The sequence below is a fragment of the Carassius auratus genome, unplaced genomic scaffold (assembly GCF_003368295.1).
Source record: "Carassius auratus strain Wakin unplaced genomic scaffold, ASM336829v1 scaf_tig00025657, whole genome shotgun sequence".
Classification (NCBI taxonomy): Eukaryota; Metazoa; Chordata; class Actinopteri; order Cypriniformes; family Cyprinidae; genus Carassius; species Carassius auratus.
In genome coordinates, this window is record NW_020525443.1 from 115,776 (window position 1) to 187,864 (window position 72,089).

Below are 72,089 nucleotides of genomic sequence, written 5' to 3' on the forward strand. Positions count from 1 at the left end.
GTGGTGATTTGTGTTGATTATGGATGTTGAAACAGCACGTTCAGTAGATTACCTCCCCTTCCAACAACAGAAAATTAGTTCCAGAACATCAGACATACCTGTGTGTGTGTGTGTGTGTGTGTGTGTTTAAATTCCCACAGCATTTTTCCTAGATGATTTTGTTTTGTGCCCTGAGGAATCACACACAAATACACAGGGCGTAGAATGAGGGTGTGATGGTTTGTGTCATTCATCATAAACTAATTCAGCCCTTACCCATAAACACATACGTACTCAGCCTACTCTGCCTTTACTTCATAATTTTTTTTTTTGTCCAGTAAAAATATCGAAAAGTCATTAGAACAAGATCAAGAAGCAAAAGTGTGTAAGATAGTAAGATGTGTTTTCAGAGAATATCTTTATCTGAATGTATTTTTCTTACCCCATTGACATAATGCTTATTTTTTCTTGTTTACTGTACGTGAGGTTTATTCTTAAACTCTGATAATGGGGTAAAAAAAATGCTTAATTTAAGATATACAGGAGTCTTTTAAAACAACTCTTGTGGAATTTTGCTTCTTATGTAAATATATATTTTCAAAGATGTGTTAATAAATTCCTTGAAAAAAGATAAAATTAGATATATATTCATTGATTTTTTCATTTATTGTTAATTTATTCTAGTGCAGCTGTGTAAAATGGTTTATCTAACCCCATTTCTCTAAATTTCTCTTTCTGTCTTAACCTTAGCAGAAAATTAATACGGAAACAAAAAGCAGACAAAAAAAGGCTCATTATTTGAGCAAAACTGAAAAGATCAACTGAAGATAAATTAAGCCAGATAAAGTCACATTTTTGCTGAAGAAAATCTTCTGTCAGCAGTAAACATCCTTGAACCTTTGTCCAAATCTGACTAGAATAATAATGCAGGAATCTAGAAAGGTAAACATATAGACTATATAGATTATGATATCAGCCTTCATAATCATATGAGATAAGCTACGGTTTTTCTCTGGAGATTAACATGACCTTATCTGCTAACTCTGCCATTAAATCAAATTTTGTTTGGACTTTAGGGAAGTCTTGAAGGAATGGCTCCAGGTGAAGTTTGTGTCTTTGTAGAGCTGACAGATAGATTTGTCTACACGAAGGAGTGAGCTGTTTGAACAGATGAAAGACAGAGAGCCGAGATCTCACGCGCACTGACTTGTGTGTGAACAAGAAGGCTTTAATATCCACACAGCTGTGCATATGAAGAATGAACTTCATGAGGAAAAGTCAAAGTACACAAACTTGAAGATTAATACAGTGTGTAAGATTAATAATGTACGTGTGTGAGTGTGTCAGTCTGCCTGTCTCCTTCACTCAGTATGAGTCTGGGAATTGGTGCATGAGGAAAAATATCTGTAAGTCTAAAGGTCACTGCTGGGATGTGAACGCCAGTGATGCTATGCCAACCTCCTGATGATAACTGGTCGGCTGCCAGAGGATTGCTGGAATGTTGCTGGGTCATCGTCACATAGCGTTTGTGATTGCTGGGTCATTGCCATGTAAAAGATTGATTTGATCAATGACTGCCGATGGAAATGCCAGAATTTGACTGTGTCCACTCCAAAACTTAGAGCTTGAGAGAAAGTGGACGGGCCATATGTGTTGTACATAGCAGGATATATAGCTTTTTATTAAAATATACAGTACAGCATGTTGCTAGCAATGGTAAATTCTCAACCTTTTTACCGTGCAATGGATTAACTTGTTCAGCCTTGGCAGCACAGTGCAATGCCATGAGATTTGCATTTGAAAAATGTACAAACCATCTGCTTCAATACATTACACTTTGATAGCACAGGTTTGGTCTTTCTCTCTTCCTCATCCCTCTTTTTCGCTCACTCTTTGTCCACAGGTAACACTGTTCCCTTTGAGGAGGTTATGTGATTTTAACCTTTGACCCCATGACCCTTGTTAGTGGGTGCTCGGTAAGTTGTGAAACGACTGGCTGTTTGTGGTTCTATGGATTTCGGTGGTGATTGTTGTTCGGCAACAGAACCAGTCGGAGTGTTTTGCTTGTCAAGAAGCACGAGTGTGTGTTAGGTGTATTTTGTGTATGTGTGGATTAGTGGTTTGACTCTGGCTAATCTGCTCATCTCTGGGGAGTCTGGATGCTTGACTGTGTCCAGAGTGTGTGTATGGGCGTTCTTGTCTGTTATGAGTGTGTGTGTGTGTGTGCAAATGAAAGTGTGTAGTTGATTTGTACATGCTGTTTAGGTTTGTATGTGGTCATATAGGTTTAGAAATGTTAATACGTTTTAATCTTGCTGATTTTAAGTGACCTGTATTTTTTGGATAGCAGCCATAGACTAATGCATGTGTGAATGCATCTAATAGACGCAGTGTGTGTGTGTATGCATCGGACTATAAAGTCCCTGCTGTGGCTGGTTTGAGAGGGTAATTGGTGGTAATTGGTAGTAAATGTCCAGAAGGCACAAAGACTATTTCAACTGTGATATATAAACAAAACTGCCAATACTTTACCTATGTGTGTCCAACTTATAAATTACCTTTTTGTATCGGTGGATGACTGGGTGTGTTTTATGCATGGTTTTGCATGTGTGTATATGCATGTGTTTGCCTATGGGACCTATTGCCTTAAGTCAAACCGAAGGATTAGGACCAGGCGCCATATGGAAATGGGAAATTAGCCTGAGGCTCCATGTGTGTGTCCAGAAGGCTTTGTAGAAAGTGCACTGGTATTTCCATTGAGACGTTAAGGCAAAGCGCCCAGATTCTTGACAGGAAACAGACTAATAGTGGACCTGTGCATGTAGGTTAGAGAGTGATTGTGTATATTATTGGGAAGAGAGAGGTATGGTTTTCTAATGTTATTTAAAACAAGTAACAAGTTACAAAACCTACTGAGCAGTTAATAGGGTTAGTTTACCTGAAAATAAACATTCTGTCATCATTTACTCACCATCATGTCCTTCCAAACCAATAAAACTTACTTTGTTCTGTGAAGTACACACACAACAATGGAAGTCAGTAGAGGTCAATGTCATTTTGGACCCCACTGACTTTCATTGTATTAGCGGAAGCATTTTTTAAAATATGTATCACAGAAGTAAGTAATATAGGTTTGAATGAAGTGATGAAAAGGTATGTTATGTTTGTCAGTATCATATTATTATTCCCAGAATATACTGTGACATGCTCAATGGAAATATACATCCGAAAATAAACCATTGTTAAATGTATAGAAAAGAATCGATAGAATTGTTCAGTTTAATAAATTTGTTTACTATTTTACACAATATTTTGTATAAGAGTGTCACAACATGTTAATATCAAACTCCCACAAAGTGTTATAGAGTGCTGCAGAAATGAGTCCCAAACCCCATTTAAAGAGATGTTTAACACAAGCTCATAACATTCTCACAATATATTCTACAGCCTAAAATGCAAGAGTAATACAACACTTTTAAAAAACTTTTACGTTGATTGTTAACAAGTGGGTAAATGAGACAACAGAAGTTGTCAGGGACATTAAACAAGGAAACTTCAAGAAGGAAAACTCATCTATTCACTAGTCTGCTTTCATAGCCTTGTTGTGTTTATAATGGTGTTCTTGTAAACTATTCTAACTCAAACTTCCCAGATTTTTAATAAAGATTAATAGAGTTGTCATAAACTTGATTGGGACATTTGTGTGACAATGCTGTTGCTTGTTTATAGTCTAACTTTTTCCTTCTGGTGATTACGTTTAGGCTTCAGAATTAATAAAAAATGTTATTAATTTGGGAAGATTATCACAAAACGCATTTTCTGCAGACTGCGATTATCCAAAAGTCAATGAATAATATGATTGGCTTTGAGGCCAAGTTCTAGTCTGAATTCATTGTATTGCTCTCTTTAAGTCAAACACATTCAACAATAATCAAAGTGAATAAAATATAAAACTAAATGAAGAAAGATGTGGTCTGGGGTTCTGTTGAGTGGGTTTGGCAGCTGATACAGTTTGTTGGGGCAGATCCAAAGTTTGGATCATTATCAAGGGTCTCGTGGAGTTTTGGGGCAGTTAAGAGGTTCATTGGGGGGCAAATGGTGCTCCTTTAGAGGAGGTTTGGGAGTCAAAGGCTTATCTAAAATAAATCTCAGTGTTTTAAATGGAGGGGAGCACAGAGAAAGGTATTTGTATAAAATAAAAGCAGGATTAAGGTGAGGTCTGCTCTTCATTGGGTTCAGACAGAGTATTAGAGTCTTATAAAACCTTTCTAACATCCTCATTTCCTCACACAGAGATTGGACACACACAAACACACACACAAGCGTTCTCTTCATGATCTCCAAATGTTTATTCAGTGAGCTCAAATTAAAATAGCATAGCCCAGCTTTGTTCAATTGCTGTGTTGTATACATCCGTACACTGAGGCATATATCACCATTTTATGTGGCATTCCCATGAAGACGCCCACAAACACACCCAAAAATCCTCTGGTTGGATATCCGCAATGGCTTTTAGTAGTATTATAAATCAATGTGATTGATTTGTTATGTTGCTGAACTTTGTGTGGGGGGGATTAATTTAGTAAATGAATTGGACACACCCTACCATTACACATTACCACCCGCATACACACACAAGGATCTTGTTTTTTCATTTATGTTTTTTTAATATCTTTGCTATATAAAACTGTTAAAGGGATATTTAACCTCCTGTCATTTCAAACCTACTTATTATTTTTTTTTTTACACAGAACAAGATATTTTAAAATATTGTTTTTAACCAAACAATTTTGGAGACCATTGATTTCCAGTTTCTGAAAATATCCTCTTTTATATTCCACAGAAGAAAGAAAGTCATAAATGTTTGGAAAAATTAATGATGACAATTTTCATTTTTGGGTGAACTATCCCTTGGTTGACTATGTCGGTCTGTTTGTTACACAGAGCTATCATATGACTTCAGAAGACAGAAGTGGTATGGACCACTTTTATGGCACTTTTGTGTCTTCTTAGAAATCTTCAGTCCTCATTTATTGTAACTGCATGGTAAACAGTCTTCAAATTTTCTTCTTTTGTATTCTGATGATGGAAATCATACGGGTTTAGGGGGTTGACATGAGGGAGCTATTCTGTTAAACAGCTACTAAACCTTTTCCACACAAACTTTAGCTGTGTTTACAGTTAAGACCGCAGAATTGCTGATGCTGATGCAGACTCCAGAGGCCACCGAAAAGGCTGAAAACACAGCAACCAGATCAACCACAAAACAGCACTGAAATAAAGCCAGGGAAAGATGTGAGGAACCAGGCTGGGGAGCAGGCAAAGCAAATCTTTTCATCCTTTCGTTTACTAATTTCTGTTCAAACTGAGCAGCTGGCTCTGGATTCTGTTCTGCATCATTATAGCACAGGACAGGGATAAAAGAAAAACAGAATGAAGGATGAAAAGAGGGAAAAGGTTCAAAGTTTCAGCTCTCACAGGTTTAGAATGATGAGCATACACACACACACACATTTAAAAGTTTAGATTTTAAGATTTTTTGTTCAAGTCTTCAAAAGAAGCCTCTGATGCTCACCAAAGCTGCATTTATTTGATTAAAATATAATAAAAATATATAATATTGTGAATTTTTATTATAATTCATAATAATGTATAAATAGTATTATAATAGATTTTTTATATACTTTAACATCTAATTTACTCCTGTGATGAGAAGCTACATTTTCAGTAGCCATTACTCCAGTCTTCAGTGTCACGTGATCCTTCAGGAATCATTCTGATATGTTGATTTGGTACTCAAGAAACAATTATTATTATCAGTGTTGACAACAACTGTACTGCTTGATAAGTTTATTGAAAGTTTATTGAATAGCAAGTTCAAAAGAACAGAATTTATTTGAAGCAGAAACTATCTGTAACATTATATATTTCTTGTCACTTTTGATCAAGTTAATGTGTCCTTCCTAATTAAAAATATTAATTACTCAAAAAAGGCTCCAAACTTTTGAACGTTAGTTTGCATAAACTTTAAATGAGTTTGTAACTATGAATACTTTGAATAACTTGCACTAATTTATTTAATTTATTTATTTTATGTTATACAATTCAAAATAATTAACATGATAATTCATAGTCATGTATAAAATCTCACTTATTATCCATTATTAAAATATTTGAATCCAGAATATTGTTTGACCAGTCGGTATCAATTATTTTACAGGGCTGTGTAACAGGAACAAGTATTTTATCATTTATTTGACTGAAAAATATCTTTCATTGTTCAGAGCTTAATTTTTAGAGGTTACTGAAGCTCAAAACGAGGAGTGTGAGAGACATTTTCTTTTTCTGACATCTAGGAATCTTGATGTGGCCTATTGCACCACTGTAAACATGAATGTCTAATATTTAGCTGTTATCACATTAAAAATAAAGTTTAAAACCATGCATACATTCACAGTTCAACAGACTAAACACACGGGGCATTGATGTGCACAAACTTAAATATTTATTCTAAACCATTTTTCTCAGAAATACACATTCACACACCTGCAAACATACAGACCAACAGGCCACTCAAGCCACACAATTACCTCAAAACACACACACACACACACACACACACACACACACACACACTGTTGTGACAGTTATGATTTATGAGCACTGGGGTTTGGAGGGTAAACAAATAAATGCATTCAGAATGTGCAGGAGGTCAAGGGTCATGGGTCTCGGTCAATGACAATGTCATTATGATCATCTCTGTCAGTGTCATGACCCTAACATCCTTGACCAATCGCTGCAAAGCATTACGCCCTCTCCAGACCACAAACTTGGACATGTTATCAGAACTTCATGAGTAATCACATTTATCCAAAACCCTTATCTGAGTTTCAGGTTATCAAATTACCTTCTCAAATTCAGAGAATCAAGTTAAAAACAGACCCATAACAAGGCCAAATCCACAAATACGTTCCACATAGAGGTTTGAGCATGAATATATTCAGAAATATATGCCAGGGTGCATAATTTAGGGTGCAATTGTACTGTAGTTTTGGGTTTGAATCTGTTCATTAATCTTTTTGTTGACCAGGGAAGGTTTAAGTTGTTGTGTAACTGGCCATATGCCATAAATACACACTATTCTGGAGACTTCCTCTGACAATCTATCTGTCATTAAGCACACAAAGCCCCTGAGCTCTGAGATGTCCAGTCATTTACTATAAATACATGCACCGCTATTACAGTATCTCTCTACAGTATTTCTTTTAGCAAGCTGGCAGGGAATTGTTTGTGTAAATGTATGTGCTTCCACGTGTATTCATTGTTGGAACTGTTATCGGTCTGAGAGAAATAATTTGAAATGAGGAAAGGGTGGGGAGACATGTACACTGGAATATCATCAAAAGGAAAAATAAGACTAATGAGAAAAAGAGCAAAGGAAGAGAGGAGAATGAGTGTTGTGTCAGAGGTCTGAGTACAATCAAGACGTTCTATAATTGACCTCTTTCCTCTTCATGGGTCAAAGGCCAAACCCCAGCAGGGATTTGTGGGTACCTCACATTTCAAATGTCTAGCAGGTGGTTCACACACACTCTTTGATGAAACAACTTATTGTTTTTCTAGAATTTTAATTGTAGTTTTCTGTCTTCTATGAGATCTCAATTAAATTATTATTGTTTTTTTAATATGTGTGTAGAAAGTATAAATGATAAAGAAAATTGTACATACATACAGAATCATTATTTATGTACATTATAGGGGTTGATGGATTATCGGTGCCGATATTAAGCATTTTTATGATTATCGGTATCTGTCATTTTCAATCCGAATTTGCGGAGAAAATAATTTAAAAGCATTTAAAGAAAGTTTTTGTCAGAGCCCTTGTCTTAATTTTGACATTAATTTTCATTTTTACACCAGACCTATTGGTTCAAAATATCAGTTTTCCATCTACTTGATTTGTAATGTCTGGTATCGGCATCAGCCCTTAAAAACACCTCCCTTAAAAACACATATTGGTCGACTCCTAGTACACTACATGCTAAAATGTGGAGACGAGGCTAAGAAAGAATCGGAGGACCTCAACCAATTGAAACACACACCATCTTGAATTTGTTCTCTCAGCCCACCAACATGCTGGCTGTCAGTCTAAATCATTGCCCGAATCCTTCTGTATATTTAGACGTGAGCTGCTGTGTTTGGACCTGGAATGACTGAGTACTCTTTGCAGACTTTAACTGCAAAATGTCCTAGACAATAAACTAAAAGTCTGTTAAAACAGGTTCTAGTACTCCAGACAGTTTGCACTTGGCAAACAGTCATGCTATGTCTGAAATCTTTCCCTATATAATACAAATTCTTTCTCTTTCTCCCTTTCCCTGGTCATTTCTAATCACCCGTTGCTATGACAGGAACAGCTTTGGAAGTGGTATGCTGACATCATGCACTAATGACGTCAGCTTTTTTCTCCATTTGATTGTCCTGATCAAAAGGTCCTGCAGCATCTAAATGCTCCGAAAGTATCCTGACCTCTTTAGACCCCCCTGGCAGATGAACGTGTTTTACAAAAGACACTCTTTGTAACCTCCCCAAAGCAACCCTTGAGTTGATTAAAATCAGCAAGCCGCAACAATAGAGCCAAGTGGCAGATCAAGGGAGAGATGGAATGTGTCCTTAGGTTAAGGCTATATATATTCTGAAGTCAAAATAATCAGAATAGTCTTGCAAAACATCCAAGCACAAACATTTATGGGCAGACTGAGTGCACAGACCAAAGATAAAGGAATCTGTGGTACTGCAAGAGAGCTGAAATACTTTACATTTTTTTGTGAAAATGTCCAAGATACTAGAAAGACATACTTTACAGCTTTGAAATATTTGTGATGCAACAGTCCTCCGTAATATAAATATAATTGCTTCATCACGCCATAGAAGAACCTTTTTTGTCTAAATGGTTCCATAAAGAACCTTAAACATCTGATGAACCTTTCTGTTTCACAAGATGTTCTTTGTGGCGAAAGAAGGTTCTTCAGATTATAAAAAGGTATGAAAGAGCTGGTTCTTTAAAGAACATTTGACTCAATGGTTCATTGTGGAAACAAAAATAGTTATATGCTGTGAATAACTTTTTAAGCACCTTTTTTTTTGAGTGTATGAGACAATGCTTTAAACAATTAGGCACTGTATTTTACTTGAACATTTTTTGAGGTAGTGATTTTATGTTTTTAGTTAATAATAACATTTTAACTAAGATACAATGGCCAGCAAAGTCCTGCTAAAAACAATGTAAAACCAGCTACAATGCAGCCTAGCAGTATGATTTCAGTATGATTTCATGGAATATGGTGTTTAATGATTGTAATTCATCCAGACTTTTGTATGCATTTAGGTAGCTTTAAACAGCTTTAAGCTAGTATGATTTATGAATGGATATAAACTTTTTCCAGTGCAGGCTACATAATAATTCAAAGTCAGTGTTTTTTTGTGTTCCTCTCAGTGCTGTTCCTCTACAGATGTAGTAGCCTAATTTTTATTAGCTTGATTTGGAAAACTGCCAGCGATAATGTATGAATTATTTTAAAAGTGTTCAGGGTCGAACGGTCAACGTTATTCTTGTCTGTTTGAGTTTTGTCTCGTTCAGTCGAATGGAAAGCGCTCGTGTCGCCTGCAGTTGCTATGGTTACCTCCTCAAGCGATGTTCGCTGGAGTCAATTTGGCACTTTACTGAACTTTACTGAAACGTTGTTTGGAAATGCTTTTGAAGTATACACTTACATGTAAAAATATAAATATTTCTGAGAACCAGTAACTCGCACCCTTGATAGCACCAAGGGGCGCAGTGAGAGGAACTGAACGCGAGTGACAGGCAAAGTACCGGAGGCTCGTTTCGCTCTCGAGGCGCTGAGAAGGCGGGGAGGGAGTTTCTCGGGACTGCATGAAGAGAGAGCGAGGGAGCGGCAGACAGACACACACACACACACACACACACACACACAGAGAGTGTGAGAGAGAGAGAGACAGACAGACAGACGGAGAGAGAGACGTGCGCACTTGAGCTGGAGCTGTGTGGGAAAATATCGCACAGGGGCAGAGGCGAGCGACTCGAGCTTAACCTGAGACCTGATCTCACCACTCGGGTCCAGCTGTGGATGTCCAACATCTTTTGCGTCTGGAGTTCAAGCTTTTTATAAGGGGACACAGCCCTGAGAGAAGTATTTATTTCCGTTAGAGTAAAGAGAGGTTCATTGAAAGTGGTCCATTCATCATGGAGTTACCGGTTCTGGTTTTAGTGGCGGTGGTCCTGTCTGTTGGCACCAGCACTAAACTGAACGTGCCGCGCCTTCGCCTGTCATACAAAGGTAAATTACTCATGAGCTTAACTTTAAATTATATTTTTTCTTGTCTTTTTTTCTGCTCATCTTTAAAACGGAAAAAAGCCATCTAATGAACAGTTGTAAAATGACTGGTTGAGCTCCCGCTACTGTGAGGAGAGAACGCGGTCCAGTGCTTTCAGATTAATGATTGTTTATTTTCACCGTTTGAGTGTTAAGGTTAATGTTGCCATTCCCTAGTTCATCGTGTGTGTGAATAAGTCTACACAATATACAGGTGCATGTGGCAGAATGCAGTAGCACCTACTGGCAATCAGAAACAAAAAAATGTTAATTGTATAATGCATTTGCATTAACAGACGCTTCCAAGACATTTACAGAACGTGAGCTATTATTTATTATGCAGAAAAGTAGCCTACTGTAGGTAGCCTAATGAATAGGCTAACTGGAAAAACTGCACTGTAAAATGTCAACTATCAACTAATTTTTTTATTTGCCAATTAATTTTTTGTCAAAATTTCTTTATTTTCTTGTAAAAAAAAATGTGTAGCCTATGTGAACTCGATTTTCTATTTCGTCTTTTTATTAATTGAAATAAATTAATAAATTAATTGAAAATTTTTATTAATTGAAATAAATAGAATAATGTTTCTAGAAAACCGTTTGCCTTTGTCGCTTTTCGCATTTATATTGCTTTCCACACATCCTGCTTTGCAAACCAAGTCTTTTTAAAGCTTTGTGCCCTCAGCTCAGTCCCTCGGTGACCTTATCAGATTCAGATCTGAGCGCCCTGTTCAACACGGTTACAGTGCCGTTTCCGTCTTTGCGTGGCAGTGTTTTTCTCTGGAGATGTTGTGGCTGGTCTTTTTTAAGCTGTGGGAAAAAGGCTATGTCAGGACTACAGACTACTGTTTCAGCTGTTATCCAGAACTCCGGAATCCTCATGCCTCGAGCTCTCCTGGCGCGCGCTCACCTCCTCGCGGTCAGACTCTCGAGCGCTTTTTATGGCACTATGCGTATTATCTTATTACCGGATTTATGGAGTGCAACGAGAATGTTGCAATGGCCTAAGGGAGTGTGAGATGTTTTATCTCTGTTATTACACGCTGCTACTTTGATATTATTAAAGGAATTAGCCTACCTAGTTCATCCAAAAATTAAACTTCTGTAATAAAGTCATCCTCATGTCGTTCCACACCCGCATTATTTGAAATGTTAAGCTGCGGTATCATTTACCGTTGTTCAGTTAATTTTTGTATGTGTAGTAAAGTAGTATAGGTGAGACGTCTTTTCATTAGAATCCGTTTTCGAATTTGTGAGGGCGAAAAATTTCCCCACACAGATTTCGGTCACATGGATTCACTGTGATGACCAACAGAAAGCTGCTTGGTTTGAAAGTGGCTTGTGTGTTGCTGTAGCTTCATACATCGCGACAATACTGACAATAGACAGGTCACGGTTTTCGCTGTACAATTTGCTGGTGTTATAGCAACTTTAGAATTTGATGTAAAAAAAAAAAGATTAATGATGATTTGATGTAAAAAAGATTCAATGAAAGTAAATGGTGACTGATGATATCGATCCATAAAGATGGGTGAAGTTTTACTTCTTTATATTACATAAGGTTGCAACAGGGTTTTCGAATTAAACTTTATTAACAACATAAATTACATTGTTTATATAAATTTTACTTCTTTATATTACATAGGAAGGATGCAACAGTGTTTTTCGAATCAAGCTTTATTAACCACATATGTTACAGAAAGTTTATAGTTTATATATATATATATATATATAGAGATATATATAAATATATATATATACATATATATACACACACACACACAGACAGAGTATATATATATATAATTGACTAATATATTGTTCCATGCACACCAAAAAACTTGTTTGACAGAACTGAATTTTACAAGGATTGTTAAACAAAAGCTATATATATATAGCTTTTGTTTAACAATCCTTGTAAAATTCAGTTCTGTCAAACAAGTTTTTTGGTGTGCATGGAACAAAGAATGTCATATGGGTTTGTAACAACAAGATGGTGAGCAAATTATAAATACATTTTATTCTGGTCCCCATTGGCATCCTAGTATGGAAAGAAATTAATATGGAAGTCAATTATTTTCAGCATAAGAGAGAAAGTGTTACAAGGCATAGAGCACATTGAGGGTGGGTATATCATGACATTATTTTCATTTTTGGGTGAATTATCCCTTTAAGAGAAACTTTGTGTAACCCTAATTTATCTGCAGGGTTCAAAGAACAAGGCTTAAGGTGGCGACAGGAATGTGAAGCAGTAGTTTGTATTAATTGTTTATCAGTGCCTCTGATAAGCTCTTTTCATTAATGATTATAAGCTGAGCTAATAGTTGGGTGTCCTGTTTCCCTCGAGCGGTCCGAGTGCGTGACTGGAGTGCATCTGTGCAGTTTAATGTGGTCATCTAATGTTTGCCCAGTCCCAGCATGGAACTCTTATTGCATGTAATCGGCCTGTGTTCTTCTCCATGGACGTGCTATTAACTTTGATAATGATAAGCGAGACCCATTCAGTTGTGTTACATATATTTAGATTTTCTAAACTGCTGGGTCTCAGAATGCATGCTGGCCATTCTGCCTACTGAAAACACACACTCATCAAGCTGTCAGAGCTGTATGGATTGGTCTGGAGGGAGCATGTTATGTTTTGAATGGGAAATGAGGGATGGCCTGTATATGCCAGCAGCTGGGCAGTAAGTGTGTTTGTGGGTCTTGTGGGGTCTTTTGGTGGGTCAGTTCTGACCTCTGCTCTGTGAAATGTTTGTGCTGATTTAGGAGTGTAGACACACAGGTTTTCTTCCCTAATGCACTTTCACACCTGCATGCATTCATATACACACTGGCACACTTTTCTATTTTATGGTTGAACATACACAGAGACGCAGAGGTGGGCAGATCTGTGTTTGTTTTAGTTTACATGAATGAATTAATGAGTTTATTTTTGTAGTGTTGCCCAGATGTTTGTGCATGGTTTGTGAGGTCTGGGTAAAGAATCTGTCACTAAAAGAATGTTTGATGATTCTTGTGTTTCGTTCACATTCTCTCACTCCCTAAATATTCCCAGCTCCCTGGAACCGTTTGTTTGAGAGAGCAAGCCATGTCTCTAAGATGGATGTTGTGAAACTCTCCCATGAGATCGCAGTTCTAGAGAAGAATTGCTCTAAAATTTAAAGGTGATGTTAGAACTGGAACTGCCAGACTAGCTACTGAATTAGACATGCTCTCTCTTACCAAAATCCCTCCCTACAAACATACAGTTGTGCCATTGAGAATATTGTAATCAGAGATGACACAGCAGAGCAGTGGCATGAAGCAAAATATAATTCTTCCACCACAAACCAGCAACTGCTTATAACAGCTGCTTATGAAGCTGAATATGGCATTGATCTTGAACGATCCGCTTCTCAGATCCTGTCAGCTTCCTGCATTCCATATATGGGCTGCTATGTGAATGTGCAAAAACATTGACTGGCAGAAAGTGCTTCAAACTAAATATCTGCACGACTTTTTCCCAGTTTACAGATATATCAGGACCTAATTCAGTCAGATCTGTCCAAAAGGGGGTTTTGACAGTGATGCCTTAGAAAAAAAGTTCTGGTTCCCCAAAGAACAGTTCGTGAGAGACCTATTTTTTTTTTCTTAGTGTAAAGAACATTTTCAAAAATCTAAATAATTCCCCCCCCACTATTCTGTCCTTTTGTGTAAAAATAATGTTCCATGGTTCTTTATATATCTATAATTGCGACATATATGGTAATTTCAGGAGTGTAATATTAATATTTTTTATCACCTTTAATCCATGTTCAAGGATAGACCTTTGGAGGTATACACATATATTACATTAACCTGCACAGATCATTCTACAATTTTCACAAAGTGTAATTGAATATTTGAAACATTAAATGCACATTTTTTGGGAGTAAAGTCTCAATGCTGAGGCCAATTGTATTCACCTAAATGTGATTTTTCATCAGACGTTTAAAGTGCATGTGAATGTATATAAACAGACTGTGTGTGCAAAATGGGTGCAGGTGGAATTTTAATGAAAACACACATTCCCTCCATCCTTGTAGCGTCAGTCGAGATTTTGCAGTGTAACGTAGCAGAACAATGCGGCATTGTGGTGGTTTCCTACTGGGTTGAGGGGAGTTTGCAGTTTGCTGCAATTAGGACACAAGCCCTGGACGTGATCACACGCACTGATAACGACCGCAACAGCTGCTGGTCACTTAAACTATGATTTGATTTTTTAACCCCTGAGCTGATGACTGTCCTGGGAGCCGTCACAGGAACACATGCACACATGCACACACTTAATTGCAGCTGTAATGGTCTCAAGCACACTGCACAAATACAGCTGCCCTCTATACACACACACTAACATATGGAGACATGGCTGCTAAAAGGGATCAGTGTAATAAAGGAGAAAGAAGAGAGGTGTCAGAGAAAGCAAAGAATGAATGGAGGTAAATAAAAAAGAGGAATGGTGTGGACAGAATGAATTTCACCCACTGCCATGTAGATTATTGGTATGAGAAAGAATATTTTCTCTTTCTTTCTTGCTAAATGTGTAAACGAGTCTGTGGAGCCATAACAAGGCATTTCGTCTAGCTGCTGGAGTCTCATTGTGTGTGTGTGTGTACAGAGGGAAAGGCACTGACTCTCATTTCGTTGTCCAGAGGGGTTTATCTAAACCCTCACGTTCTGATTCTTGCTTTGGAGAGAGAGGGGATCAGGAGAGGCCAGGGAGCAGGAAAAGACAGAGGTACTGAAAGAATGAGACTGACAAAAGGAACGCTGAGAAAATAAGCTACAAAAAGTGGGTTTGAGGGGGAGTGGGGCTTATATGAGTTTACCAGTAAGTGCTGGTGTAGCCGGATTTGTCCTGAAGTAACGTGAGTGTGTGTGATAAATGAAGACAGACAAGCAGAGGCAGAGTGAGAGAATTAGGGGTACTTTTAGTTTTTTCTCTAATCACTATATGCTAAAAACCCTATTTTAAACAATATAAATATATTTTAAAATAATACTTATATTTTCGATAAAAAAATAGATAATGTCAACGAAATATAGAAATAAAATACCGAGCATATGCGTAATCATTTAGATGAATTCAGTCAGTTGTGTCCAAACTTTCATAGTTAATATCTTTCTATTCACGTTCTTGGAAAAAATAAATAAATAATAATAATTAATACAAATATTAAGTAGGACAAATGTTTTCAACATTGATGATGAGAAATGTTCCTTGAGCACCAAATCAGCATATAATTGCTGCTGAACATCCAGCTTTGCATTCATTGGAATAAATTAAATTAACAAACTGTATTCAAATAGAAAAGTTATTTCTAAATAGTATTATAATTTCACAATATTATTGTTTTGACTGTATTTTACACCAAATAAATCCAGCCTTGGTGAATATGAGATGTCTTAAAAACACACACACACACACACACACACACACACATATATATATATATAAATCAAACCCTAAACTTTTGATCAGCAGTGTATATATTGTAAAACAGAGTGTTCTAAGAGTGTTTTGTGTATGTTACTGAAGGTATTCAGTGAATTTTAGATGTCTTGGATTGTTTAAGTCATAACCTGCTGTGAAATGTTGACCTAGTCTAATTAAATTTGTTATCTGAGAAGGGCAGTTTCTGGCAGTGCGTGTATGTGTGTGTGTGCAGTTCTTAACGTTGTGTGTTCACACTGCCTGGGGAAGACACCATGAGATCTTCCTGTAGTTGTTCAACTCTGTGAACGTTCTCCCCTGCTGCTCGCTGCACCAGCCAGTAATCAATTAGTTCCACCACGCGATTGATGACAGAATCAGCCTGAAGCCCTCAAAAGATCTACCTGATACTGAAATCTCTCTCTCACACACACACACATGCATGATAAAGCACATACAAGTTATATATTAATGTATCTGTCTACACCAGAGCGGAGAACATGATTAACTTCCTATGTGGACATGTTTTCTCCTGAGGGTTATGTATACATATAGTACATATTCATACTTCATTTCTCACTTTATATCTTTTTATCTCTCTTTTCCTCTCTTAATCACATACAGACACACGACCCTTTACACAAAAAATGAGAATAATCTTTAGGCAAGCAGCCCAGTCGGTTCTAAAGCAAGACCTCTCTCTTCTTCCATTTACATTCACTTCATTACCAGTAAGCGAAAATCTGAAAGGTAGGCCAGATGCCAACAAGCATGTGTGTGTTATTAATGGTTGTTTAGAAAGCTGGTGGGTTGCCACTGTGTAGAAAGCCTACTGATGTAAGAAAAGAGTTTAGAAAGAAGAGAGTAAGGGTATAAATTTTCTGTGCTGGATCTACAGTATAATGTCACTGCAGTTCAACACACCCTGTAAACTCTGGTTTGTATTTAGTTAGACTATCTCATCTCTTCATCCTTCTGTTTTTCTCATTGATCTCGCACACAACAGATAAAGATTAGTAGAAAACATGCATTAGATGAACTAAACTATATCTTTATCAGATGTGTCTGTGAATTGTACAGTATAACCACTGATGCCTATAATACCTGGAGAAAGAATCCATTTTCATTCCCATTTGTCTTATTGAAAGATGATTTGTCAGCAGATGGTGGAGATACGGTATCTTATAACTGGCCTGTGCAAACCAGACAAACCCTGACCACTTGTTTGTAACTACTGTACGTCATTTATCCTGACACCAATGCTACATTTTTTTACTTTTCCAAAGTGTTACACATTTACTGGCACACTTACAGCCTCTTACTGTCACACTGGAGAATGACCACGATATGCTGTGGGTGTGTGTGTGAGTTATAGAGGGAGTGCTTGCCAACTCAAACATCTGTTTAGTTTCAGGTTGTCATTTTGTCACGTTTAATGTCATTAAATTGGTGATCGTGAAGTGTTATTTTAAGAGAGCAGATTATTTACATAGCTACATGAAAGATTCCAGACTAGCTGTGTAATTTACACTGTACTCAGTAAGTGTGTGTATGCATGTGAGAGATTCACCTAGGAGCAGGTGGCATTTGCAGTACATAAAATCCTGTAAGATTTCTTGCATATCCTCTTCTGTAATACATATCACATAGAACGCTATACTAAGATACTCTGACAGCATTTCCATTGACCAGACAACTACAGAGCGAATGGTTTGATGAGTCGATTCTTATTAGAGAATCAAGAACATACTGTCACAGTGTCTGGGTTGTGTTCCCTGGGTTTCCAATAGGTGTCCTTCTTTCCCACGGTGTCTGTCACCTTATGAACTGTCTGTTCACTTATTTGGCCACCTTCCTCCTTGTTTGGGTTAATTGATTATTCCCCACCTGGCTCCTGTTCCCTCATTACCTTCTGTGTATTTATACCCGGTCTGTCTGAGTATGTGTCACGGAGTCCTTGTCTAATGTCGTATGTGTTATGCTAATCCATAGTCTTGATCCTGCCTTGTGTTTTGTCTGTTCATGATGATTGGATATTCTGGTTTTGACCCTGCCTGGACTGTTTACCCCTTTTGGATTACTCCTGAATAAATATCATACCTGCAATTGGTTCTCTCTCCGTGTTTCCTGTATCACCGATCGTGACACATACAGTATGAACAGTAACAGTTCCCCTAATGGAAGGCTTTGTAAATGACAATCTTAAAGCATAGATCAAACGAGTCCTGAACAGATGAACTGGCTTAGAGAATCAGTAATTTAGACTGCTTGTTCATTTGACAACATGCAGTTAAAGATACACATTATGAGTTTGGATGTAGTGTTTTCTATATAAAAAAAGGCTGTGTTGCTCAAGAATAGTTTTCAGTTAATATTTTAAATGAATATTTGTATTTATTTATTTTAAATTACTTTCCCAATGGTAAGCGTACAAATTATTTTTTCATAACTTTTGATAAAATGGTGAATGAGAAAAAACGATTACTGGGAATCAAATCTCAAATCATTCCGTATCATTCCCATCTCTTTTACAACATATTATAAGAACAAAAGGTAAAAGAATGTGATGTTGTAACTCCACATTTCTTCAGATGTACTGTATATGCCTCTGTTTTATTTACCAGTAATTGTCTTCATATGTGTGTTTTTATGGAGGACACAGGATTGATTCATTACTTATTGAGATCATCTGCCACCATTGTGCTCTTGAGCAGAGCACTAAACCGCAGGTAACCTCATGGGGTCTTTGCAATTACAGATATGTAGCTGCTGGATGAAACGCATTAATTTAATGACAAATAGCAGTGATCTGCGACTGTATATGTGTGCTGTTTTGTCTTTGTCAGTATTTCACTGTTTTCTGGAAACAGAAACCTTAAAAGTTTTTTCTATATATACAGTATATCATTGTGAAACTTGCATGCAAGATCACTCTAATAAAGAAAGAACGTAATTCTTTCTCTTCTGTTCAGCTTGTGAGTTTATTTGAGGTTTATAAAAAAAAAACTCACACAATGTCAAACCCCAGAATATATTGCCAATGATTGTTAAAATCCAAAAGTCTTTTGGTAAACTCCTTAAATGGCTGAAAGAGAGTTTTAATTGATTTATATAAAAGAGTGGATTGTGAATGTTGTTGTTGCATGTGTGTGTTTTTATTATTGTGGTTTAACATTTGGCTTGGCTGTTTGGCTCCTGTTTGTGCTCTTTTCATCGGCGCCCCATTAGCGGCTTTAGACGCGTGCCACCCTCTCAACGAGGCCTCATTCCTCCTTCAGCTGCTCTTTCTCCACTCCTCTTTTCTGTCCAACTGCACATTATATGAGGGGAATGTGGAGGGAGTGGAGCTGAACTTCAGGATACTAGAGAAAGATAACCAGAGAATGTGTTTGTGGGGGTGTGTGCGCAGTACTTATCTATAGTTTAAAGTGGGTAAAATATGACCAAAATGAGGGCATTTGGTGGCTTTCCCATCTGGAAAACTAGAATGTTTTGTCTTCATTTAGATATAGTTTATATTTCTTAGGTTTTGTTTTTACAAATTTGGTTTTAAGAGGGTTATGTACATATTTTTCAAACAAACACATGCTCCCACACTGAAAATGAAAAATCGAATACAGGACCTTGAGCCCCTTTTAGAGCCAAATATCAAAGTCTAATTTCCACTATTCTTCCACTCTTTATTGTTGTTATATGCCATCATACCCTTAAGATGCAGTCACAATGGCAAAATTGCACAGGCAGTAAGGTCAATTGTCATTAACTATCAATAAGTTCACACAGAAATTACTTTTATATGGCAAATTCATGTAACCAATTTAAACTCAAACAATGTGACTGCATATTTACCTGATCAGGTACAACAAAACTCTTCCATGTAAGTCTCAGTTTTTGTCCCAAGATCAATAACAGCTAATTTTATTGGTCACTTGATTTATATTTTTGTTGTGTTGCACAGAATAGCCTTGACAAATGACTGAAACCTCATTGGTTCAAAATCCTTCCCCACTTCACTGAATAATAAACATCAGATATGTTCTGACTGCCTTTTTGGTGATACAACATTGTTTTTCATGCAATGCGATGCTTTCACTGTGGACAAATTACACATAGCTGATTCAAATTACTCTGAAATGTATCAGCTAGTTATTACTACGTGTTTAAGATTCTTAGATTTTATCAGTTTCAACAGAAAGCAAAGTCTTGCCAAGTTTGGTTAAAAATGCCTCTGTTGGAAAAAGAACTGATGTAAACTTGCAATCCGTAATATTTTGACTTGTAGCACTGAACAAATAGTCACGCCAATACGGCACGATTAAAGATAATTGACAACAAGAAAAACAGATAAAGAGTGGTTTAGTTCTCAGAGATCTCCCATCAGTCACATTCCACATGCTTCTCGGGCTGTTCTGGATTTAGGATGAGTGTCTTATTTTCTGCATTTTCTCTTCATAAATCTGCTTTGACTAGTAGAGACAGATTTATTGTCATTTTTCAGTTGAAATGTGGTGTTCATTGTGTCATTCATAATTCATATCACTTTCTCTTTCTCCCTTTCCCATAGATCTGTTGGCCACAAACCGTACCTCCATTTTCAGTGGTTTCAATGGAGATCTGCACTTGTCGGCTGTGTTTTTGGATGAATATCACGACAGGCTTTTCCTGGGAGGGAAGGATGTTCTCTATTCGCTGAGACTGGATCATACACATGATGCTAAAGAGGTAACACATGCTATCATTGTCATAATGTTAAGATAATAAGCTGCACAGGTGTGAGAGGCCAGAAAAAGTGCTAGTGATTATGTAGGTGAATGAGGGTCTGTTAGTGAGAGGTGTCATGTTATTCAGTCTGCTCTACTGGAGACTGTTATCTTCAGACACAGATAAAATCAGCAGACACTTACATGTGCTGAAACATTTTACAAATGATTAGCAAAGGGGCATGTAACGGCCTGTTCACATATGATGCATTATGTTTAAAAAACTAGATGAAGGCAACAGAATGGAAAAAATACACGCGTCTTAAGATACATTTTTAAAAGCTGAATTGTTTTGACTTGTCAATGTGTCTTTAAAACAGCCAGATGCATTCTACTAGTCAATAGATATCCATCTAGCATTGGCTTGGAAATTCTGTTGGCATCTCACCACCATCCCAAATTCATTCATTTGTTCATTTAATTTGTTTGTTTGTTTATGCATGTATTTATGCATAAAAAAATATTTTAAATAATATTTATTAAAAAAAAAAAACTTCACGTGAAATGTCTGTATACCAAAAGTTTATTAAAAACACTTTAGAACTTTTATAGCTCAGGTCTTCTGTCACAGATGGCAGGCCAAACATGTTATTAATTTTTTTTTACTTTCTCATAAATATAAACTAATGAACTAATGAGTCTTTAATCCAAATTGGATACAATAATCCTAATGTGATACAAATATAACAGACTTTCTTTCTGGTGTTTTTTGACCTCTTTTTTCATCCATAAAAATGTTTACTTAAAATTACACAAAAACAGCTGTCCACAAACGAACATGAAATTCATATAAACTGACCACACTTGTGACCAAGACTTGTTTAGACCACACCTAGACATATAAACACATAAATGGTCTTGCTTGATTTTACAAGTTCAGCATTTGCTGCCCTTTTTCATATTATTGTCACACTTTCTGTGGTGTAGTTTCTAAAATAAAGTTGTGAGTTATGAGAGGAGCCACAGTGTGTAAATAGGCACTGAACTAAATGGACTGTAAAAGCAGAAATGCTTTGGTACTACTTGTCTCCAGGGTTTGGCAGTTTTCCCCTGTGCAGTTAACTTTGTATACTGTATGTGTGTGTTTGAGCTTAATTAAAGCCTCTGTTCATGTGAATATGTTATGACTCAAGTCACTGAAGCCTTAACAAGTGAGCTTGTTTTCGTATGTAGTCTCCAAAGAACTTATTATTGTGTGTGGCCTTGTTAAAGGATATGAACAGGAAGAGGAAGTGCATTGGCATGGTGATAGACACATGGGAGTGGCTGCCACATCTGAGGTTATGACCCTTTGACCTTTGGCTCAAGGACAGACATTTTCTGCCTTGTTAGACCCTTATGCATTCTGTAAGGCCACCGTTCTACCGCTGGCCACAGTGTTTTCATGGATACTACCTTCTATACTGAGAATTTAATTAAAAATATTAAGCTACATTAACAAGGGGCAGGAAATGTTTTTCACCCTTTTTTAGCCAGAAAACAAAATGAGGATGTCAAGATGAGTAAATTTACGTGTGTAAGATTGTTTTGCAGATGCTATCAGTAAAGCTTCCCAGCCGAAGGGGAATGTACCACAGAAATCAAGCAGTGATTCATGATGTTGTTCTTTAATTGGGAAAAATTACTCAGCCCTGATCTGACTTCCTTTTCCCTCTTGGGCATGCATTTACTGCTAATCTCCATGACCTGCCGTCTTCATCTCAACTGATCTCAGTTCAGTTTGTGGAATCATTCACTCATTCATTTCAGAGAACTATCAGCACCTGGATTAACCATGCAGCGTTTCTCCCATGGTTAATAGAGGTTGGTTAATCTTAAACATGTTGCATCCAGAGCAAATTAAAAAGCTGAACCAGTGAGCCAGGGCCCTTTCCTTCACACCATGGATTTATAGTATTCTGGAGTGTTTTATCATTACCTTTTAGGTCGCTACAACTCAATGACAGCCACATTTGGACTATTTTTAGTCCAAGTGTCCTGAAGAATAAAGGTGATGACTAATTAAGGAAAGAGGAAATGCTTTCATTCAAAGGAAGGATGCTTGGTAACGTAGTTGATTACAGGTTCCGGATTTAGACAATGTCGAAATGTGTAAGAGCTTGAAAGGGTAAATATAAACAAATGACTCACTAATGATTTCATCATATGAAGGCTGGAACAGATTCAAACAATCAATCAATTCAATGAAATATGGCGTTTTACAAGAGGTAGAAGGCTTTGTAAATGTCCTGTGATGGAAAGAGGTCGATTGGTCAACAAGTTTACACATGTGGCAGATCCACAAGGATTTAAACTGCATTCACAGTGTACCACATTTCCCTGGGAATTTAACCAAATTTTTTGTTGAAAATATGATCTTAATGTGTAAATGATGTATCTAATAACACAAACTGATAATTATAGTTGTGTTAAATTAATTTTTTTTGCTGAAGAGGACTATAACTTGTGAAATAATGCTTGCAGATCTGAATAAACAAACCCAAAAGTCCTTGTGTGGTCTGAACGTGACAGCGCTTGTGTGCCAGACTGTTCTGTGACGCATGAGAAATGAATGTGCCAGGATGTGCAATCACTGTATATATATTTGGATAGAGGACCTAGCAGATGGGTTTATGTTTATTTCTCAATCGTTCATAACATCAGGATAGGTTTTTGTGATTTTCACACTCTCAGAGTTATTGTTTTCATAAATCTGTCTTTATTGTTGACATTCATGGGAAAAAAAAGCATTTTTGTCGCATGCCCACCCTTGGAGACACACACTCACTTTACTCACATAATGAGCAGAGACAATTTGTATGGCATTTGTAGCTTGATTTCCCTGAAGAGCGTAAACTCTGGCACTGTGGTGCTTTCGAAACATCACACTGTTTAACTGAGTGCACAGACACAGCAAAATCAGCTCAACCAATGGGGTGAGACCAATCTGTTTGTCTGACCAGTGGCAGACGGGGGCTTGTTTAGGAGACAGCCATTATTTTTGCAATTTCATTTTGTGTCACTTTATTAGCACAGAAATTACTGACTTTAGGTTTAAATTTGGCATGAAACTGAAATTGCAATAATATTTTGTGACGAATATCCAAGTGAAATGGCTTTCTTAAGAAGAAAAAAACGAAGAAGGGCAGGACATGGTTTGTCCATTGGGAAAAATCATTGGAAATAGATTTGGTGTTGTTTGGATCTCGCGGTTTATTTAGTCTTAACAAGTAAATGAGTCTGGGTGTGAGATGGACAGAGCTGTGCTTAGTGTGTGTTTAATTTATGAGATGTTACATGTCATCTGCTTTTCTTCTTTATCTCCAGATCCACTGGCCTTCATTGCCTGAGAATCGTGAGGACTGTATTCTCAAAGGGAAAGATCCCGAGGTGAGTGAAAAACTGGTTCTGAATTCCCTAAAAACATCAACTAACTCAAAAGTTGGATCAGCTTGTCACAGCTTCCCAATTTATTTTTTTTTGGTTGGGGGCTGGCAAACTTTATATGTCAGGTTCTTTCATGATATCCCAGATCCAGCTGGTGACAGCATAAATCATCAAATGTAGTTTGTTTTGGAATGTTTGGTTAGTGTGATTCTCTACCTTATTTCATGTGGTTCAATCTGGAGTTTCAAACGAAAACATCTGTCCATCTTCAGCTATACTCTGAGTGTGCTGCAGTTGGCGTGAAGGCTGGAGAGAAGAAGCCAAACGCCCATAAATGAGATTTGATCCACTCACTTATTGTTGTCTTGCTTCCAACCAAGTTTGTGTGTGACTCATGAGTCTCTTAAACCTAACGACCGTAGAAGGCCGTCCCAATGCACAGAACACAGTTATTCTTTCATTTTTTGAAATCCCCTTTGCTTTCTTTTACATTTCTGTTTCTTGTTCTTTTTCTTCTTGTTCGGCCTCTCCATTTTTTCTTTCAGCACCATGAATATGTTAATAGTGTTCCAAGTTAAATCTTTCCTGTCCTCTGCCCCTAATTGTCTTCCACACACACTTGTTTGGAGATAAACTCTGCATCTGTTAGTGTTTAGCATGTTTCACTCATAAAGTGGAAATGTGAGGTGTTGCCATGGTGTCCCGCTCTGGTGACTGTCCCGGCAGTATTGTTTGATGTGACAGGTGAGTGCGATTTCACAGCGGTGTTTTAATGACTCTGTTCAGTGTGTGAATATGTGTTAGGGAATTGAACAGGATATTTGTTTTTCATTTAAATTTTAGTTTGTGTTACGCTGAAACAACACACAGGTGTGAATTTTAGGTTACATTTTATTTTAAGGTGTCCTTGTTACAGTGTAGAGTAATTATACATTTATGTACAGAGTAATATTAATTAACTACATGCACTTATGGTTAGGGTTAGGATTAGGGTTTTTATTTAGTGTTACTTGCATGTAATTATGCATAATTAATTGTTATTATAATAGTAAGTACATGTAACTTATATAACAAGGACACCTTAAAACAAAGTCTTACTGAGTTTTATGTGCCAAATGAGAGCACACACAAAAATGACTGGTGGCGCTTTACATGGGACATTTTAGGGTTACACTTTATTTTGATAGTACACTTTAGACTACATGTAAACTTACTCTCATTAGAGAATTAGTAGGTTAGGGTTGATTGAATAAGTTGGTCACACTTTATTTTTTAGGTCCAATTCTCGCAATTAACAAACCACTAACATACACTTTTGTCTCAGTGAATTTACTGGTTATTAATAGTTAGTAAGGTAGTTGTTAAGTTTAGGAACTGGGTAGGATTATGAATGTAGAATATGTGTTTTATTAGTACTAATAAAAAGCCAATATGTTATTAATAGGCATGCTAACAAGCAACTAATTGATAGTAAGAATTGGTCCCTATACTGAAGTGTTACCCATAGCTTTATCACAAATGGGGTTTGTCTTAAATTTTGATTACATGTCTGCAAAAATACCATAAATCATAGAAAATGAATGGAAAATGAAACAGCTTAATATAAAGTTTGACAATCAGCACAATAAAGGGTATTTTATCATTTATATACAGTATATTTGAACTTTCAGGCTCCATTTTATTCTGTTGACTGATACATTGCTGCTTTGGATCTCTCTGGCTCTCTCAGTCCTGCTGCTTAACATCTGGTTACAGTTTGAGCATCTGCCTGCATCTTTTATGACACTTGACCTTTCGTTATTTTATGCTCCACTGATTTTGACCCTACACAGTCAATGCATACAGGTGGTCATAGTTAGAGTGTGTACGTGTTGATAGTGTGTGTGTGTATGTGAGACGTCTTCCTATTTCTGAACCCTTCAGTAATTGAACTGTAAGAGCTTCTTTCCCTTCAGTGAATTTCAAGTAGGGATCATTCTCTTGCTATTTTTTTCTCTGATCCATTAAAATGATGATAATTCTTGTACTATAACTCTCCATTCAAACACTCCAGGGAAATACTGGTCACACTCACATATACCAAAATTTCCTTGTGATTATAAACTTGATGAGTTTAACCTGGTTATCCAGTGTAAAATACATGTGTTTGTATGTTTGTGTAAGTAATTGTGCTGTAATCATCAAGATTGTACCGTCATTTGCCACCAAAACACCCAACATTTTTAGCATGAACTCTTTCTGTGTGTGTTTGGTACAGATGGAGTGTGCAAACTTTGTGCGGTTGCTGCAGCCATTTAACCGCACTCACCTACTGGCCTGTGGAACTGGAGCTTTCCAGCCCGTGTGTGTGTATGTGAACGTCGGACACCGCGGAGAGGTAACACACACACAAACACTCCCTCCCACTGCTTCACATCTAATGTGTTTGTGTATGCACATCAGGAGGATCTCATTTACTTATTTATAACAGAGACCTAATTGTTTAAGGTCAGAGGTCACCCACCAACAGGCTAGCCCTTAGGGTCAAGACAAGATCATGAGAGAAGATACATAGCAAAAACACACAGACACACATTAATTCAGAGGATTGAGAGCAGAGGATAGAAAAATGTGTGTGTGTATTTTGAATAGAGCTGCTCTTTACTTCCTTTGAGGTGTTTTAACTGCGTCGCACAGGGCACCAGAGATCTCTGACAAACAGACAATACTACATTGTGTAACTGAACTGGCACCAGAAGTTTAAGCTCTTTGGCATCACCGGACACACCCATACAGTGTCTAACATCAATGACAGTAAAACTTCTGCACTGCTATTATTACATTTTATATCTCTGATATAGTACACCCTAGAAACTCAAAGTCAGATGATACTATTTAAAAGGATAACACTTACTCATAGGGTTGGGTTGATAGTCAATCCCATCATCCATCGCCGGCGGTGGTGGCATTGTTATCTCCCCTTTTGAATGCACGATCGCTTTTTAGTTTCTTTATCACTTTCGAGATTCACAATCGCATGTACTCTACTATGGAGCAGCAGTTCTTACCACACATTTTACAAGATTATATGTTTGTCAGTGGTACTGAGGATCTGCAAATCATTCACAACTAAATCAGTGGATCATTTATTTGAATTGGTTAAATGTAAACCAGAACAAACCATTTCATATTTTTTTTAATCTTTTGAATGTTAATTACAGTATAACAAAGAGAAAAGGGATTGTGTATGAGAGCACGGTCATTGCCTCAGCTCTTCTGGCTGTAAAGCTCTGTTATAGACTGTGACAAGAAAAACAATGATGTAGTGTTGTGTAATGCTTCTCTGGTACATGTTGGAAAATGCAGTTTGTTACCTAAAGTGCTATGGTATTATGAGAACAGCTGAAGTACTATGAAGTCATGCTACTGATATTTGTAGCAAGTAAAAGTTAGCAGTGTTGCTAAATTTAGTTAGTTGAACCCCAACACTGTTATTCCTGTTTGGGGTCAGTTTGACACAAACAACAATGAGCAAATCACAATAAACTGGTAGAGAATACCAAATCAAAAGTTTGGGGTCAGTAAGCAATCAATACTTTGAATTGATCTGAATTGACAGCAAAGACTTATAATTCATTATTTCTCAAATAGATGCTGATTTTATCTTCCTATAGGCTGCATCAAATATTCCTGAAAAAGTTTTCAACATTGATCATAAATGTTTCATGAGCACAAAATCACTATCAGCATATTAAAATGACGAAGACAGAAGCAATGACTGATGAAAATTTAGCTTTGTCATCACAGGAATTAATTATGTATTAAATTATTACAATAAAAACTGTAATAATATTCTACAATATTACTGTTCTTACTGCATTTTTGGTCAAATAAATGCAGCCTTGGTGAGCATCTTTCAAAAGCATCTTACAGACCACAAATCTTTAAACAGTAGTGTACGTCAAAAAATGTTTGCATTTCAGTCTTCACTTTTTTTTATACCCGTGGTCTGTAAGATCTCAAACTAATGTATTGTGACAATTTTAAGCTATTAGTTTTGTTTATAATCACTTCTCATAAGGTGAGGAAAAGTCAGGAAGTATTAAACTGAACTACAATAATAAATATATCTTTTGAAATATTAAGTGGGCCTCGGGGTCTCTAATAGACCAAACTGAACATGATTAATAGTATATCTCAGCATTGTAAAAATAAATAATACATTTCTTCACAACCAAGAGAAATTCCATTTGTGAGCTCAAGTTTATTGTTGAGTTGTGAAATTGATGTGAATTTTCGGACTTCTTTTTGGCAGCATGTGTTCAGTTTGGATCGTACCACAGTAGAGAACGGGAGGGGGAAATGTCCCCATGACCCCAAACTACCCTTCGCAAGCACCTTCACAGGTACATTACAGTGTGTACATTTCAGCATGCCATGGCATGCTTGTGTTGTGTGTTCATAAGTATGTCAGAGCACATTTGTGTGTGTGCGTGTGTGTGTGTGTTTTGGCTTGTGTGTGATGGGTGGAGGTTTGACTGCTCTGATGGGAGAAATTTCTTCTGTTCTTCAGTCCAGGTTTAGTGTTGCGGGGGTCTTGTGGGTGTATTACACTCTTCTGGGGCATGGACAGATATCCCAGTGTGTGTGTCTTTACAACACTGCACAGTCTTGGCTCTCCTCATGTGACATTTTGCCAGATGTAATACATTTTGGAGCAGATTTTAAGAGTGCATGTTAGTGACCTTGGAGACACTTTCACACACTGACGTACCGCACACGAGTGTCAAGTTTTCAAGTTTAAGTATTAATAAAATAAAAGTTAAATGTTATGATCTCATTTTAAAAGACCAAGTGTATATGACTCTCTCTCTCTCTCTCTCTCTCTCAGGTGGAGAGCTGTACACCGGTTTGACTGCAGATTTTTTGGGGAGAGACTCTGTGATTTTGAGAGGTTTAGGGACTCGCTCACCCATGAGAACAGAGATGGATCAGAAAACCCTACATGGTACAAAATTACTTAATTTTTATATTGATAGATATTTTCTCAGTCTTCTTTTGTGTTGTAACATTTTATGCTGGAAAGGATATTGATATTAATACATTTTATTAGTAGCAACACTGTTGTGAAAATCTGTGTTGTTATTGTTAACTAAAACTAAAAATAAAAAACGAATTGTTAATTGAAATTAAAAACTTACATAAAACTTAGATATGATGCCTTTGCAGAATAAACATTTAAATAAACTTTTCAAGTACTAAGATTCAAGTAAAACTAAAACTGAAATAAAAATATATTAAAGCTAAAGAAACATTATATGTTAAACAAATGTTTATTAGATAGAGATTAGAAATATAAAAAATAAAAATGACAAAAGTACATTACAAAATAACTAAAACGTAGACTAAAATGAAACAAAAAAAGTAATTTAAAATATTGATACTAAATTAACACAATAAATGTTGCAATTGTTAATTAATCTTTATTTATTAACAACAATCGTTTTTTAAAATATAAGCTGTAATATTTTTTATGTATTTCTGTATTTTAAATCATGGGACATGAGTGCTCATTATTGATGAAATATCCAATTAGTATTGATTTCGTATGATTATTAGTCAAAATTAATTGATTTGCATACTTTAAACAATCAGATCTGCATTAAAATAGTGTGTATGTGTGTGTTTTTGCATGTACAGAGCCAAGGTTTATTGCGGCCCACCTCATTCCTGACAGTGCAGACAGAGATGATGATAAAATTTATTTCTTCTTCACTGAGAGAGCAACAGAGAGCGCAGAGCGAGACGATGAAGGAGCCATACACACACGCATTGGACGATTGTGTGCGGTGAGACAAACCACATACATACATTCAGGCACAAGCAGGCCAGTATACTGGATTGCTTCTGCCTTTTTTCAACCACATGTGCACAGCTGCTGGATGGTTTGCATGCCTCTGAATCACACACACACTCACCCCTTACCCCAGTGCCCATACACACACATACACACTAACACACAAGGCTGTGTAGAGTAATGGGAGCAGTACAAATCTCCTTCTGTCATTCAGAGGTCAGTGTTCAAAGAGCCGGGGTCAATCGCACATTACTGTCACTTTGACTGCTATTCATTGTTCACTTCAGCACATTCCCAAATCTCTCACACACACACACACACACACACACTATTACACTGCAGAGAGGGTGATTATCTCCACATATACCGATTACACAGATTTAGGATCCTTTACGCTACCCATGTGTCTTCGACACTGTATACTAAGCTGAATTGCTTTTTGGGAATCCGTAACAGTATTTCCATTACAGTGCCATAATCTCCATAACTGGCGATTCTCTGAGATATTTTGATATTTAACTGTTCTTATTCCCACGGGAAAAGTTACAACTGAATGTTTATGTATAAACAGGGTTCAGATTACAGAGGTTTGGGGTGTGTGACCCCCTTAATAAACCACTTCAGATGAAAAAGTGAGTTGTGGGAACTGTCACAAAATCTGTTGCACTAGGAACTGTGGGAAATATTTGCTGAAAAGCATGTATGGATGTACTTTGGCACTTTTGGTATACTAGGCTGAATGTACTATGATTTGGAATGCACTAATTCTAATCTTTCATACTACTTAGGATGGATAATATACAAATTGATACGAAAGGATAGTTTTTTTTACCCAATTCATTGTGTGTGGTCTGGGGGTAAATGATACTGGGATTTGACTTTCCGCCGATCTGTTGTCCAGAAGTGAATTCAACGCCTCATGATTTGTTGTTTATGTGGTTTCAGAATGATGTTGGTGGGCAGAGGGTTCTTGTGAATAAGTGGAGCACATTTATTAAAGCCCGACTGGTGTGTTCTGTTCCTGGACCCCATGGCATCCAAACACACTTTCACCAGCTTGGTGAGACAATAAACACACACACGCCCTCGGCTTCTTTTTTATATACAATATTATATACACTTGAGATCATTTTGATCTCTTACAACCCTTGTGTGATCTTTGACTGTTTGTGATTGTCTTGCAGAGGATGTGTTTCTGTTAAGGACCAAAGATGAAACCAATCCAGAGATCTACGCAATATTCAGCACCATCAGGTCTGTTTCAAATCCAGTCTGAAAGCACATCTGTTTATCTGTGCATTTCCTCTGTTAAATCACTGTGTTGTTCAACTCATACTGATTGCACTCTATTTCATTCAGTTTAAGTATATATATATATATATATATATATATATACATATATATATATATACCTGTATATATATTTATTTATTTGTTTTAATCATTGTAGATTAACATTTTTTTCTTATGTATTTTTATGCCGCCTTCCTTACTTATGACATTTTTTAAAACACTTCGAATTGCCATTGGGTTTGAAATGTATAATGAATTGGCATTGCCTTGTAATTTTTAAAAGAATAGTTAACCCCAAATTTTACATTTGCTGAAAATGTACTCTCCCTCAGGCCATTCAAAATATAAATAAGTTTGTTTGTTCATCAGATTATTGCGATGCTTTTATAAGCTGTTTCAACTGTTATTCTGACGGCACCCATTCACCTCAGAAGATCCATTGGTAGGCAACTGATGTAATGCAAAATTTCTACAAATCTGTTCCAATGAAAACAAACGCTTCTACATCTTGAATGGCCCATAGATGAGTCAGTTTTCAACAGAACAAACATTTTCCTTTAGAGCATAAATCAGGGGTATGCGAGTTTAACAGAACATTTTCTCTCTCTAGTAATGTGTTTCAGGGCTATGCAGTGTGTGTCTATAGTATGGCTGATATCCGGGAGGCATTTAACGGGCCGTTTGCTCATAAGGAAGGACCTGACTATCAGTGGGGACCTTACGAAGGACGCGTCCCTTACCCGCGACCAGGAGTGTGCCCCAGTAAGATCACGGCCCAGCCTGGTCGTGCCTTCCGCAGCACACTGGAGTTTCCAGACGCTGTTCTGCAATTTGCACGAACACACCCACTAATGTGGCGCCCGATTTACCCATCACAGCGGGAACCACTGCTGCTCCACACCGGTGCCCCATACAGGCTCACACACATCACTGTAGACCGCACACAGGCCGAGGACGGATACTATGATGTCATGTTCATCGGCACTGGTAAGACAGAGTGCCATCAGTTTAGTTAACACTCAAGTGTGTTTATAACCCTGAATGAATAACTGTGGCCTTTGACCTCTTCAGATATTGGGACTGTGCTAAAGATTATCGTACTTGCAAATGGAAACACTCTTGCAAATGAGGAGATCACACTGGAGGAGATGCAGGTGTTCAAGGTCTGTGAGACTAAATGTGTATGGGTGTTATGAGTTGTGAATTTATATGTCTGTTTGTGAGAATATCTGATTCAGGAAAAAGCTGAATGTTCACCAGCCATTGCAGCCTTCATTGTCATTATTCAAAAATGCTAATTTGATACTCAAAAATGAAATATGTCCTATTATTATAAATGTTGTGCTGCTTAATATTTTTGTGAAAATCATAATTTTTTTCTGGATTGTTTGATAAATTAAAATTTTAAATGAACAACATTATTTGCAATAGCATTTGTTTGCACAATTTAATGCATCCTTGCTGAATAAAAGTATTAATTTCTTTCTTAAAAAATCATACTAAACCCAAACTTTGAACAGTACCTTTAGTTCTGTTTCTCATGATATTTATCTCTGCAGGTACCCACTCCCATAACCTCCATGGACATATCTGTGAAAAGGGTAAGTTCGTGCACGCTCGCTATATTGTTTCTGCAAATTACCATAAGCATAGGCATAAGCAGCAATGTAAATTAATTTTCCACAAAATTCCCAAAGAGGCTTTTACTGTGAGTAGAGAAATGGGACTCCACTTTGTGTGTTTTTGGCCCCAAAGCAATAAAACATTCATGCAAAACGACCAGTTGTTTATTTATTGTGAAGCAGGTCCTTTATAGCCTTCCCAAACTGACAGTTCACTTACTTCACTGACAGTCCTAGAGCCACAGAAGTTAAAGTGTCAGTTCACCCCAAAAATAAAAAAACATCAACTCATTCCAAACTCATGCTTTTGATTGGAATTTTAAAAAATGGATTTGTGCTTAGACATATTCAAACGTAGTGTCTCAGTACTCATTTCACCATATTTGAGGTCAATTTTTTTAAATTAAATTATAATTAAATGACGACAAATTGTGGACACATGGACCACTTTTATAGTGCTTTTGACCGTGTTTTTTTTTTTTTTTTTTGGAATTTGCCAACATCGGCCCTCATTATATGGAAAAGAGCAGCCAGGACATTCTCCTAAAAATCTCCTATCGTGTTATACGTATTTGGAATAATATGTTTGACTAAATAATGACTGAATTTAGATTAATTATCTCTGTTTTGTTGACATGAATGCTGGAAAAATGCAACCAAAACTGTTTTTTTTTCTCTGTTCCAGCAAACTCTGTTCGTGGGTTCACAGACAGGTGTTGTCCAGGTGCCTCTGCACCGCTGCAGTATGTACGGTAAAGCTTGTGCCGAGTGCTGCCTGGCTCGAGATCCGTACTGCGCCTGGGACGGACACACCTGCACACGCTACCTGCCAAACACAAAAAGGCGTTACCGAAGACAGGACATCAAACATGCAAACCCAGCACTGCAGTGCACGGACCAAAACCTCAGCGGTAAGAAAGAAGAACAGAAATGAAAGCCTCGTTAACTGAGTGCAGCCATGCTGCGTGCATGTCAATACACCCGCGGCTTCCTCCAAGAACTTCTATTACATTTACATGTCAAAGAGCAATTACCTCAGAGATTTGAAGTTAAATTGTTTAATCATTTGTGTTAGAAACTTCAGAACACCTTTGAGCTTGTCTAACAGGAAGATTAATAGGGTTTGAAGGGCAATCTCACTCCACTGGGACAAACTCTCTGTTCGGTGTTAAAGACAGGAACTTATAGAGTGAGAGGTGAACAGACAGATCACTCTCTATCTCTCATCACAGAGGAGAGAGAGAATGAGAGGAAAGAACAAAAGAGGTGTGAGTGAAGAGCACTTGAGTGTTTGCGTGCCAAAGGTGAGGATGTTGGTGATGAAAAGAGATTATATATGTATGTGCACACTTATACAAACACACATGCAGTGGGGAATCCCGGAGTGACCTTACACTGAACCATGTTGTGTGTAAAGTGTCTGTATTAACAGTCATGCATTCCCGTCTGTAGTGGAGGATCTAGATCTGACTGAAGAACGGGTCGTTTATGGCACTGAGAACAACAGCACCTTCCTGGAGTGCATCCCTCGATCGCCACAGGCCACTGTCACATGGCACATTCAGAGAGATGACTACTTAGAGGAGGTAAGATACATACAGTACAGTACATACTGTCTTTGAGAGGACCAGAAAGTATTCAGACATGTTGAAATATTGTTGCAATAGATTGAGAGGTTTTCAAACTTTTTGTTGCCAGGAACCCGCAAAAATGAGATTCCCTTTAAGAACTGAAGGTGTCCCCTCCCGGTCACACAAATATTCAATAAAAAAATATAGAAAATTAATTTACAAATGTCAAATATCATTTTGAAATAAAACTACATTATATTAGAAATGATATACCGTGTATATTATATATATATATATATATGTGTATGTATGTATATATATGTATGTATATATATATATATATATATATATGTCTATATATATATATATATGTATATATGTATGTATGTATGTATGTATGTATGTGTGTATATATATATATATATACAATTGAAAAATATGTATGTATACAATCTGGATACATTCTGACTGGGAAACTTAGACTATGTCTATAGTCCTCTAAGACACTTCCAGATATCCACTAAAAATGATCTTGAAACCAGTTGGGGTTAAGTCATTGCTAAAAAAATGAAAGTTAGGTGTACTTGTTGGCAGATCCTATTTGGTTTGATTATCTAACAGAAAAAAATGTATTCATTTTAAGTGTGCTTTCAGAATTAATTTAATTTGTTATTTTAAAAAAAACAATTATTTCCTCTGTTTAGGTGACACTAGATGAACGTGTCATTAAGACAGACGATGGTTTGTTGTTCCGCCGTGTGCTTCGTCAGGATGAAGGCATCTATGTGTGTCGATCTCGGGAACACGGATTCACACAAACCCTCTCACGCTTCTGGTTGGACGTCTTACACGCTGACACCCTTTCAGACCTCCTGTCACGTGACGGCAAATATAAAGTATGGTCACCATGTGCCGCCAACACAGCCTCGGTCAATCGTGGCCTGGCCAGGGCGTGGTTCAAGGATGTCTTGCAGCTGATTGGTCCTTCAAACCTGCCACAGGTGGAGCAGTACTGTGAACGTGTTTGGTGTAATGAGAAGCTGAGACGCAAGCACAAAAACATGATGGACAAATATCGGCAAGCGCAAGACTCTGCGCGAAGAGCACGAGTCCAGAAGAGCACGGGAGAATCTCGAATCCGCTCTCCACGGGACCTCCACACGCAAGAGTAAAACACAGACCCACATGAAGCAAAATGGACTTCCAATGAAAAATGGGTGTGATTTTTAGATGCTCTCACACACACACACACATACTTGTTTTTGTTTGTGGTGATGTAAAATATTGTAGTTTTTGTGTCTAACAGTCCAAGTTCTCTCTGTGTTAATTAGGACATTCTTGAGCGTCCTCTCCAAAAGTTTCTGTGACCATGGCAGCCGGCCCTCATCACCTCACAGTAGACCGTGGTTAATGTTATACGTCTCACTTAAAAACTCAGCAGCTGCAAAACCTTTTTACTGGAACAAATGAGGGTAGACAGGATGGAACTCGTAGACTGGAGCGCTGCCCCTGCTATAACAGGTGCCAAGAAACATACATTAATTTAAGATACATCTGGCTGTGATACAACTGGGCATAATGCTCAGAGACTTTTCCTCAACTGAGAACTACGGCAGCGTTCAACAAAACTCAGCCTGCCAGTACATGAAGCTGTAAAGAAATAAAAGTTTGAACTAATTAGACTATTTTCTGGTAACTGAATCATAGCTTGACGACCGTTGAGACTTCAACAGAACTGACATTGTTCTTAATCAGTTTGAAACAAAGCATCTTGAGCTTTAGAACTTTGCACAGGGTTCGGTTTCTTTTCCTTTCATTTTTTTTGTGATGTAATGTTTTGGAAACACTATAGTAAGGTCCAATTTGTTAGTTAATGCATAAGCTAACATGAAAAATCTGAATTTTACAACATTTATCAATCTCGGTGTGTGTGTTTTTGTAATTATATACTCTTTTTTTTTTTTTTTTTTTACATTGTATAAATTAACGTTAATTTATTATGAACACAAATGATCAATGAACAGTAGTTAACACTAACCTAAACTTATAAATGGTGTAAAAAATGTTTTGTTAACACTAGTATAAAGACTAATTCTCACTATTAACTAGTTGCTTATTAGTATATTCCTAATATAAACATATTGGCTGTTTATTAGTACTAATAAAACACATATTCGCATGATCATATTCTACATTCCTAATCCTAGCCAATACCTAAACTTAACAACTACCTTACTAACTATTAATAAGCAGTAAAAAAAGTCATAGTTAATAGTTTGTTAATAGTGAGAATTGGACCTTTAAATAAAGTGTGACCATTGTTCGTTGTTAGTTAATATTATTACACGGCTGTTTGGAATACACAGCTCTGATTGGTCAATCACAACATTCTGTTTTCTATTGCAACACTGCAACTAAAACTAGCTCTACATACTACATCAGAGATTTGTGATTTCTTTTTTCGCCCTTTGACACCTTTTGCGTTTTAAACTAGAAAAAATTACCTCAGAGAACTTAATATTACTGCAATATAATTGCTGTGTCATGTCCATTTATTTATTTATTTGGTGAATAACCGTGTATTTTTGCCACAACGACTGCCTGACTGTACATCACTCACAAACGGAACCTTATTATAAAGTATTTCCGAGTTTTAATCAAATAGCACACTTTAACAGATGTAAAACTAGTCAGCTGATGTTTAACTGTTCATTCTAGCAAACGCTGTTCTGCAGCTGCAGTAGCCTTTATACGAACATCTGTGTTTTTTCTCTCACTTGTTCACCTTTTTTCTAGTTGTTTCTTTGTACATCTAAACTAAAAACTCCTGTATCACTTGAACCATTTATTTATTTATAGATAGAAAGGTCTGGAAAAAAATACTGCTTTCCCTAAAAACATTGCTGTACAAATCTTTCCTGGAGAGAAACTGTTTGCCTGCAAACTTTCTCCAGTGACTGTATCAGAACTTCAGGGTGAAATTCATCAAACCGCTGGAGCAAATCAAGCAAAAGAAACAAGCTGACTTATAATTTTCTGTTCAATGCCCTGACATGACTGACTGCATAGACTAGTTGCACTGAAACTGCTTTTTTTGTGAATGGGTACAGCAGCAGCACTCCTCTGATCTCAACCGCATGTGTCATCAGTTTTTGAAACACAACATTAAAACAATAACCTGAAAGGAACTGTTCTGTACCTTCCTGAACATCAACTGCACAACTGTTTCTGTTTTTTCCGCTGTCTTTAAATCAGCTGTTGTGATTTTAGCACATTTTACCTGTAGAAAAAATACACACAGGAAAAATGCAGTGTTTTAGCTAGTGTCTGATATATTTATATGTTATTTAAAAGTGCTTCTTGCATGCAGAAAACTCCGACCTGTGTTTGGTTCAGTGATGATACATAAATAAACGTTTCACACAGAGTTTTATGGGTTTGTGTTTCACATTGGGTCCGTGGAGAGAGATTAGGTCAGCCCAAAGCGACCCCCTCTTAGTGGGACCCAGGGGTTGGGTGTGACCGTTCAGCATTACAGATGTTCTTTTTATGTTCTCCAACGAGTGTTGGTTTATCATGCTAAACTGAAAAGGTCTTTTTCTCCTGAGATTGTCTTTGTCAGTGCTCAATTTATAAATGACTCCATTCAAGTGAGGTCATCTGTTAGTGTCATTAGTCAGGACGAGGCTCGACATTAAGAACAAGCGCCTGCGCTGTGATATATATCGCTGCTGGAGAACAGACCACAGTAAAAGAGCTATAAAAATCACTTAAACCAGATCCAGCCAGAACCGAAAAAACCAGCTCAACAAGGCCCAAATGTGCGTTTATATGTGATGCAGTTAGCAGGATACGGTTGCATCATATAACTGTCATACTGTGCCATGGTTTTGCTGTCAATGTTAAAAAGCTAATTGCTAAGTCAAACATCACTCTTTCTACTGCTATTGACAACTGATCAGTGATGTTCTGGCAACCACCCACAATAGCCTTAGCAATTTTTTTTTTAATTTTTTTAGATGAGATTAAAAAGCAATAAAAGGAACCAAAACAATTACAAATCTTTTTAATTTATATTTTAATTTACCTCCTCAAACCAGGATTCCCAGTCTGCACACATATTTTTATAATACCAAGCTCTAAAATATTTTATTGGCTAGAAATTTAAATCTTATAATTTGTAATCCTTATCATGCAAGAAGTCATGTACTGTATATTCATTGGGAAAATAGTGTGGGATCCCTGAAGAACATTACGCATTTAAACAATTCTGAAATTTCATTATTATTTTAGTGCCTTGTCCTAATTTACAAAAAGTAGGATTGCCCATAGATCATGACAGCCTTTTTTGTACAGTCAAACATTACAAGCATTTCCTTCCAAAAATCATAAAAGCTTTGTTCATGAGTCTCTAAAAATATTTTAACTTTCTGCTTCATTTTGAGTGAATCCAGTGGTGTTTGGTCGCATGGGGACCATTTCACTTTGGCATTAGCATAAAATGAAAACATAAAATGTATTTCCTTCATGTGTTTGAATCACAGTCAGTTTATTGTTACAATATCCTTTCAAGATTCCTTCAACTTTAGGAGGAAAGGAAACTTTTGGAGTTTAGATCAGAAAGTGAATAAATGCAAGAGAGGCTTTCACACTAAAGGACAGTAATAACTGCATCTGTTGTCTATATTACATTAGACTGATACTGTATATTTATGCATTGTTTCTTTCTTTGCCAAAGTCTTGTTTTATTTTCAGCGTTTGAAAGTATAAAGTATGTTCACAGAGAAAAATCAGTTTGATTTTAACAACCAGCAACCAGCTTAGGTTTTTTTTTTTTTTTAGCAGGACATTTTTTTCTTTCATATTTGGTGTCAGTAATTTGCTCATAGACATAAACCTATTTGTGCTGAACTTTGGCTCATCTTGTACTGTCTGTGATACAGACAGGAATTATAGATTAAATCAATCAAACATAATTATCATAGCAACAGAAAAAAGGAGGAAGGAAGGTATGCATTAACTCTCTCCTGTTCATTCACGACCTCACATTTATTTTAAGTGCAAGTCGAAAATGTTTATCAAACACGTAAACAGTCATTCTGACTGTGGTTGTGTGCTAGCAACTGCTATAAATATTCAAACACAGCAGCTGCAGGAACTGTCAACACTGACGCACACCAGTGTCCCACTTCCTGTTTAGAAATACGGACAAACACCATCAAGGACATACCTGTGTTTCCACGCCTGTATAACACTACACTGAGCAGCACAGCTGTGTGGAAATAAACATTCAATTACAGAATCACCCAGACTGCCAAAGTATGACTGGAGAGACCACGTTCACTCGGTCACTATCAAGAGGCTTCATTACACAGTTTAGTGCAAGTTTAAATCCACATACACATATTCTTTCTTTCCAACAGCCCTTGCAATAAGATCCACAAATATAATATTTCCTGAGGCCCAATTATGTCTTAAATAACAAATTTTCATTGATTGTTCAGGGAGGTGTTTTTCAACTTGGGTGAGACAGAAAGAAAGACAAAGAACGAATATGAGTACAAGAACCTATAGGTGAGTCAGTGAGAAGATCTGTTGACCCTGCTCTCTAAAGTCAACACCTCTAATGAGAGTCTGAGAGGTTAAGGAGTCTAATGAAGGGTTAATTAGCACTAATTGACATCATTAATCATTACAGCTGTCACAGAAAGAGACATTCCCAGTTAGCAGACAGAATGGAAAATGTGTAACAAGTGGTCACATTTAATATTGTCTTTATAGCATATTCAGTATTGCAACTAGCAAAAAAGTTCCCCTTTTTATTCATTCTTATCTCTATTCTACATAGTTTTATTCTTCTGGGCAATAATATGGAAATGTTCAAAACATTTCCTTCACTTATTCTTTTTTTTAATGCTACATTATATATATATATATATATATATATATATATATATATATATATATATATATAATAACTTTATAAAGTCTATTTTCTTATTTAAAAAAATAATCGTACCCAATGAAATATTCTGTTCAAAGTGAGTGAGACTAGTGTGAAACACAGCATGCACAGCTGCGCACTCCAGTGGTGAGATCACACTACTGCATACTATTTTTTTTCCCTCAAATTTCTTTCCCTCAAAAGGGTGTTCACCCAAAAATGAAAATTTTGTCATTAATTACTCACTCTCATGTCGTTCCAAACATGTAAGAAACCTGTCATTTTTTGTTCTGAAGATTAACAGAGGTCTTACGGGTTTGACAACATAAGGGTGAGTAATTATTAATGACAGAATTTTCATTTTTGGGTGAACTATCCCTTTAAATTCTCACTCTTTCTCTATCAAAAATAAAACTGAGGAGTAATTTTCAGTAACTGTATGTTTTATTGTGTTAATCATTTACAGTCTGATGCAACAATCCACAGAGAAAATACTCAGGGAATAATACAGTGTTCACGTCAACTTTGGCCTTCGACCTTTGACTTGTCCACAAAATGCAACTCACAATTTTCCCCACTGTACAGAAATCCTAATATTTAATGGCACAAACACACAGAGCCTCTTTCACTTTGAGACACACAGCCTTACACCCGCTTTTTTTTTCTTACACTCTCTCTCAAAAGCTGAGAAGCGTCACAAAGAAAGGAAAATCAGATGAGTTTAAAATGCTGTTTGAATAGTCTTTTAAATTACCCAAATTATTACTTTCGAATGGTGTCTTTAAATATGTATTCAAAAGAAGGGAGAGGATTTCAAAATATACACACAAGGATGTTCTCATCAAAATGGACATCACACATTTCGGTCAGTTTCATCACAAACCACCACGACATATTAGCTTATCGAGCCATAAATATACGCTAAAAACACCAGATAATCTTGCAGGACAGTTTTAAAACATGGTCTTTCCATTGTATAAAAAAACGCTCACCAAGACGTTTTAAGTCATGCAAAAATAACAATTAAGTACAACTTTTAGAAAACATATAAATACTACCAAATGATAATCCACCAGTTCCGCTCGAAATATTCTTAAATCGACTTAAAAATTAATCAGAGTTGATTATTTTACAATGCCACGTTTCTCTCATCCTCGACACAACAGAAACCACAAATACCCGCAGACACCAGAAGAGGGCGCTCAGACCAAGAGCCTCTCCTCCGCCAGCGCCATCCTTTTACCTTGCTAATCACCTTAGAGTCCAAAATACTGTACAAACGTTCGTTTTCTTCTATTTTTCTTTTCTTTTCTTTTTTTTTTTTTTTTGTGGCGGTGGATATCATTTTACCACAGTTATAAGTTAGCGACTATGACTAAAGTAGCCTAAATATGGTATTTTGTGCAGAAAAAGTAACGGGGTAAATTTAAGTTGTCTGACTCGCTCCCATACCGCTTAATAATAATAATAATAATAATAATAATGATAATAATAATAATAATTATAATAAAACTTTGGCATCGAACGTTTGTAAGCATGCATTTAGCGACAAATTCAACCCCGCTATTTTGAAAAGACATAAAGAATCAATTAAAAATAAATGGCCCATTGGCTAGACTCTTTGAATGTGTTAAATTAAATATTCATCTGAAATGTCAGAGTGAGAGCTGAAGACATCTTTCTTGGGTACTTTTTCTTGTTTCTTCTCTTCAGATAGGGCCTTGGATCTGTGTTTGCTGATTTAACTCATTATCTAGCATACAAAATACATGAGCTGTGGTCTTACAGTATATGATGCTCACAGAACACTTTTTTCTACTGTGAATATATATGGCCGAGCTGTATAAAAAGCATGTAAATCTCTCTTACTGACACATTTACATAACTCTTCAGACTTTTATTATTATTATTATTATTATTTCAACAGGTTAGTTGTAAGTTTAGACCTGAAGGTGTCTAAAAGAGTTCTTCCTCACCTGGTCTCAGACCATACTACCATGATGCCCCCTGTACATTAATGCTGTGTCCATCTCAGTCTCATAGAACACATAATCAGAACACCTGAAACTACTTCGTAACTCAAAATAATTCACCTTTGTTACTTTACAGCACTGCCAGAAATGTAAAGCTCACTGAACCCTTTATACATACAAGGTATATAATTACCATCACATGTACAACCTTACCAGATCACAATGTACAGTTTTTATCTTTTGTTTGCTTGAAATGTTGTGTTTTAAGTCTTCAAGCAGTGAAAGAAGAGTGATGACGTTCATATGGTGAGTCAAGGGTCTGTGAGGTCTGTGTTTCAGGGCCAAAGTGAGAGGAGAATCTAATCTAAGAACACATGTTGCACAAACACCCAGATGAAAACGAAGAAGAGAATGCATGGATTTACTCAACGTTTGTCCACAAGAGCGCATGCATGTCTTTCTGTCTTCAATATCCGATCAAAGCTTTTCTGTTACAATTCAAAGGGATTTTTTGGACTTTAGGAGCTCTTGAGTTTGGTTTGTATTCAGATGGATGGAGTGTGGGTTTCTGGATAACCATCAGGAGTAATAGATGCTGGCGGGAGCGGGATTGGGGTCGTGGGGGCACTAGATTGAGTCTTCAGACTGGAGATGAGGACAATAGAGTATATAGAGACTGATAACAAGCGGTGAAGTGTCGTCACAGGGATAATAAGAAGCAGAACAGGCGATAAACAGTCACTGAATGAGATGCTGTGTGAGAATCTGTCAACCTCCAGTGGTTTTTGCTCTTTCTTCCTGTCTCTCAGTTTCTTTTTTACTCCGTTTCTCATCCCTCGCTACTCTCCCGCACTCCGCGGTGCTCTGGGGGCGGGCCTCCCATCATGCGTTCTGCGGTTTCGCCCTTTCCTCACTTCCTTCAGGTGCTTCCACTTTTTAGAGTGCAGGGGGTCGTGAACCGGCGCCTCATTGGCTGGATCTGGAGTGCTCTTCCCTGATAGGCTGTGCCTGCGTGACCAAACTTGTTCGCAGATCTGGTCGACTGTGTTTAAGTTTGGATGATCCACCAACTGCATGAAGTCTCTGTACCACAGCTTTTGATTGGTTGACTGCCCGTGACTGGCATGGGATTGGGCGGGGCTGCGAGGGATAGGAGCTGAAGGGGTGGAGCCAGCCAAAGGCAAAATCTCCAGCGTGATCGCGAGGAGGGTTTGGGTGAATCCATGTTCCATCGCATGACACTGATACACGCCACTGTCTCTACGCACCGCTCGCCTTAGCAACAGGCCTCGCTCAGTCTGCAAAACACGGTCATCTAGACGAACCTGTAATTACACACACACACACTCAATAAATACATCAAATATGAGTTATAACCACACTGATAAGAGACAGAATGAAAGTCATTCATTTGAACAAAGACACACATTTATCATCTCTTATCAATGCCGTCTATATCCATCTTTCCCATAATAACCACACATATCTGTCCCAGCCTGCTCTCTTCTCTCTCACCTCCTCCCGTGGGTTTTCTGGGTGCCTCTGATAGGTCCATGTAATCTGGGCCTGTAGTGATTTCGGGATGCATTCCAGGAAGGAGCTGCTTCCATCCACAGCATACAGCCTCTTCTCCAGGACACGCTGCTTCTGATGGTCTGCACAACATTGCAATGTATAAGATAAGGCATTAGACAATCAGTTTAATCATATAAGATTGAACACTGAAATGTATAAACTGCATAGGCTCAGTAATGTGCATAATAAATACACTGATATGAAAATTCTGGTTAATAGCAAAAAGACAAATTATTTTAATGTTTTTCTGTAGAATGCACCATGAAAATTAAAATCTATCGTTTTAAATGCTCCAAGTAAATTTATACTGTTTATGATTTATACTGTTACAGTGTGAGTATTTGGAAATTTTGCAATTGAAGCTGACATTAATAAAGTCTGGGTTGTTTTTTCTTTTACATTTACCTTGAGAAGATGTCATGCAACCCTTTCTTTGTTGTCCTCTACATTTAGCATTTTATATTTTATTACATAAAGTACTACTCAGAAGCTTGTGGCTTGGAAGACTTTTAAATTGTTTTTTTTTTTAAGAAGTGACTTGTGCACAGCAAAACTGCATTTATTTGATTAAAGATAGAGTAAAAGAGTAATACTTTGAAAAATTATTGCAACTCTTTTCTATTTTAATATATTTAATATGATTTAAAATAAATTTACTCCTGTGGTCCAAAAGCTGAATTTCTAGCAGCCATTACGCCAGTCTAGTGTCAAATGATCCTAATTTTCTTATATTCTAAATTCATTGCGCACAAACAAAATTTTTCAAGAGTTTTTAATTCTGATAGTTACCACTTACAGCTTAGGAAAAATAAAAATTATGTATCTCAAATAATTTGAATATTCCATTTTGATCTTGATTAGTTTGATTCATTGTGAGTATAAATACTGTACCTCTTGGTCTAGTTTAAAACATGCAACCACAATTATGGGAAAGACTACTGACTTGACAATTGTCCAGAACTCAATCATAAACACCCTCCACAAGGAGGGGATGCCACAGAAGGTCATTTCTGAAAGTCCTGCCTTATCACAGAGTGCTGTATCAAAATATATTCATAGAAAGTTGACTGGAAGGAAAATTGTTGTAGGAAAAGTTGCACAAGCAACAGGGATGACCACAGCCTCGGGAAGATTGTCAGGAAAAGCCGATTCAAGAACTTGGGAGAGCTTCACAAGGAGTGGACTGAAGCCGGAGTCCGTGCATCAAGAGTCACCAAACTCAGACGTCTACAGGAAAAGGGCTACAACTGTCACAATCATAGAACTAAACTACTCCTGACCCATAAAAAAATGTCAGCAGTATTTCACCTGGGGTAAGGAGAAGAACTGGACTGTTGCTCAGTGGTCCAAAGTCCTCTTTTCAGATGAAAGTAAATTTAGCATTTCATTAGTAAATCAAGGTCTGGAGTAAGGAGGAAGACTGGAGAGGAACAGAATGCAAAGTTCAGTGTGAAGTTTCTGAAGTCAGTGATGATCTGGGTGCAGTGACATCTGCTGGTGTTGGTCCATTGGGTTTTATCAAGTCCAAAGTCAGTGCAGCCATCTACCAGGAGATTTCAAAGCACTTCATGCTTCCATCTGCTAACAAGCTTTATGGTGATGCTGATTTCATTTTGCACCTGACCACAATGCCAAAACCACTTCCAAGTGGTTTGCTGACCATGATATTACTGTGCTTGATTGGCCAGCCAACTCACCTGACCTGAACCTCACAGAGAATCTATGGGGTATTGTGAAGAGGAAGATGAGTAACATCTGACAAACAATACAGAGGAGCTGAAGACCGCAATCAAAGCAGCCTGGGCTTCAATAACACTTCACCAGTGACACAGGCTGATCGCCTCCATGCCACGCTGCATTTAAGCAGTAATTTGTGCAAAAGGATCCCCAACCGAGTGCATAATTAAACCTGCTTTGGAGATCTTGAACATTTGTGTTTTGTAAATCTTTTTTTTTTGGATTGATCTCTGAGAAAATATTCACATTTTTTGAGATACTGAATTTGTAATTTTCCTAAGCTGTAAATCATAACCATCAGAATTAAAACAAAAAAACTCTTGAAATATTTCAGTCTGGTGCAATGAATCTAGAATATAAGAAAGTTAGCTTTTTTTGAATAAAATTTCAAAAATAAATAAAGAACTTTTCCATGATATTCTGTTTAAAAAAACATTTATTATCAATGTTAAAAACAGTTGTGGAAATCATGATACTTTTTACAGGATTTTCTGATGAACAGAATTTTTGAAAGAACAAACTTTATTTAAAATTTCTACTCAAAAGTATATTTGTCACTTTTGATCTGATTGAATTTTATCTCTGGAACTTGTGAGCAGACTTGTGACCTACCAGTCAAGAACCACTGCCTAAATTCATTTTGTGACCTAATAACTGTACAGCAGTGAGAACAGAGAAATGGCTGTTGGAAGTACTGCAGTATTACCTCCTGAGCAGAGTGCATTAGGATCCCCATTCCTCACATCCTGACGCCGGAACCTCCTACACACATCAATACACATACACACAAACATATTAAAAAGCCTTAGCATAACATATTCCTCAGGTCTGAGTATGCAATACAGTGGGATCCAATAGTCGGAAACAAGTAGTTGAATTTTGAATATGGTCACAGAATTTTAGACTCCATCAGACAATGTGTATGAACAAAGCCGTGCAATAACCAGTATGACTGAAGCTGTACCGTTTTGTGTTTGGCAGGTAGCGTGTGCAGGTGTGTCCGTCCCAGGCGCAGTACGGATCTCGAGCCAGGCAGCACTCGGCACAAGCTTTACCATACATACTGCAGCGGTGCAGAGGCACCTGGACAACACCTGTGTCTGAGCCAACATACAGCTGTTGCTGTGGAGAGAGAGAAAATCACATGATTTACTAACACACTGCTTTCATGTGTTTCTGTAATTCTGTTCAAAAATAGCTGGATTTTATTTAAACAAGACTCATTCTTACTCGTTTAGAGGAAATCTGCATACTGATAATAGATGAAGAATCCTGCAACAAGAACACAAGGGTTGGTTTTACAGATGTTTATTAATTTATTTGAACTATGAAAGCATTATTATTTTCTTTAAATGTAAAGTGAATCATAATCGCTAAGACTAACTTACAAAATGTTAACATTAAAAAACATTAACTTTCAAACAATTAATTTAATTATATTTGATTTATCACAAATTTGTCCCCAAAGTAAACACACACACACACACACACTCTCACACACTCCTATCACCTTAAAGACCTGAAGCTCTTCTAGCAGAAGCTCTGTGTTACTCCAGCTTCCTTTGGGCACAGAGATCACCTTCAGCACTGTGCCGACATCTGCAGAGAGACACAGAGAGGCTTTAACCAGAGCCACAACCTGTAAAGACAGTTTAGTCTAGAGGGTTTCACCAATGTTCGGTCATTATTCTACCTGTTCCGATGAACATTACATCGTAGTGTCCATCAGCGGCATTGACACGGTCTACAGTAATCTGAGTGAAGGTGTATGGGATTCCAGTACGCAGGAACAGTGGCCTGCCTCCCAGTGGAGTGACTGGATTAAACATTAATGGATGGTGCCTTGCAAACTGGATTACATTATCAGGGAAACCTTTAGTGGACTCAAAACTCCCAAACGTTTTACTGGGACACTGCGGAAGAGAGAAAGAGATATCAGTAGAATCGAGAAACACAATCTGTTCACATGGTATCAATATACTACACAGGTCAGCAAGTCCAAACCTATTACCAATCTACTTTTACTTTTACTTTACAAAAGCTCATTTATATTCCCACAAACTTGTTTTGACATGGCACTGATACTTCAACTTGTTTACACTACCGTTCATAAAAAAAATGTATCATGGATTCCTCAAAAAAAACCCAAAAACCTTCTTTTAAAAACATACAAATTTTACAGACCCAAACTTTTGAAATATAGTTTATTTACCGTATGTGAGATGTAAGGAAACTGTTCTTACCATGCCTGGCCGTGGGTAGGGCACTTTACCCTGGAATGGAACCCACTGATAATTGGGTCCCTCTTTGTGGGCAAAAGGTCCTAAAAATGCCCGGCGAATGTCATTCATGGTGTAGAGACACACTGCAGAACCTTGAAATACGCTACTGTAAGAAACAAACACACGTTACAGTATAGGGATATTGAAGTGACAACACAAATGCTGAGCTCAGGTACTTCAGCTCACTTTTACTTATTAAAATGCCCAATTTACATAAATTCACCCTAAATGTTTTAAAATGTTTTTATATCTCAAAATAGAGTGATCAGATATAGTCAATGTAAATATTTTCTATACAATTCATTATTTTAATAATTATTTAAAGGCACAATTCACGCAAGCTATAAAAATTCTATCATCATATTTTTTTTGACTTAATAAATTTGATTAATTGCTTTTTTTCATATGAAAGTTAAGTGTAGGGAAAGTTCAATTACTTTCAGAAAAACAAAAGAAAAAAACATTCAGCTAAATATTTATCTTTGTGTTCTACAAAAAAAAAAAAAAAAAACAGTCATACTGGTTTGTACTGACAAAAAGATTAGTAAACAATTACAGATTTTAACATTCTGGGGTGAGCTAAGCCTTTAACCCACACCCTTTGATGAACTCTGACCTTGAGGTGGTGAAGACGGTGTAGATCAGCGGGTTCTTTCGGTCACGGGTCTGCAGTAGGAACACATCCCCTAAAGGTGTGGACAAAGGTCAGATGGCAATGAAATGCAATTGCCAGCTATAACAGCATAATTTAAGCCTAGTGTCTGTATGTGAGAGATAAAGTTCTTACTAAGTTCATCAAAATGTGTTTCAGTGCCATCATTGCCTGGTACAGAACACACAAGACGAGCCTTTAGAAATGTTGTCCATTTATTTACTAGACTGCGCTGTCCTCCCATATCATTCTGTAAAAAAAAAAAACACATACATTCAAAGCAAAATAATAAACTGCAGCCAATGTTCATTAGGCTTAGTAAACGCATATAAAACCGGGCTGATAAATCCTGCTCCTAACCCTGCAGAGCTGACCAATCCGGGAATATGTAACTTTCCCAAATCCCTGAGCTTCTACAGCCGTTTCTCTGAAGAAGAAGAAGACTTTATCATCGTCAGGATTCTCACTCTCCGGAACACCATATGCCGCAATAAACTTGGGCTCTGAAACAAAGCATTATCATAGGGCTCAGTGTCATTATACAAAAACAGAAAAACAAAGATGCATCTAAACACATGGCTCAATGACAGATAAGAGTGTGCAAGATAAAGAAAGGAAAAAGAAAACTTTTATAAAAATAGCTCATTAAAAATGCATGCAGGATATGCTTGTTCTTTCTAAGATATAATTCTGCATGTTCATTAAACCACATGATGTTAATTTGGCTTTAATATATATATAATATTGCAACAAAACTCATTTTTTTAAATAAATAATAATAGAAGAATAAGATAAGCAATTAAAAAATTCTTTTCAAGAACTTTATTCTTTTAATGTGGACTTTTTTCTGTCATGATATCTGGACAGTTGTATCCCACTGATTTTTGTGGCTTCATGCAAAAAACAAAAAACTAAACATGCCTAATTTTGTCTAAGATGCTTTATCATACATATACATACCATTAAGCCAGCGAGAATCGTGCTGTTCTGTTCGTATGGAGGGCCTTTGTCCCATGCTGCGAAAGATTGTAAAGTCCCGTCCCATCAAATCAGTGGCCACCCCTGCATAAAGCTCATCACCTATGCGATGATGTAGAAATGATTACAGTTTTGACGTGATGTAACAGCATTTAAATGGAAGACAGAAGGCTGAACAGTGGCAACTAACCAATTAGAACAGATGCTGATGTGTGGCGTGGGTCGTATGGACTCTTTCCTTTTCCATCTTCTACCACAGAGGGGTCGATTCTAAACACATGATCCTGAAAAGAAAAAGGAAAATAAAGCCCTGCATTTGGCCAACTGCCGTATATAACACAAACTCATTCACATACATCCAAATGCTCACACACTTACCTCGATCTTCTGTCCCACCTCCACATAAGCACAGGTGGGGTGGAAAGCCCCAGTCCCACAGGCATACAGGTGAGTCCGATTGTAGTGGTGTAGCACTTTCACATAGTTAACGCAGTCCGTCTGTAATACACACACACACACACAAATCAATTTCACGAAGGACATATTTGACATACTTTCACCATTTCATCTTTCAGGCAGGGAAACTATCAACATCTGGATCGACAATTAATAGCTCAGAGCCAAAAGCAGACACAAAACATACACACATATTTTTCAGTTTGTCTTTTAAGGGACCACGTATGGGTCAGACCAGAAACGTCGTTGTGTTACGTATCCTTGACGACAGTCTGACACCAGCGCTGACCTTCCCCCGCTCGCTGTGATCCCGGAACTCTCTGTAATCTCTTGCACTCTCTCGTTCAAACATGAAAACAAAGACAGGTTGACTGTTCAACGGACACACATGGACACATACAGTCTCTCGGTTTCTCTTTTTCTTTGTGAATGTGCTCACTGGAGCAGGCCACATTTCCCAGAGTGCCTGGAATCACTACGACAACACGAGGGGAGCTGGAACATCCGGATTTCAGGGTAGAGGGAGAGGATGCAGGGATGAAGCACAGAGAGGCAGATGAGATGACTAGAGAAACAAGAAGACCAAAACAAGACTAGAAGAAGAAGAAAGGAGAAGAGACAACTTGAGACAAGAAGATAAAAGATGACCAGAGAAGATATGAGACAAGGAAAGACAGCAGCAAAGAAGAAATTAGACGAGTGAGCAGAAAACTAGATGAACACCAGATGAAACAAGAAGAGAAGAAGAATAAAGAGAAAACCAGGGAGGATGTAAGTCATGAAGAGACAATCAGAGACAACCTGACCAAAGACAGCAAGAAATGAGAAGATGACTAGAGAAGAGGAGTGACAAGATGAAACAAGAAGAGGCGAGAGGAGGATAGATTAGAGAAGAGAAGAGAAGAGAAGAGAAGAGAAGAGAAGAGAAGAGAAGAGGGTCTCCTCTGAGGGTCTCTTCAGTTTCAGTAGCAGATGTTCCTGCTGTTTGGACTGTAATTATGCCTCACTCCAACTTTCCTCTCTGACTAACGGTGGGCCTTCAGCAGCAGAATGAACCCTGAACTGAACATCTGTGCACAAGAAACACTTACACACACACACACACACACACACTGAACTTCAAATGTTAGGCACTTCTCCTTTGGGTTCCAGGGGACAGTGTGGCACTTGACCAATTGTCCAATGAAGGACTGTCCCAAAGCAAATCAGTTAACATATAATTTGATTAGATCTTCACTCAATATATCTGTAATAAGACCAAACAGTATAGACAGAAAAAAGTTTTACTTACATTTCTGTTTATACTGTTATTGAAAGCAATACATTTATAATCTAATTTCATCAAACAAATGGGATTTTACACTTCGTCTTAATGCATGAATTGGATGCTAGAGTATAGCAAAAACCAGGTATCTTAGAAGCCAGCATAATCATGCTAGATTAAAAGGAGTGTATGTGTTTTGTGAAGCCTCTCCACTACCTTTACAGAAAGATTGACATGTGCCCTCCTGCCAAGCTTAAACCCTGCACACAAACACACACAGACACGCATATACAGAGCTTGTGGAGAACAAAGGCCTCTCTTTGAGTTTAACGCACCCTGTGAAGAGTGTGTGTGTGTGTGTGTGTGTGTGTGTGTTGTACGGTGGGGGTGGCGGAATAGAATCATCGAAGACCAATTAAGTTGCTGACAAACTGTGTTTATACAGGAAGGGGTCTCTCCCTTTCTCTCTACCTCTCATACACACACACTAGGGCTTCTGTTTCGACAGCTTTACAGCCCTCAATAAGGGAAGGACGTGCTAGGGGTGTGTGTGAGCATGTGAGTGTGTGTGTGCTCATGGGCTCTTTGAAGTGAGCCCACGAGACAAAGAAAGAAGAAAGAATGAAATACTGAGAGGGAAAGAAAGAAAGAGTACACAACAAAAGAAAAAGAGCTTTAAAATGAACAATGTCTCTCAGGAGGAATAAGCCGTGTGTGTGTGAGTTTCCTGCTGAGATGCATGTGGTGAACTTTCAACTTTGACCTTATTTTAGCCTGATCATTGGATCCCTGTGTGATTGTCCACATGTAGTTAGATAAGATGTAGCATCACATTTATAAATACACCTCGCTATTTTGTTTGTGAGACATTGTTAAAATCCAAATTAATATAATGATAATGACTCATAAATGATTTTACTGGGATTTAATTTTTCACAAAAAATCTTCCACTCCAGTTAGCTCCTGACCTGAGAACTGCAGTGTTGAATTTTAATGAATCAGTTCACTTGAAGTTGTTGAACTTGAGAATCAAATTGAACGATTCATGTTGATCTGATTCACAAATCTGAACAAAGTGATTCATTCATGATTCAGACTGATCTTACTGTAGAGCTGACTTAAACTATACTAGTCAACATTTTAAGTAGATGAAAGTTGTCCTAAAATCTAAAACCTAAATGCAATTTTGTCTTAGGACAACTTTGATGAACTTTATTGATTCACTTCAAATGTTGACTACTGTACTACTGTACAATCTGTTTATCATATGAAGATGTTGTATGGCTTCAGAAGACTTGTAATATAGCACACAAGTCATCTGGACCACTTTTTGATACATTTATGATGTTTCTTGTTCTGTTTTCCCTCATTTTGGAGCTTAACAGACATTGACACTATTTACTGTGGTTGTATGACAGTGACTGAAAGGCTAGGAGTGAGAAAGAAGCAGGACATAAAGACGCTGAAAGACAGAGAGCGAGATGCAGAGAAGTGAGTCAATTGAAAGCAATAATGAGTGAGAATTAGGAGTTCAGACGGAGAGACTGAACAAAAGAGAGATAGCATGAGAAAGTGAAAGGTCAGGGGGAGAATCCCAGGGAAAATCTTAAGTCTTTATTCATGGAGGTCTGGTTCTGTCCCTGCCGTCCTGTACACACCTACATGTAATGAGGGTCAACTCACAGGTCAGCGCACTGAACAAAGTCTGTGTGTGTGTGTGTGTGTGTGTGTGTATCAGTTCTCACTGTCAGCTGATCTCAGTCAGTTACCCACCACAGAATGAACTCCAACTCACATGTATTTTGAAACTACACAACCTTGCACACCCTTTACAATAAAAAGAACATTTAGACAGACACAGTGTTCAAAAACCTCCCACACATATCCGCTTAATACACCAGATAAAATACTAAAAACATGAACTATGACCTCCTCACAAACATGTTCAACATGTTACAATACACAAGTATTAAAGGCACACTATAAAACAATAAACTCCACTTACAAAAAGTACCATGGTGTTTGCATGTTTTGGACATATTACCATGATAATACTGTTGTTTTTAAAAAAAGACTCTTATACTTACCAAGTCTGCATTCATTTTATCAATTTGACAACTGCTTAATATTTTTCTAAAAACCATGATATATTTTGTCAGACATTTATTTTAACTGTCACTTTTGATCAATTTAAAGCATATTTGCTTAATAAAATATTATATACTTAATTCTAATTCTTTGTTTAATTCTTAAATATTAATTCTAATCTAAATCACTTTTAACCTTAATCAACCTATTAATCAACCTATTAATCTTAATCAACCTATGGTCCCTCAATATAAAAACATCAGTTTTTAATCAGCAACACTTTATTTTAATGTTCATAGATTATAATATATAAGCAAATGTTCACCAATATTATGAAACTTTTCTAAACCATTCGTTATGATTTGTTAATCTTCTTTGTGGGCTCTCTGAATTATTTTCATGAAGAGGCCCCTGATTTAAATCTTAGTCTCTACACTGATATATGTCTGTTAATGTTGGAGCCGTTTGGAAGAGATGTTTGTGATGGCAGTGCTAATTGCCTGAGTGTGTGTGTGTGTGTTTGTGTGTAAACAGCTCATAGGAGAGATGGTACTGATAGATGTGTAAACCGGGTGTGTTGGTGACCTCAAGATCTGATTATGGCAGACACTCACGTTGATGTCTTTCCCGGCCCAGTTGCACTCTTCTCTCCAATCAACAGGTGCTGGCCAGTAGATCTGAGAGATACAAGAGACAGAGAGAGTCCAGAAGTGAGGAAGAGCTTTGGCTTAAGGTTAGGACCTTTGCAGGGTTAGACGTGCTCGGTAGCTTGAGGGACATTCTCTCTGAACACAGATCCGGACACATCCTCACTAAACCACACCTGTGTGTGCTTGTGTGAGTCTTGAGCAGTACACAGTGACCGACAACTCTCACTCATCATTCTTTCTTTTTCCTTCCTAAAGTAATAAAAACCTATCATTCTGTCATCGGCATGTTGGCTTGGACCACCATAAATCATCTGGCATGACTTAAAAGGCTGATTCACTTTCACAAAATAAATACTAAAGCTTCCTCACTGGATCTCAAGCACAAACGCACACACAATCTCATAATGTGTGGGCGGCACAAAATAAAAGTGTAAATGGGCTATAAAAAGTCATGTAATCACTTAATTTCTTAAATATCAGCTATAAACACTGGACTGCTTCCCTAAAGTAAATGTTTGACAGAGATATATAAGCAAACATTTAAAAGAATAACATCTCTAGTATTTTCTTCTTATTCCAATGTGAAAATATTTTTTATTCCAGAAAAGCACCACCCCCCCCAAAAAAAAAATAAAATAAAAAAATTAAAAGAATAACAAATCACAGTAAATAACCTCTAAAATTTAGAATAAATCACAAAAGAAATATTTTTTTGTAATTAATTTACCGTATTGTTCCAAATATTGCGCATTACAACCACAGATATTATTACCACAATCTTTTATTTTGTTACATAAAGTATATAATTTAAATATAATTATATATATGATTATTATTATGTTGTTATATACATAATTATACTGCTGGGTGTTTGTAATGAGAAGCACCTACCTACTATACAATCAGTCATTTTATTCTTAAAATATTTGTGAACACCTGAAGAAAATTCTTACAAACTTGTGTATTTTCTGAAGATTTTCGTGAATTTGTCCTCAGGTATATGAGCGAGTTATGATTGACAGGGTTACACCTTTGTTTAAAATCGAATTAGCTGAAGAGAAACATACAGTACTGAACTTCCATTAAGGGTGAAGTAAAGAGTAAGGAGTGTGCCGTACCTTCTGTTCCTGTTTGCTGATGTTGTCGAGACTGAGAGATAACAGGAAATTGCGAGCTCCAACAAACAGCCGCCCCCTCTCCTCGTCCAATAGGAGAGCTCCGAAACAACACGAACGCTCCAAGTCAAAACGTTTAATGCCATTAAACTGCTGGAGATCTGGAAGAGCCATGAAAACACAAAGAGATAAAAACAGAAACCTAAACACATGTATACAGATGTACATGTGATACAAGCCGGCTTCATCACCTTTATAAGACAGCTTCATCCGGGGTGAGGAAGATGAACTTCCGCTGGATGAAGCACTGATGCCAATCAGTCCAAACAGGACCAGCGAGCAGCACAACATCATCATCTTCATCATCATCTTCAGAGGAGGACCAGAACTTCTTATCTGCTATAAACCGCAGGCAGCTGCCACACAGATGGTTGAATGAGATGCTGGTTTTGGTGGCAGCTGGTGCAGTGACGGCTCGTCGTTCTGCTTGTTGTTACAGTGATGCTGTGAATGTGGAGTTTCCTCTCCACACTGAAAGCTGGACAGCAGAACAACAACAAAAAAGTGTTAGACATTTCAGCCCCTTTCCACTGCCACAATTCAGTCCAAACTGACACATTGCTCACTTACTCCTTCAACACACCAGTCTTATTAAGAGCCATGATATTTTAGATATGCTACACACACATATACACACACACACTCACACGCTTTATTTCAGTAGCAGATGGTCTAAAGCTACTGTCCTGTCTAAGATGAGAAGGGAGAAATCTGATCTCATATTACACACACGCACACATATGCTCACTCACACAGAACTGGATGTCAAAGCATTCAGTCTTGTTGAGCCTTTCATTTGGTCTTTTTATGGTTTTGGTCCAGGTTCACTGAATGCCCAAAGTGAAAGCCAAGATCCACTCGGTCAGAACATCCAGCTCTCATTTCAGAACAACATCTAATTGCTGCCGTGTGTGTGTGTGTGTGTGTGTGTGTGCATGCTTGCTTACTGCACTAGGTCATATTCAGTATGTGAAGGGTAAAGAAATGATAAATTAGAGGAGAGAACAGGAGAGGAGCTGTCTGACTCAGTACTGTATCATTTTAAAACATATCATTCAGACTTCTATTGAGATAAACTCCCGAGATTCTCAAGCTAAAACAGAAACCTCTTAGTCAAAACAGTCAGATAACTGAACACTTTTATGTATTTATTTTACACACTTCTTGGTTTTAATTTATCACTTTATCTCATATTTTGAGTGTAAGACTGTGTGTGTGTGTGTGTGTGTTTGTGTGTGCGCGCTGTGTGTTTCTATGAAATCAGTATGGCAGACACTTTAAGAGGAATATGTTTATTTTATACTGTCCTTTTTCTATTCAACCTCTCCTTCAGCCAAAATGAAACAGAGCAACTTCCTGTTTCTTTCTTCATCTCTTTCTGATGTTTAGGTGCTAGTAAAAGACAGGTGTTGCTGTATTTGTATAAATACTGTCCTGCAAATTCATGTAGAATCTGTAAAATGTTAAACATTTTAAAAACAAGAGGGATCATAAAAATGGCATTTTGTTTTATTTTAGCACTTCCCTGAATAGGTTTTCATATAACAGACCTTTTAATACATCCCAAGTAACAACACACAGGATTGAAAACCAACATCATTATGCTTTTAAATTTGGAATAGTTTAATTTGTGTAATATCAATATTTTGTTTTGTCAATCTACAATCTACAAGAATGTGAGTTTACTTAGCCATACTAAGTACGTAAGTCTCCAGAACACTGAAAAAAAAAACAAAAAAAACATTGAAGTCCATGAATTGGAAACATGCAGAAAGGTTTGTGCTAGGCTTAAGTTTAGAGTTAGACAACAGAACATATCATTAGCTTGGTGTAAAAACTAAATAAGTTAAAGGAAAGTCCCATTATGACAAAACAATGTTTGTGTTAGAAATTAAAAGAAAGAGAATGATAAGTGTTTTAGAAGGAAGATAATTTTTTTACCATTTGTTACATCTCAAAAGCCCTTTAGCAAGACACACCAATACTTTATATATCCATTTGCTGCAGTGTTGAATTTTAATAAGCGTTAGTGAGCATAACCAAGAAGAGAGGAGACCTACTGACTCCACTGAATATAGACTTCACCCCCCCCCCACACACAGTTTTACAGCACTGCTAAAATGTACAGAATCCTGAAAAACTCGACTATCCCCCCCGCGTCTTGATTTTTGTATTTATTTTAGACAGAGTAACAAACATAGCAGCATCCTAAACCACATATAAAAGTGCTTTGCTCTTTTTTCCTCTTTTTCTGTTTCTGTTGCTGTGAATAATGGAACTATTCACACTGGCAGACAGCAGAAGTCTCATAATAAAACATGCACACACACACACACACACACACACACAGTCCCTCTGTCTTTAGCGCTGTCACACTGATTAGCTGTGCTAATTTACTATAAACACTGTTAATATGAGCTACTGCAGGACCGTGTGTGTGAGAGAGAGAGACACACACACACACACGTATTCAAGTACATCCAGCGAGGTTCACACCCCCCATCCTGGGAGATTTATACAAGAGTAGAGCAGAAAAGTGCATCCCAGCGCCCTTCACATCTCTTTAAGCAAAGAGGCTGTGCCAACGCAGCAAATCGTACATCATCATTACAGCCAAGGCTGGAGCAGGACACGTTCACACACACACACACACACACAAACACACACACACAAAGAGGAAGACTCCTCCACAGGCCTAAAAACCAGACTAAATGCTGCTGAGTCCCAAATAAACAAACAATAATTAACCTCAAGACCTCAATGCCACAATGACAACACCAGACAAAACAAACCAAACCAAACGAGAGAGAGAGAGAGAAAGAGAAGGAGGTAACTGTGTTATAAGCCTCTGGGTGCGAGCGAGATCCTGAAGAGAGAGAACGAGTGAAAGAGAAGAGGAGAAAGGAGTCGATTGTTCTGCTGAGCGGCTCCTCTGGACTGAGACCAACTGTCAGGACCTCCAGTAAGGGAGCGAAAGAGAAAAGAAAGATTGAAACGCATGAGGACAGGCCTTCGCTCACATGCAGGGGGAAATAAAGGGGTACTTCACACAAAAAAAATCAATTCTGCCAACAATATCTCACCCTCGTGCTGTTCAAAACCTGTACGACCTCATGAGAGTTCATGAGAAAAGTCGAGATGTCTTAACAGCTGAATTATTCAAATATCAGTGAATGACGTTAAGTGAATTTTGGCCTGCTCTCACATTAAATTATTGTATATTGATTTGTAATACAGTCCACAAGTTGGATGAACTGATTTCATTACTGTCACCTTTTTATATAGCACTTTATACAATACTGATTTTATAATCATACTGAGCAGCTTTACAGTCAACAGGAAATGATTCTTACATGGTGCTTTAAATTCTTAGTCCTTAGCTTAAAAGCTCCAGTATCGGAGATTAATTGTTTGGAAAAATGCGTCTAAGACATTACTCAAAATTTCAGTTTTTGGATTTTTTGGGAAAGCAACCTATGTATTTTGTAATGACAACATGAGTAATCGATAATAGACTTTTTGTTTTCAGGTGAATTATTCCTTAATAAAATGCAGGTAACCTAACTTTTTTTTAGGAGAGACGTACTAGAATTGTCATTCTTTGTTAAGCATTTTCAGTCCTTGTACTGAAAAGAAACACCCCACCTTGCTGACTTTTCTTCTGTGTTTCGGCTTTGTAGGTCCAACAAGGGCACGTTGGCACACTAACACGAGTTCCTCTCCTCTCTGTAGTCTCCCTGTCTCTCTCTCTCTCTCTCTCTCTCTCTTAGGCACATATGTGAACATAAATCTGCCCCAAACTCTCTTGCTTTAGATCAACTACTACACTCTTTGAAATAAAACTTTGTGTACACATAACAAAGACAGACACAAATCCCTTCAAATGGAGTCCAGAGAATTAATTTGGCAGCTCTTAGACCTGTCAGAAGAGAAACGGCAAGTTTCAGCATGTGTGTGTGTGTGTGTGTGTGTGTGTGTGTGACTGCAGTGGTCTCCCAGGTCAGCCACAAGCCCTCAGTCTATTTAGAATAATACACACTAGTACAAAGCTCTCTCACACAGGCTTTCTGTCAGAAAGATAGATAGAATGAACTTTAAATTAGACGCAAAAAGAGGAAAGCTGGATACAGAAAGAGAGTTTAGGAGAGAAAGGGGTTTAGATGGTGAAATGTTGTCTGATTCCGAGCACTTCCTCATGCTGAATGTGTAAGTCTGACTACCATCGATATTAGTATTGTTCACACTTAGAATTGGTTAGATTTGAACAAAATAGTAACCATAAGTATTACTTCGACACCCAACTTTGCAGTAGAAACCACCTAGAAAAGCTTGTGCACCCATGCAGAACACCTTAGCATCTACCCAGAATCACTTTAATGCCTCATTGAGAGAACCTCTGCAACTGCATCACACTCCAAACACACTTTAGTACTGTAACTGCATAGCAACACCCTGGCAGCCTCCTAGAACACTCAAGAAACTACATAGAAAACCATCTAAGGGAAACTTTCTTGCAATTGTATGAAACCACCCACAACCACCTAGAAATGCCCTTGCATCAGCGTAGCAAACAATACACTATAAACCCACGCTTTAGTAACTACATAGCAACACCCTGGCAACCATGCACTACCTTTTTTATTTTTTTCAAGAGAAAATATATATATATATATATATATAAAAAAAAACATTTAGGATTACTATTTTAAACAATATATAGAGCCTCACTCTTCAAAGGATAATTGTAATGTTTTGTACAATACCATAATACCAACACACACACACACACACACACACACACACTTTTAGTGTTTGGCAAGGATCCATGGTTGCGGGGCTCGGTGCAAACACTTCTGAAGGGTTGAGGACTTAAAGGACAAAAAGAGGTATTCTCTCTTTTTCTCTCTCTGTGTCCCAGATAATAGTGCTCCTTAACCCCAGTCTGGTTTTCTGATTGCCATGGTAACGCTGGGTATTTGATGTGTGTGTTTCTATATAATCTTTAAAGTCTATTAAACACTTTACACCCCTTGAGTTCAAGAGGTACTCCGATACCGTACTCAAAGACTACAGATGTGTGTGTACTGTTAATGTGTTGTTTCTGGTGTAGAGTTTGTAGGATCAGCAGTGTAAAAGAGCCAATAGAGTGGGGAGATTTTACTGCGGTTTAATCAGAAAGTACCCCGTAAAACAACACAAGATGTCATTTCAATATGTTTGGCAATAAATGAGGGGTGTTACTCTAATAAATGTTGAATAGAGGACACAGACGCACACTGGAGTTCAGAAAGTTGTAAACTCTTGTCCCTTACTGCAACATCCCACGACTTCAACAAATGAGCATTACGTCAGCATGAGCAGCTGACGTCAATAACAGCTGATGCATCACACTTACACATTCACTTGAGATTCGCTGCTTGTTAGGTTCTTTCTGTGAGCTCTTTTCTCTTATGTAATGCAGAAAGTGAGGCAATTTCAGCTGCAGCGTACAGGCACTTTTGCCTCTGTGGACTATACAATAAAATCTCTTAAAACACACTTTTCACATATTCACTACTTGATTTAATTTATCCACTGAACATTTCCAACTTCTGCATCTTGTTTTCTTTCTTTTAAAGACCAACACTATCTTTCTGTATTATATTTCTCTATTTCTGTTTCAATTCTATCTACTTGTTTTCTTTTTATTTATTATATATAAAAACACCTTGCTATACGTGTACTGCATTAAGCTACCAGAGATTTTATTATTGCTCTCTTGTTGTTTTGGATTGCCTCTATTGTCCTCATTTGTGAGTTGCTTTAGATAAAAGTGTCTTCTAAATGTCTAAACGTAAATGTAAATGACAAAAAATGTGCCAAAACTCGAAGAAAGACCCATAAACTTGAAAAGAGCATCAGAATGATATGGACAGTAAGCGTGCGAGGTCGTGCGCTGAGTATGTGTGTGTCGGCCTGAGATGGACTGATGTCCTTGTGCCAGTGCTGGATTCTGGGTCAGTGTTCCTCGAGTTGTAAGACCCGTAGCTAATCACCATGACTGTGGTCCACACAGCAACATGACATAAAACTAATTCCACAACTAACATGGTGATTATTACCACGGTGACATTGCAGTGTCACCTACTCAGTTCTGACTATAATACTCAAATCTGACTGGCCAGTAGTCACCAAACACTCCATTTGTCTTAAAGTTTAGTGACTGAGGATGTCATAACTCACCTAGCTGACAGTTAAATGTGCTAATTTAGGCTAAAGGCTCACCAGCAATCAGAAGGTGAAAATTACACGCTTCTAATCACAGCCTTGGTTTAAGAGTTTTGTTTCACATGGTTCTGTTTTTCTTCACACACTCTCCTCTGACATTTATAAAACTTCCCCTCTGAACCTGTGATTTGGGTCTGCACACATTCCACATGCTTCTCAAACTGAATATTATACATAGTCTCACTATTTCACTCTCTTACTTTTTCTCCCCCCCTTTATCTCTCCCTCAGGGTCAAACCATCATAAAGTTAAATCCTTTCACCCATAATCCTCTGTGTCTTTGAAGTGGGCAACAAGGTAACACAATTCACACACACACAAGCTGAACTGTTAAGTATCCAAATATATTTTTTTGTGAAAAAATAAAATAAAATATGTGTTAAAAATAGAAAATATATGTTAAAAAATGTAACATTTAAAAAAGATTAGGTATGTAGAATATGATCATGCAGAATATGTGCTTTGTACATACTCATAAACAGCCAATATGTTCAAAATAGGCATATGCTAATAAGCAAATAGTTAATAGTGAGAATTAGTCCCTATACCAAAGTGTTCTGGCCTGGAAAGGTTCAAGACCCCTGATCAAAGTAGCTAAATACATACCCACACATTTATTTCTAGAACACAGATCATCTAAAAACTCAATCCATCATCATAAGTTTTACACATATCTGTTCCAGCTCTTTTGCACCACACACACAGCGTTTTCTCATGAGACCAATGTAGCACTTCCGTCTGGATATTTTCCGTGACCTAAAACAGCAGTAAAGTGTACCCTGTGGGAAATTCTACATAACCCCCCACACACACACTGATGGGGTCAATCCCTAGCCCCACCCCCAGGTAAGATTATAGATGACTGACAGGTGCTTTACAAGTAAAATGGCACTGATTAACATGACTTCGACCTTTTCTTTTTGTTCACCGTGCTTTTTTTCTTCCCTCTCTGTTTTGTCTAGGAGAAGTGGAGGTCACACTTATTTGGATGGAAGTGGAAGTGGATTTGGAAAACACTTTGACAAGTCTTCTGCTCTCCTTCCCGCTCCTCTCCCTTCCTTCACACACAGCCCCTGAATCCCTGCAGCGGCTGAAGATCTGTTCCCAGTAAGAGCTGTCAGAAGAGATTCTGGAGACTGGATGAAGAGACAGTGTGTGCGAGTGTGTCACAGCATACCGTCAGGAAGCTGTCAAGGCCTCTGGTATGATACTAATGATCACACACATACACACACAGACAGCGGTAACATTATTCATGAGGGATGGTGAGAGATTATCAGCAGCTTGACTGATTCTGCTGGGAATGTGATGGGATAAGAGTGGCGGATCACTGCTGGAGTTTTGAGCCTTCGACCCACGAGTCTCTGGGTGTCAGTTCCAGACTAACCCAATGGGACCATCTCACACACACACATATGCACTGTAGCTTTTCTCCACTGTATAATACCTTTATCACTTTACATTTAATCCCTTGTCAGTTTTACTGCAGTTTTGCTACATTTTAAAGTTTGACTCTCACTCTATCTGTCCTTCTTTCTGTTGCACACACACATATACACACTTCCTCTGGATGAGCTGTCTCAAAAGAGGCAGAAATCCCCTCTATTAGAGTGTAATTGAAAGGCAGGGGCCGCAGTAAAAGATGATAGATGGCTTTTACACACACACCTTGTTTCTCAGGTGTCAGTTAAAACTGTGATTGGACCATGCAGGTGGGCCATTTATGGTTTCCATAGAACCACCCATCTGGGAAATCACCCTTAGAAAGAAACAGAGCAAGATGTACTTAACAGGTCAAGGGAAAAATCTCTCACACACAGCATTAAAAAGCATCTACTCCTCTGCAATTCCTTTTTGATCGAACAAAAAGACAATTTTCTCCTCATCTGGAGCCAAAAATAGTCAGACAGACAGACTGAGAGAAAGATAAAACTTCTACAATCACCTCTAAATGACGCCTGGGAAACCTGAATTGGTTATATGTAGTGGAACAAATTATTTAATGGCCTGCAAACTATAAAAAATGCTATACAAAGATGCTCTTTATTAGATTTACAGATGCAAAATCCACAGAGTAACTTCATAAAGAACCCTCTATAACAAACCAGAGGGAATATGCATTCATATACTCCATCTTTATCTTGTACACCCACACACAATTGAATAACACACACACAAAGAAGCTCATATGCAAACAGAAACACTATGAACACTGAGCAGCAGGCTTTAAAGACATATGGCAAGACAAATGTCAAGTAACTACTATAAACGTGGATAAGCAGATCTACACAGGGAGTAGACAGCACAGGCTCCAGCCTCGTGTGTGTGTGTGTGCACACTTAAGACTTTGTGTTTAGTTTGGTGAATGTTTCATTTAATTCAGTAATGAGTGCAGCTGCAGGAGAACTGAACAAACGTGATTTCACACAGAACAAATGGCCTATAAAGAAAGAAACAAATGGCTATGGTGAATAAATAAAGTGTTATTCTATACTAATACATAAACTAATATGTTATTGAAATGGAATTATAAGTATGACAGTGTGACACTAACTGAAGTAATACAAGGGATTATTTTCTATTTTGAAGAATCTATTTTCTAAGTGCATCTTAATAATCTTATTGTGACCAATTCATCCATGTGATTTTGTCATTTTAATCAAAATCATAACTAGTTCCGGTGGAATTATGTATGCAGGACCACTTTAAGTTCACTTAAATCTCGTACTTTACTGCACACTCTCATTCAGATATGCCTCCATCCTATAAACAACCATCAAAAAACCAAGTCCCGGCCCTACATTTTTTCTTTTCCAACAGTCATTTGGATGTACATTGCCATATGGAATAAAGAGACTTGAAATTAAAGATTTATTTTGAAATTGACTTGAAATTGAAAAATGTATAGCCCAGTGGAAAATGTACAATGATGGTTTTATCTTGGATGTATTTCCTCCAGAATTCCAGGTGGTGACACATGTGAAATACTCCAGATGTAAAACCACTAAAATGGTTTTAAATTTTTGTAACAGGTGCAGTTTCACAGAGACTGCTCATCTCATTTATGATGCTGGAAGACAGAGATAAAATATACAAGCAAAAAAAGTTATTCCATTTTCCATTGTCATAAAAACTTTGGAATACATCACTAAGTACAAGGCCAGTAAGAAATATTTATGGACCCTGACTGTATTGTCACCATTTACTTTTTATTCCAAACGTGCATGAATTTCTTTCTTGCATAGACCAAGTCACTCTTTTCCAGAGAATGAAAGTGAATGGTGACCATGACTAGTTCAAATTCCTCTTTCATATGGGGTTTGGAATGACAGGAAGTTGCGTAAATGATGAACTATTAACTATTAAGTTAGTTAAAAATAAATGTATTTAATATACAATGTGATTAAAACGACACAGAAACTCTTTATCCTTTATTAACACTTATTTACATTATCGACTATTACTAATAATTCAATAAATCTCTCTCTCTCTCTCTCTCTATATATATATATATATAACAATATAAAATAAGACAAAATAAATAAAAGCAAAACAAATAAAAATATTTCACGCTGTTTAAGTCTAAAATACATTGTGTAAGTGTAGTTTCCAAAGGAATGCAAGCAGGAATTCTGGTCATTGTCTCCACTGAGCTCTCGTCTCGTCTCGTCTCCCACACACACACACACACACACACACACACACACACACACACACACACACACATACAATTTGCTGCATGTTCAAGAAAGGTCAATACCAGCTGACATCCAATCCACAAGGTGTCCTTGTTAATGGAAACGTGTGGCAATTGCTAGTGCTAATCACTATTTGACTAATTAGAGAATAAATCTGACCACTAATAAACCACACAGCAATAAAGAAACCAAAGAATTCCACTTTTCTCATCTCCACACACATACACAGACAAAACTGCCCCACTATCTGCTGTGAGGTGCCCTAGGGCAAATAACCATTGAGGGTGTGTACAGCAGCCAGGTGTGTGTGTGTGTGTGAGTGTGAGTGTGAGTGTGTATGTGATTGACAGGTATTGATTTACTACGGCTGAGAGTGCTAGTGGGTAGAATCTCAAAGGGAATGGGCCTTCAACACCACACACACACACACACACACACACAGTCATTATATTTCACTTGATCAGTAGTTTCTCCTGTGGTGCTTCTGCAGTATGTAAATATGTCCAATGCAGAAGAGTGCTGTTCCACTTATGAAATCAAATAAGTTTGCTAAGAGAGGATTATTTTCTCTCTTACTCGCATACACATGCACACACACACACTCTCACACACTCAAGCAGGTAGCTTGTTAGGGGTTTGTGGGCATCAAATCCAAATCTGCAACCCACCCCCATCTCTCCTCATCCTGGGACTCTATTTTTCAAACACACACACACACACAAACTGCTATCCGTGCACGTCCGATATCTTCTATCTTCTTTCATTATTTAAAAGCTGCTGCTGAACACACACTTTAGTCGACCACTACGGGGTAATGAGCTAGGATGCAACCTAACCACACACACACAGACATGAGCAGCATACTACTGAGGGGTGTATATAGGGACACATTCTCCCCCTTTCGTGCACACATTTCTACACACACACACACACACACACACACTTCTACTCTCTGATGAGCATTAGCTAATCCACACTGACGGGCCTGCTCCATTACCCATAATCCTTAATGCCTTTTTAATGTATCGTTCTTTCTTTTTCTCTCTGACTGTCGCTCTCTCTCTTTCTATATATATAGTGAGATCTTTAGCCGATGGATTTGAACCTGTCTGTCTGTCCAGTTACACTCAGTCTGGTTCTATTAAAGGGGAAATCTATCAGTGTCACACAGTCATTCGGACCTTTTTACAAAGGTGTCACGCTGTATTCCTTCCCCTTTTACAATCAGTTCCTAGAGCTCTAGTGTGGCTGAAAGTGAATGACAAACAGTTTGGGAAGTAAGTAGAGAATAATACTGAGGAATGTTTCCCATTTAGTTTCGATGCCTCTCAACAATTCCCACTCCGTAACGCTTCCATTAGTTAATATTGTGAATTTGTGGAAGAACTATTTGGATAACAGAAATAGAATTCTGTAACCAAATGCACATAATTCATTCATTTTTATAAAATACCACTGACATAACTCATTTGTGTATCTCTCCAGCACAATCTACAACTTGCAGGTCGTCATGATTTATCTGTTCACTCTTTAATCATGGCCCACGTAACAAAAGACATACACACTCACATACCCAACACAAACAAACACACTCCCTGGTTTAAAAGCATGTGTTCAGGAATGCCTCCCTCTTTTTAATCAAGCAGCAATGTTTTGTCATCTTTCAGACCCCTAGGAACACACACACACACACACATCTGCGGGCACTGTCTAATGACATCATACCTCTATAGCCCTTACTTAAAAATAAACATATAGTGATGGAAAAAATACTTTATCAAAAATCACATTTATCTGAGAAGGGTTTATCAAGCTCAGTGTGTTATCTATATACAGTAGTCTATCTAAATTTGTGTGTGCACAGGTTTGACTGTACTTTTGCGGATTAAATTTTTGATGAAATATACAAATATAGTGAAACATGTTATAAAGGGTACATTTGAAGTGCTCTTCATTGTTTGAAAGGCTCATAAATCTTCTTTAAATCTACTGATATCAACAGGTCTGTGTCTGATTATACTTAAGGTTTATATTATCAACACTGATTTCTAAAGACAGGAGTAATGGCTGCTGAATATTCAGCTTTGCCATCACAATAATAAATTAAATTTTAAATACAACATATTAAAAAAGGAAACATATTTTAAATTGTATTAATAGTTCACAATATATATATATATATATATTTTTTTTTACTGTATTTTGGATCAAATAATTGCAGCCTTTGTGAGCATAGGAGACTTCAAAAACATCTTCCTGGCCCAAATTATTTGAAAAGTAGTCTAGTGAAAATGTGTATATTGTGTGTATAGGGAATGTTTGTGTATGTGAGAAGTGAAATGTGGCAACAACAGCACAAAAGAACATCACAATGACCTTAATCAGCACATGCACACATACTTACGTCATAAAAACAACTTACACCTCTCTCTCCCTCTCTCTCTCTCTCTCTCTCTCACACACACACACACACACACACACCTGTACAAGTGTGCACAAACATACACCCATCATTTGCTACAGTATTATTACAAAAAATCAACAACTTTTTCACTGCTCTCTATTGCTTTCTGATTTATCCTTCTGTCCTTATCTGTTCATCTTCCCCTCTCCCTCCAGAGTAAGTATGTTGTCCCACCTTCAGTAAACTGACCTGTTCAACATTTTTGCACTTTTGACTCGATCCTGTTCTTCTTACACCATCTTCATATCCTCTAAAAACTCCCGACAGACATTCTCAAGAAAGTCACAGACACTCAACATAAACATAATCAATAACAATCCAAACTGGCAAGCAATAACAAGTATTATATAGTATTCTATATATAAATATAGTATAATAATGATATTTTATTGTTAACTTCTGCAAGCTGTATACAAAACCAGTTCTTTGTTCTTGCTCAAGCTACAATGAAAGATTAATTCAGACTTGAAAAGACTGTACAAGTTTACATAACCGCTTATGATGTGTAACTGCAGTGGTGTTACAGTATTAAATTCAATTTCAATTTATGCATTTAGCAGATGCCTTTATCCAAAGCGACTTACAGTGCATTCAGGCTATACATTTTTACCTATCAAGTGTTCCCGGGGAATCGAACCCCCAATCTCTACCAATTGTGCTACAGGAACACAATTATGTATTATTATGTTATGTATGTAATTATAATTATAATTATTATTATAATTATTCAGTATGTGTGAATAGACTACGGTAAACAATACAAATTTAAAGTGCACTCTCTTTTAAAAAAATTACACATCAAGAAATTAATAGTATTATTATTTTTTATAATATTACATTATTAAAGTGTAAAGTCTTTTGCAAACGAGATGATCACTATATCAGTAGCCTAATTTGCATATATAAATATTACAACTGTGGAACATCAACTGTTAATTGCCAGTAAGTAATAAATTGACAATTTTATATTCTACACTGTTTTGTCTAAAAGCATAAAAAAACAAAACAACTATTTTAAATGTAAAAAAATTCATTTGGCAATTACACTATAGTACAGCACTGTATGCAAAATGGATATTCATAGATCTATTGATCAACCTGCCAACAGTTTCTTGAAATAATATAATTCATAATTATTTCCTAATTATTTTCAATCAATTAATTTCAGAACAGTCAACTTTGTTGTTGAGTTATAACTTTCTGATAGATTTCAGAAAGACATGTCTTAAATCTATGCTCATCAAGCCCAGAAAGAGACAGAAGTGACCATGTTAGATTTATATTTTTGGAACATACTTCTGGAGAGTGGCTGCAGTTATCTGCATGATGTTTCTAGCAAACACTCAAGAGGAGAGAGTTCACATAATCCTGAACATCTCAGAAACATGAGCAGTCAAATCGCTCTTCTATCCTTCCACTACACAATGACCATCTGCCACTTTACATCTGGATTTAGGCCGCAAGACTCCTTTCAATAGCATCCTTATACAGTATCTGAACACGTGAGGAAGGATGTGAGGATCTAATCAACTTTCACATCTTCATTTGAACACCTCAAAATGATATATTAAGAGTCACCGAGTCACATTGCTGTTCTAGAGACAATGCTCCAGGCACAAACCCAGTCTCCTCAACCACAAAAAAAGAAACTCAGAGTATTTAAAATGTCTTCATCTGCCTGTAACTTTCATGATAGTGCAACAATGGAGATAAGATTATGTAACAACGCTATTTAAAGGAAGTTCGAAATTATTTTGTGAGGTTGCTTCATCTACCAGAAATATCCCGAAGTTTGACACTCTAATGATATTTTAGGGCTCCCACACTTTTTGACCCACTTTTCCACATCCTTTTCAGGCGTCTGTGATTACATCAAAGTCCTTTTGCTTCAGAATGATTAATTAATGAATAATTTAGTAAACTGATTCAATTAAAGTGATTTGCCTACAAACTGGGCATCACAATGGCTTGTTATCAAGTTTAATTCTAAACAAAATAAATATCTACCTGAGGTAATATTTTAAAGTTAAATATAAAAAAGATTTTCCCATAATTTTTTATGATGTATTAAATGTAGATGACTTCTTCAGGCCTGGGGAACACAACTAGAAGATTCCTGATATGTTTTCCATGGCTTTCCTTTACTTGGGAACCCAGAATGTATTCAACCTAATGAGTCCCGGCCTACAGGTCCCACCACAGTTAAGTAGTACGACACTCCACAAAACAATCAATAACCCCACCAAAGAGACACCCGCCACACCCACCCGCAATCTCCTATCGGAATAGAAACTCCAGCAGTGACAGGACATCTGACAACTGTGGTCTAATAGATGGATATAAAGGGCCCTGAAAGAGAGTGTGAGATTGTGTGAGTGTGAAAGCATGAGTGTGTGTGTGTGCGTGAGGAGGGGGAGCCAAATTAATCTGGGGTCTGATACCCCCCTATGGGAGCAGCTCAATTAACGATCCACACCGGCTGAGGCACCGGGCTAAAAGCCATCTCACTCTCAGTCTCTCTTACTTACTCTCTACCCACCCCCTAATCCTGAGAGCAGGAATCAAGGAGCCAGAAAGAAATAAGAAAGTCAGATGCACATTAAAGGAGATTCTGGGATCTTTTGGTTGTGTGTAATTTCATCAAGCACATACACACACACACACACAATGCCCGCCCAGAGTCGCCACTAAAACAACACAACATTCTTCTCCTCATCAAAAACACAGCTGACCAAAAACACACAGTGTTTCTGTGTGAACACATGTGTGGAGAGTCTGTGTGTTTGACTGAGGGTAGGTATGTGAGTGTTTGTCTAATTACTGTTTTGGGTAGTGCATGGTATGGATTATGTTTGTATGCATTCTTCACTATAGTTTGGGGGCAAATTCTGACAAACCCACTCTTTTGGGACTTTTCGGATGTTCTTGGTTTGAAAACTAGCTGTTTGACAAATAAATGTATTTGTATTGTAAAGAAGAAGCCTGTGTTAATCTATAACCCTAAGGGATAATTAAATAAACAGAGAGATACTGATAAATATAAAGGGGGGTGTGTGTGTGTGGGGGGGGGGGGGGTATTACATTAGTTTATAAATTTGCTTAATTTGTTTTAAAAAGTCTATGGAAATAGCTTTAAAGAAAAATTAATAGAAGTCTATCATACATTTCCGCTCAGTAAGAGCTCAATTTTTAGTTTGTGTGTGTCTATACACTCTCATCTTGTCATCTTTTCATTAATCTGTGATGGTTTTGGGGTAGAGAATATAAAAATCATAAAATGTTGATGGTGGAGTGATGATAACAGTCTTTTGCTCTTTGTGTGAACCAAGGAACATCATCCCATGAGCAACACAGGAACAGTCAGAGTTGCACCAGGGTAAATATTTCAGCAGAAACACACTTACAGAATGAACACGTCTTTCCCTATCACTCTTCCATTCTTTATCTGTCACTCTCTCCTTCCCTTATTCACAGACCATTTAATCTTTTAATATCATCCTATATTAAGAAAACACAGTCCAGATAGGCCAGTCCACACACATACAAAAAGACATGCAATCTAAATGACTATTCATAACTGTACCAACATAATCCATGATTTATCCACAAGATCTCATACTCAACTATAGTATTCGCTCTAGAAACACAGTGTTTCATTCATTCACATACTGCAGGATATGTTAAATACACACCATGCACAAAGAGGATGAACAGCTTGTCGCATTGGAGGGCTCCCTACCTCATGTACACTCTCTCACTTTTTCAACTATTTGTTTGGCTTTTATTTAAAGCATTCTCGTAAATATCAAAATATTTAAATGCTGATTAGTACAAATGAATCCACACTAATCCCAAATTAAAAAGGGAAAATAAGGCATTCACACACACTCCTATATACAAACACAGCATTGCTATGAAATTGTTAGAAGAGAAACTAACTTACCTTTTGCTCTTTCAGCTTTTTTCTCTTTCTTTTTCTCCCGCGAGTCCTTTAAGCCTGAAGTTCATCCGTTCCTGACAGGTGCCATGGTCCCGTAGACTCCAGAGGAACGACAGGCTCACACACACACACACTCTGCTCAGCCTCTCCAGAACACACACACACACACGGGGAGGAGGAATGACAGATCACAGCAGCAGCAACACTCCTCGCATGGACATGTGTCTCCAATGTGAAGTCCAAGACTACTTCTAATTAATGTGTCTGTCTTTTTTCCCTCTCTCTCTCAGTCTCTTCTGTCCAGGTCTGAAAGGACAGGACTTCTCTCTCTTTTTCTTCTTTAATTTATTTCTTTGCTCCTAATTCCACTGTTTCTTTCTTTCTCTATCTACCTTCTTTTTTCCAGTCTTTCTCTGCTTTGGTTCTTGCGCTGACTGCTACCGCAGAGCTCTCCAGCTTTCCCCCTCTCTCTCTCTCTCTCTCTCTCTTTCCCCTCCCTCGGTCAGCCACTCCCTCCTGGATGGCAGGCTATTATGGGTGGAGACTGGTCAGAGGTAAAAGTCTCTCTCTCTCTCGTGAATACTGGGATATGTACTATCAGATAAGTGGTTTGTTATAGTGGAATGTTTTAATTAGTTTTGGATGAGTTCCTACGGACTCCAGTGCAACTTAA

The 72,089-nt window shown here is 37.4% G+C and overlaps 2 protein-coding genes across 2 annotated transcripts; one reads left to right on the forward strand and one right to left on the reverse strand.

Annotated features, from left to right (window-relative positions):
• Positions 1-10,010: 10,010 nt before the first annotated feature.
• On the forward strand, positions 10,011-36,445 carry LOC113078397 (semaphorin-3G-like). The gene is made up of 16 exons (XM_026250729.1): positions 10,011-10,337; positions 20,390-20,547; positions 23,892-23,954; positions 26,209-26,328; positions 28,246-28,336; positions 28,822-28,938; positions 29,631-29,779; positions 30,733-30,847; positions 30,972-31,041; positions 31,691-32,067; positions 32,152-32,243; positions 32,640-32,681; positions 33,388-33,613; positions 34,155-34,288; positions 34,978-35,486; positions 35,605-36,445. The coding sequence occupies exons 1-15, from the start codon at positions 10,244-10,246 to the stop codon at positions 35,443-35,445; spliced, it is 2,316 nt and encodes a 771-aa protein (XP_026106514.1). The 5' UTR covers positions 10,011-10,243; the 3' UTR covers positions 35,446-35,486; positions 35,605-36,445.
• A 4,212-nt stretch (positions 36,446-40,657) lies between these two features.
• Positions 40,658-71,811, reverse strand: LOC113078391 (semaphorin-3B-like). The gene is made up of 18 exons (XM_026250721.1): positions 71,420-71,811; positions 55,239-55,525; positions 54,991-55,148; positions 53,837-53,899; positions 49,793-49,912; positions 49,605-49,698; positions 49,397-49,516; positions 48,797-48,939; positions 48,572-48,686; positions 48,401-48,470; positions 47,746-47,890; positions 47,196-47,415; positions 47,013-47,101; positions 46,733-46,774; positions 46,467-46,624; positions 46,209-46,264; positions 43,706-43,845; positions 40,658-43,515 (listed from the first exon to the last, which is right to left on the reverse strand). Exons 2-18 carry the CDS (start codon positions 55,354-55,356, stop codon positions 43,030-43,032), a joined length of 2,337 nt encoding a protein of 778 aa, XP_026106506.1. The 5' UTR covers positions 55,357-55,525; positions 71,420-71,811; the 3' UTR covers positions 40,658-43,029.
• Between the last annotated feature and the right edge of the window lie 278 nt (positions 71,812-72,089).

Bases quoted from the DNA above. Each gene is read 5' to 3' on its own strand.
- LOC113078397 (XM_026250729.1), top strand. From the start codon at position 10,244: ATGGAGTTACCGGTTCTGGTTTTAGTGGCGGTGGTCCTGTCTGTTGGC. The intron at 30,848-30,971 runs GTGAGACAATAA...ATTGTCTTGCAG, and splicing joins AACACACTTTCACCAGCTTG to AGGATGTGTTTCTGTTAAGG. The intron at 31,042-31,690 runs GTCTGTTTCAAA...TTCTCTCTCTAG, and splicing joins GCAATATTCAGCACCATCAG to TAATGTGTTTCAGGGCTATG.
- LOC113078391 (XM_026250721.1), bottom strand. From the start codon at position 55,356: ATGATGATGAAGATGATGATGTTGTGCTGCTCGCTGGTCCTGTTTGGA. The intron at 47,102-47,195 runs GTAGAATAATGA...GTCTCTCTGCAG, and splicing joins TGTAATGTTCATCGGAACAG to ATGTCGGCACAGTGCTGAAG. The intron at 46,265-46,466 runs GTACAGCTTCAG...TGATGTGTGTAG, and splicing joins TACCTGCCAAACACAAAACG to GAGGTTCCGGCGTCAGGATG.